Raw genomic sequence first — 72,089 nt, forward strand, 5'->3', positions numbered from 1 at the left:
CATAGCTTAGGATAGTTCATTGAATCTGATTAGACCATTAGCATCACGCTTAAAAATGACCAAAGAGTTTTGATATTTTTCCTTAGTACACGATTTAACTAGAGTCAAGTTTTAAATAGGAAAAATATCAAAACTCTTTGGTCATTTTTAAGCGCGATGCTAGCGGTCTAATCAGATTCAATGAACTATGCTAAGCTATGCTAAAAGTGGTACCGCCAGAACCAGGGCCTTTTATTTAATTAATAATACATTATCTGCACGTACACATTTTATATATATAATAAGTACAGTTAATCACACTTCTTTTTCACATGGGTAGTCATCATCTCATGACTACAACATTTAGGTTATAGCTAATCACTATCTTTATACAGGCCTGTGGGTCTGCTGGCATAGAGCTCAGTCTAATTTGCAAGGAAATTAATCATATGTGACAAAGCATAGGATTTAGCTTCTCACCCATGTAGCTGAAGATAAATTATTCATAATGGCAAGCATTTGAAGTGAGTATAATTCATGTAAGCAGCTGTGAGTACAATTTATTATGTTTGCATAGGAGAGTAACAGATTTAATGCATAACTGTGTCCATAGTTTCTCCACTTAAACTTTTTTCATTGCAACTGAGCTCTTTTGTCCTCTGCTGTGACACAAAACCAATAAACCCTTGTCTCTAATTGTATTTATGGGCTTGTAATAGCGACTTGAATTAAAGGGAGGGTCATTTTGTAAGCAGGTTGACAGCATGAATGGCCCATCTCACTGAATAGCTGCTATCTCTCAATCATCTCCTAATGAAACTCTGAAAGAGCACAACAGAAACGCAAAATTATACTCAAGATCTAGTCAAACAGTTCATAAATAATACATTTAGATAATGTATTTAGATTGTCTTCACAGATGTGGATGATGGAGGATTTTATTCAAAAAGAATGACTTTTAAATCTTAAAATAACAGATAATTTTATTCCCTGAATTGATTCAAATCCGAAAGAGCAGATAAGTAAGGAAGGAATGACATTAAAAAGTCACTGACCCCATCTGCTGGTTAAATGGTGATAGTACCTCAGTCAACATCTAACGTCTATTAATAGGCCTATAGGCTATCAGGGTTGCCAGGTCAGTTTGGTGTGGAAGAACTTGACCCAGAGCCCTGACCTCAACCCCACTGACCACCTTTGGGATTGAACTGGAATGGAGATTGTGAGCCAAGCCTTCTCATCCATCGTCAGTACCTGACTTCTCAAATGCTCTACTGGATGAATAAAAGGTTTGAGTGGGAGAGGGAGCGGAAGAAAGAGAGTAGCCTTTGGCTTTATCAATCACATGGTGAAGTGAAATGGAACTATAATGCGGTCAAGATCTGCCTGGAACTACTTCAGCTGTGCATTTCACATTTGTCAACCAATCAGATTCAAGCATTCAACAGCCCTGTAGTATAAAGCCTAATAATAATAAATCTGTCTTTGTGTTAACCAGTCAGTAAACTTGGAATTGACTATATGCAGGGAACATTCTTAAAAAACGTACTCAATAATACAAGCTGGAAAACGTCCGGTGAAATGTTGGTGTGTTGGTATCTTCAATGTCCTGAGGTAGCTAAAACAGCATCAGTAGTGTAATACTTAGTTTACAATCAGAATATAGTCACTTAAATAGTCAGGCCTAAGGTTAATTTAGTTATTCGATCGTAAGTTGACATAAAAAAGACGCAACTGGTGTCCCATAGTGTTCCTCCTCAGCAAAGCTCAATTCAAACATCGGTTTTCATACTTTTGTGTGAAAAAAAAAAATGCGTAAACACACTGTAAATTAAAGATTTACTGTGCACTTTAATTAGATTCATAAAATAAAAATGTAAGTAAAAAAGAATTTAAAAAATTGAAAAAAAGTGCTGAAATCATTGATCTTGCATCAGCTTAAGTGATTATAAAGGGAGAGAGCGGTGATCGCTTTATGTGTAATTCATTCACAAAAAAAGTTATTGTTTTTCATGAGATTGTGTGAGTACTTCATACTTCACCTTGACAAAATGTAGTTTTAAACCTAGTAATTTTATAATGTTTAATATTTATTCAAAAGCAAAACTGAGTGAAAAAAAAATATTACAGGAAATGGCTAATATATGCGCAAATAAATGGTCCTCTGCCGCCATCTGCTGGTTATAGTGGTAATTAATGTCTTTTTTATTTTTAAAGGTGCCCAAGAATGCTTTTTCACAAGATGTAATATAAGTCTAAGGTGTCTCCTGAATGTGTCTGTGAAGTTTCAGCTCAAAATACCCCATTGATGTTTTTTAATTAATTTTTTTAACTGCCTATTATGGGGCATCATTAACTATGCACTGATTTTGGCAGCGCGCCGCCCCTTTAATTCGCCTGCTCCCTGTCACACCAGCTCTCAACTATATTACAGTGCATTTACAAAGTTCACACAGCTGATATAACCCTCAAATGGATCTTTACAAGATGTTCGTCATGCATGCTGCATGTATGCTTCAAATTATGTGAGTAAAGTATTTATTTTGATGTTTACGTTTGATTCTGTATGAGTTTGAGGCTATGCTCCGTGGCTAATGGCTAATGCTACACTGTTGGAGAGATTTATAAAGAATGAAGTTGTGTTTATGAATTATACAGACTGCAAGTGTTTAAAAATGAAAATAGCGACGGCTCTTGTCTCCGTGAATACAGTAAGAAACGATGGTAACTTTAACCACATTTAACAGTACATTAGTAACAAATGCTAACGAAACATTTAGAAAGACAATTTACAAATATCACTAAAAATATCATGTTATCATGGATCATGTCAGTTATTATTGCTCCATCTGCCATTTTTCGCTGTTGTTCTTGCTGGCTTACCTTGTCTGTGCACAGATCCAGACATTAATACTGCCTTTCCTTGTCTAATGCCTTGAACATGAGCTGGCATATGCAAATATTGGAGTCATACATATTAATGATCCCAACTGTTGCGTAACAGTCTGTGTTATGTTGAGATCCGCGTGTTTTCTGGAAGTCTTTTAAACAAATGAGATTTACATAAGAAGGAGGAAAAAATGGAGTTTGAAACTCAATGTATGTCTTTTCCATGTACTGAACTCTTGTTATTTAACTATGCCAAGGTAAATTCAAATTTTAATTCTAGGGCACCTTTAAATAAAAGTATTTTCTATCAAATGTTGGATTTCCTTCATCTTGAAATGTTCGGTTTTACAAATGGGGCAGTCTCAGAAGGATGAACAAATAATGTTTTTGGTCATCTCATTAAAAATAACATTTGAAGTGCTGGAAAAATGTTGCATGTGCGTGTCTAATTACAGATACTGCGTTTCTTATTCAAACGTTCCCATTGGCTTCGTCTTTATTGCAATCAATAAAACTGGATTATTGGCAAATTAGGCAAGTGTGAAAACTGCATAAAATATGAATACAAAATTAAAACGTCAAACATTGATGGTTTTGTGTCAATGTACAGCGAGTGCAGAATGACAGCTAACAATTCACTGGAAATGCCTAAGCTGGCTTAACGAAAACCAGGAAGTAAACGTGCATATGGTCAATTAGTTCTTAAAGGTGTGAGTGTGGGGGTTCCAAATGCCACCCTGGTCTTCCTCGAGTCCACACTTTCATGCTGCTTTGACTGTCTGCTGCGGAGCTCTGACTTGGCAGAAGTGCCATTGTAAAGGCCAAAGTATGGATCTGTCCCAATACCCACACCTGTGGTCTCGGCCACTTGAGATCACATGTACGCGTCGGCAGTAAGTGCGAGACTGTCCCAGGACTAGAAAATGCCAAAGCTCAGTGCTCTTAATGAACACTAAATCATTAGTGCTATCCACACTATCTGTATAGTACCACTTCTCAATCAGTGCTGTCATTCATCATGAGCACATGCGTCCTGAAAATGTAAGATTTCAAGGAAAACTTTCCAGTGAAAGTGCAAACGGACATAAAGTGCAAAGACTGCAAGTATGGGTATTGAAACACACACACACACATATATATATATATATATTTCCTTGTTTATGTGCACACTAGAGTATATGTACAGTGTGCATGCTGTAAATTTCATTATCTGCATATTATGTGTAGGCTATTTATGCATGCATTAGAATTTTCTACTGAGGTTTTTACCCTGAGCTGAGCGATTAAAGCATGTGCGGTTAAAAAATTGGCCTGTGTACATTCAGTAGGCTACTCACAAACTATGCTAATGACAAAATTTGCATCATGTGCACTGTATAGTACCACCATACAGTGCACATGATGTGCTGAGTAAACACAAAAATTATAGGATAATATGACTTGTTTTGATTGACACTGTGTTTAATGAATCAGTTAATGATTCAATGACTCGATGCCACCAGAGAAATCTGTTGTTTTCACCAGAAGAATCCTGTTAAAACATTTTGATTAAAAATTACAAGTTCAAAATAAATAAAAATGAGACATGGACGAATTTTTCACAACAAGATTCAGGGTGAGTTTTTATTTAAAGGGTTAGTTCACACAAAAATGAAAATAAAATAATTTATTACCCACCCTCATGCCGTTCCACACCTGTAAGACCTTCGTTAAACTTCATAACACAAATTAAGATATATTTGTTGAAATCTGATGGCTCAGTGAGACCTGCATAGCCTACAATGACATTTCCTCTCTCAAGATCCATTAATGTACTTGTTAAGTACAGTGGTTCAATATTAATATTATAAAGCAACAAGAATATTTTTTTGTGGGCCAAAAAAATTAAATAACGGCTTTTTAACAATAAGATTTCAAAACACTGCTATATGAAGCTTCGAAGCTTTACGAATCAAATCAGCGGTTCGGAGCGCCAAAGTCACATGATTTCAGCAGTTTGGCGGTTTGATACGCGATCCGAATCACTGATTTGACTCAAAAGATTCATAATGCTCCAAAGCAGTGTTTTGAAATCGGACATCACTAGATATTGTTAAAAAGTCATTTTTTTGGTGCACAAAAATATTCTCATCATTTTATAATATTAAGGTAGAACCACTGAAGGTGACCATGCACTCGGAGCATTATTAATCTTTTTAGTCGAATCAGTGATTCGGATCGCGTTTCAAACCGCTAAACTGCTGAAATCACGTGACTTTGGCGCTCCGAACCGCTGATCTGATTCGTAAAGCTTCGGAGCTTCATGAAGCAGTGTTTTGAAATTGGCCATCACTAGATATTGTTAAAAAGTCGTTATTTTGGCGCACAAAAAATATTCTTGTCGCTTTATAATATTAATATTGAACCACTGTACTCACATGAACGGATTTAAATATGTTTTTAGTACATTAATGGATCTTGAGAGAGGAAATGTCATTGCTCCCTATGCAGGCCTCACTAATGCATCGAATTTAATCAAAAATATCTTAATTTGTGTTCCGAAGATTAATGAAGGTCGACATGAGGGTGAGTAATAAATTACATTATTTTCATTTTTGGGAGAACTAACCCTTTAACGAAGTAGGCCTGAATGATTCAATGACTCGCTCACTCGTCGCCACCTACTGGCGAAACGACATCCTGCAGGAAAAACACCACTGAACGAATCTCAGCGGATCTTTTTGATGACCGGTCTCATTGTGCTCGAGTCACATCAAGATCAAAATCCCCATCCTAATTTTTTTTTGTCAAGTGTAGGTGCAGCGAAACTTGATGATGACGTGCCATCCAGCATGTTTGACGCGTCACTTGAATAAAGTTGCGGCTGTCCGTGACGTCAGACCTCACAGTTCTCCTCCTCACACCGGTGCGGCCAGTTATCTCAAGGCGCACTGTTCCTCAACCATACTACTATTAACGTTTAAGTAAAACTAGTTTCTTTTTCTCATCTTTTTTCTTTTCCTTTTTGGTAACCCAACAACATCAAAGCTGAAGTTCTTTTAGAAAAGGTAAGATTATTCTGACTTACATTAGCCAGTGAGCTGCTGCTGCTGTAAAATGGCTCCGGTTGCTTACATGTTCTTGCTTTCTACCTTTACTACACTATACACGCGTCCAGTCAGTTATCCAGGAGAACTGACCGCCGGGTTAAACCTAGAGGTGTAGTGCTGTGTGTGAGATACTGTGTGTTTATATGTTAATCGTTTGGCCGTACAGACTCGCTTTACGATCGCTTATGAGAAAATGGCGTCCGGTTATTAAATCAGCTGTTCTCTCGCACCACCCTGCCGGTAAACCGCACATTTGACCACAAACCGGCGAATATTATAACACTAAGTGACCTGTTATCAAACTTGATGCCTGGTTTATTTATCAGTCGTTTATTGAGCTGACTTTAAACGTTTGATGCCTCGATCCTGACTGTTTTCTTGTGTGTGTGATAATTAGCCTCAATGCTAATGGCACGAGAAGATCTCTATGACAACAGCCCAGTGTGGTTTAATTGTTGTCCATCATCATCGTCGTCATAAAATGTTAATTATTTTACTACTCAGATGCCGTCGTTAATAATTGATCATAAACACAATTCATAATGCCTCTCAGTGTGTAATGTTTAATAAATCAAGGCTCTTTTGTGAAATCTGAGCTCATGGCAGAGGCCTCGGGCTTTGTTCAGATTTGATGGCAATTCAGTTCTTTACATTTTCCACAGTAACTCAAGAACCCTTTAATCTCTGCTGTGTTTTAGTTCACGTTCAATGTGTGTCATGTTCATTTATGGTGTAAATCTATTAAATGAAGTGTTTTTCCTCTCTTTCAGGCCGTGTTTCTACACCCCCACCCTTTCACTCATTCTTTTTGAGGATCTTTCATTGTCAAGCCGCCAAAGTGGAGAGTGTGATTGCAGAGGGGGGTGCTTCTCGTTTCAGGTACACATTTTGCTTCTTATACACTGTTTTTGATGGATCTTATGCCATTTGAGAAGACCATTAATTTAGCTAAGGTTAAATAAGTGAGGAGGTACATATTTGCTTTTTAATTAAAGGGGCAATATGTAAGATTTTTGCAGTAAAATATCCAAAAACCACTCGGCCAGTGTTATATTTTGTTAACTTGAATACTTACAATATCCCAAATGTTTCCAACTATTTGTAAATCGTGAGAAAATTGCATTTTTAACCAAGGCTCCGGGACGTGTGAGGAGTCGCCTGTCAATTGCGTCATACCCGCGTTACCCTCGGTTTCCGGTTATATTTTGTAGAAACCATGGAAACACCAAAGACGCTTTAATATATTACATGTTTTAATAGACAAGAGAACAACTGTTTTGATATATTTATAGACAGAAAACTAATTGTTATATAGCTCAACACGTTTAGTCTTATTGTTTAAATATAATAGTCTTGATTTTTTGCGAGTACCATGCTTTACCATGCCTCAGAGAAAAACACTATTTTGTCAAGTAGCTAACCTAGCATAATCAGATGCAGCTTTATTTTTAGTGACCGTAATACAGCATTTTCTCCATCATACAATACATTTTAAAATGAATTGCATGCCATTTATCATTACAAGCCATCCAGCATTTAATATGATATTGTAAAATCGATTTATCTTACTGCAGTGTGTAACAGTGTCTCACAGCAGCCGCCGAACGAACACACAGAGTAACGTTAATCATTTTCAACACACTCAAATGTATCTAATATGATAAACAGAGCTGCGTTACCTCATTCTCATCACCGGAAAAGCGGAAATGGCACAGACGACTGTCATAATAAAAGTCCCGCTGCTCGTGAGGCGTGTGTTGCGCAATTGCTCCAGCTCCTCAACACTCGCTCCTGCCCTGCTTCATACTACAGTAACGTTAATAATCACATCCACGAACATGATTTCTTCCCAAGCCCTATCCCTATTCTTTTGCACCATCTGTTGAGGTGAAGACCACATGTCCCAAGACTCCACGCTCAAACTTGGCGTCATCAAGCTACGCCTTTGTTTTGAATAGGCTTCTAGCAGACAGAAATCCTACATACTGCACCTTTTAAGCTGAAGCTCTGAAAGAACATAGTTTTTTGGGGATGTGGGTGTAAGGAATTACAATCATTTCAATTAAACCAGTTTTCACTTTTATAGTGCTTCTTCGGGCGGAGGAGGAGGTAGGGGTGCACCTCAGCACTATCCCAAGTCTGTCGGCAACAGGTACGTTCGGAGAACTTAGTCTATGTGGAAGAGACTGTGCTGTAGACATTGAATAATTTTTAAAAAGCTGTTTGTGTATTACAGGGGTGTTTTGTTTTTTTCTTTTTCTATGGAAGCAAGGGAGGCAGTGCCTCTATTAGAAAGAGGGGGGAAACGGAAACAGAAGTATTATGAAATTTAACATTGAAACGTGTGTATTTTTATTTATTCATTCATTTTAATTAACACTTTCCAGAAGTGAAGCCGGCAGCTAGTTTCACACAGTGTCTGCACCTGACGAGAGCGTCGCAATGTAACAAAAGCAGATAGAACCCATTATAATCAGTGATGCTGTCTACACTGGATGGGACATGACAAATTCCCGGCACTGATTCCCCATTAAGTGGATATTTTTCCTTGTAATCGCGCCTTTACGATTACGGATACCACGATTTCGTAATCGTTTAATTGCGATTAGAAATTTTATTAATCATGCAGCCCTACCGGCACTGATGCCCCATTCTATTTCTGACGTAACTTACGCAACTTCTGACATGAAGAAGAACTGTTGCATCCAGTGTAGACACGGTGTCAGAGAGAGGCAGAAACAGTTGATGGCGGTATACATCTGAGGGGGTCATTGAAATTAGTTCAAAACATTCATGGACCTGTTGTGAACGTAAATCAGGCACCATTATAAAGTTCAAACAAATCATTTGTTTGGACAAATCATCACTTTGGTTATGCACATCACTTTTGACTGAATAAAATTTAACTTTGAAAAGCTGCGCCTTTACATCAGTGACCATCATTACACAGGGGTATTTATTGAGGATTTGTTTTGACCCAGCAACGATTAAAAATGGCACAAAACTAAAATTACTGTAACTTTGTTTTAGACTGAAAGAAAATAAGTTAAATTTGAAGTCACCATGAAATCAGGAATGATAGAATGACTTATTTGTCCATGCACATCATTATTTTTATCAAAATTCATGTGCACTCATAATCTTGAATCAAAATAAGACCCCCCCCCCCTTGCAACAACACTTCTGTGTTCACTGGCACAAAGGCAGGACAGTAACTGGTCACTCGCATGCAATAGCAAACAACGAGCCAATCAAATTATAATGCGCAAAACTTACCCAACTCTTTTTCTTTCCTAATTCGAGAAGCCGTTTTACTCGGATATACGTCACAATAGGAAGGAAAAGATGATCAAACTTGCGGTTAATGCCAACTTTAAAGTGCCCCTATTATGCTTTTCAGATATTACCTTTCATGTAGTGTGTAATACAGCTGTTTGAAGGTCTGCAAAGATCAAAGCGTACAATAAATGTTATTGTTTCCCAAAAAGTGGGGAGCGGGGAGCGATTGATATGATAAACCCAACGCCATTGTTCCTGTTTGTATCCCTGTGTATACAAGTGCTGAAGAAGATCTGAAATTCAGATATGGTAATGAGCATTTCATTTACGACTCATGCTGTAAGCGGTCGACCAATCACAACAACTGGGCCATCTGACCAATCAGAGAGGAAGGGGTTTAGGCAAGACAAGTTTGTTTATATAGCACATTTCATACACAATGGTAATTCAAAGTGCTTTACATGAAAAGGAAACAAATGCATAAGAAATAAAAAAAAAAATAACAGTAAAAGCCTGGAAGAGTCAGAGTTTCCGTGAGAATATTTGTCCGGTTAGCTGTGTATTTAAATGGTACCCTTGCCCTGGGACTTCCCTATATTGGATGTCTTTCTCTGTGGTTTAGAGAGACTGAATCCTTTATTGAACCGTTTCAGACCCCATGAGGAAACGGCTGATGCTGCAATGAGAAAATTAATGTGTTTTTTGACCTTGGATGCATGTAATCGATTAGGAGACCTCCAAAACAAAATTAGGAACCTTTTAAAATGGCATATTAGTGGCACTTGTTACTAAGTTGCATGTTAATTTTAAATAAACATTATTAGTAGCTTGGTGTCAGGTAAAAGTGTTTAGCCCGTGTGATAAAATGCTAGAGAAGGGATTTAAGTGTCATTTAGTCATCTCATGGTAGAATCCTTTCTGATTGGCACAAAGATATTTCAGTACTGATGTTTTATGTCTGACATTAGTAAGTCACTGAAGCTTTTTCAAAACAATAACCTTGTGGTATTTCTTTTTTTCTAGCGAGTTCCTGGGGAAAACCCCAGGGCCTAGCGTTCAGAGATGGGTTCCTTCACGAAGCACTAGACGAGATGTCAACTCCTCCAATGAAAAAGAACGACACGATGCAATCTTCAGGAAAGTGAGAGGGTAAGTCCCTGAAATGAATTGCTTCATTCACCACTGCAGAGATGCAATAGAGTTTGCCCTGATTTATCTTTCAAGAACAATGCATTACACTACAGAAAGCAGAATTCGCTCCCTAGTTTTACTGAAGAAGTGTACAAGCATCTGGCATAGCAGAACATTTCATTTTGGATTTGACTATACTTGGTTGCACACATACTTGAACTGGCTTTAATACTAGTTGCAATGAAAATTACTGAAGAACTGACTATTTTTCTTCTGTCTTTCTAGCATACTTAATAAACTGACCCCTGAAAAGTTTGACAAGCTATGCCTTGAGCTCCTGAATGTGGGCGTGGATTCAAAGCTCGTCCTCAAAGGAATCATCTTGCTGGTGAGTATTTTATACTTGTAGACTAGAGTTGTCACAATACCAACACTGCTGAATAATTTCACAGTACTCAATACCAACTTCAGTTCCACAGCAATATGCAGTAGTATTTGTTAAAGGATTAGTTCACTTTCAAATGAAAATTAGCCAAAGCTTTACTCAGCCTCAAGCCATCCTAGGTGTATATGACTTTCTTCTTTCTGATGAACACAATTGGAGAAATCTTAATAAATGTCCTAGCTTTATAATGGCAGTGAACTGGGGTCACAAGTATGAGCTGAAGGAAGTGCCTCCATCCATCATAAACATAGTCTGCGTTCCACTCCAGTTTTAGACGCCTAAGCACTTTTGGGTGAACTATCCTTTTAATATTATTAAATTTAACACGGCAGGTCTGTTTGGCTGCAATTACACGGCAAGGCTTAATTCTTATTTTTATTTATCTTAAGTCGTTGGCCTAAAATACACAAGCTTTCAAATGACGTTGACCTTTCTTCTTATTTGTTTCAACTAGATTGTAGACAAAGCCCTCGAAGAGCCGAAGTATAGTTCGCTATATGCTCAGCTATGTCTGCGTTTGGCAGAGGATGCTCCAAACTTTGACGGCCCATCAACAGAGATCCAATCATCACAAAAACAGAGCACTGTAAGTTACTTTCCCATTTATTCATTCACAAGAAGCTTCACAAGTAGTGTTGTCACAGTACAAAAATTCCATTAGTCTGTACCGATACCATGAAAATTGTATGGTTCTCGGTACCAATTTCGGTACCACAGCAAAATCTGTTGGAATTATTTTACTATTTTATATAGCCTATTTTAAAAACATTAAATATGATTTGGAGTGTGTGTGTTTGTATATATATGTATATGTATATGTATATGTATATATATATATATATATATATATATATATATATATATATATATATATATATATATATATAAAAAAAAAATATTAACTATAATATAATATATGCGCTACCTCAATGAAATAAGTTTTGAAATATAAATAAATAAATAAATAAATAAATGCTCAAACATCCATTGTGTACTGTTGAAAAAAACAGCATATGCTTGTCAAATGCTGGTCCATGCTAGTCCTAAACTGGTCCTGGACCAGCATAATCTAGCTCAAACCAGCATACCGGCTTCAAAACCTACTTTACCAGTATATGCTCGTTTTTTCAACAGGAGTAACAGACGTGCGTGTTTATTTTAGCTATTCCGTCAGTGAAACAACACACTAGCCTGTAAAACTAGGAAATAAATATCGGTAAATAATGGTAACCTAAATAATAAGAAAGTTAAATATTATTTCAAAAAAGCATTCGTTTTTTATTTCCACACAAAGATGCGTCATATAGCCAAAGTCCAGTTATTACTTTGATATAGACTGCTTTGCGCTTTGAGAGGGATGTGGGACACGAGCAGGAAAGAGACCATTTCTCTTTAATAATATCTTCGTTATCTCCTGATGTTACAAGCAACTGACACTTGTTGTAAAAGGTCTGAAGAGCGAGTTTTATCCTCCGCAGGGGCAAGACATTCAGGCTATGTTTGATTTAGCGCTGCCAGAGAAAACGAAAGTAAAAATCACTGGTGTGTGAAACGCACTATACAAATAAACTTGACGCGCCTTATAAAGTCTAATAAAAAGCGCAAACTCTGTTAAATAGAAATTGACGTGCAAGCAAAAGGGTTTCTGTCCTCCGGTGTGTTTTCTACTTGACCACAGTAAAGAATGCGCATAGCCTATAGGCCTAAATGCGAAAGAAAGAAACGTTTATAATCCCCTGCGTGAGTAAAGCTTTGGGAAAAGAAACAGATGTTCAGTGGAATAACTAATGGAATATTGTTAAATTCTCTGCTAATCAGGTGACCAGATCGCGATTCGGAAAACAGAATACGAAGCTTAAACGTATGGACTCGCGTACCCCTCTCATTCAGCATTAACCAAACTGGTTCCATGGCTGCGATGTCACATTTAATTGCTAAACTATTATTTCTTCTGTAAACAAAGCTTTGTGCTTCACTCGTGTCATATTCACATAAATACTGGCACAGCCCTATCAGTGGGTACTGAATATACCCGGATTCTCGGTACTACCGGTTCTACAGAAATGCTGGTATCGTCACAGTTTCAAAATTTCAGTACCGACTTGGTACCGAAGTACCGGTACTTTTGACAACACTATTCACAAGTATTGGTATGTTTATTTCACCATTTCATCCTGCTCCTCTAGACATTCAGGAGACTTCTGATATCCAAACTTCAAGATGAATTTGAGAACCGCACCAGAAATGTTGACAGTAAGGAGACTGAGGAAGTGCTAACATTATTACTGCAGCTGTGCTGAATTGCCAGATTTTTACTTATAATTTTATTTATTTAATTTTTTAGTCTATGATAAAAACGACAGCCCTCTCACCTCTGAGGAGGAAGAGCAGCGTGCCATTGCCAAGATCAAAATGCTGGGCAACATCAAATTCATTGGAGAACTTGGCAAACTCGATCTCATTCATGAGTCTATCCTTCATAAATGCATCAAAACAGTGAGTTATCCATAAATCCTGCATTTTAAATGTGTCCTCGCTACTCTGTTTCCATCCTAATGTTGTTGCGTGTGAAAACTCTTAAAGCTTCTGGAAAAGAAGAAAAGAGTCCAACTTAAGGATATGGGGGAGGATTTGGAATGCCTCTGTCAGATAATGAGAACTGTTGGGCCAAGACTAGATCATGAGAAAGCCAAGGTAAGCTGCTTTAAGACCACCAGGATTTTAAATAGGTTAAGACGCAGTGGTATTGCCTAACACCCCTTTCTCTCGCAGTCTTTAATGGATCAGTACTTCGGCCGTATGCGATCCTTAATGAACAACAAGGACTTGCCTGCTAGGATTCGTTTCCTGCTTCAGGATACTGTGGAGTTGCGAGAGAACAACTGGGTGCCTCGGAAAGCTTTCATTGATAATGGACCTAAGACTATCAACCAGATCCGTCAGGATGCAGTAAAGGTGAGTGTAGGATGTTACCATTTTAAAGCAACACTGCTGTTTGAACGTGTAATTTTCCAAAACTTCTGATTCCAAGAAAATAAGGAGAAAAATTCCCAATGCTGATATTTTTTTCACAGGATTTGGGTGTTTTTATTCCACCCATGACTCAAGGAATAAGGACTGACTTCTTTCAAGAAAGCCCTTTCTTGCAGACGAGAATAAAACCTGATCGAGAAACTCTCGGGGGATTAGCGGATATGTTTGGGCAGATGCCAGGTATGTCCTGAAGTGCGTTGACATTTCTGGGACAGGTGGTGCGTGACTGGATTTGCACTATTGTTCATTGCGAGCTTAATAACTTTGTCTGGTTGTTGTAGGCAGCGGGATTGGAACTGGCCCTGGGGTCATTCAGGACAGGTATTCCCCCACCATGGGCCGTCGCACAAACCCTCTTTTCAACGGACATGGTGGTCACATGGCCCCTGCACCCCAGCCTTTCATGAAATCCAACCAGGTAAATGCCAATCTATCAAAGAACTGATGTCAAAATATTAGTGCAACTTATAGGTGTCTTAACTTTACTTTTCTTTTCTTTTTTTTTTAATCAAAGGGGCAGAATCCGCTTTTCCAGAACCAGACTCATTCATCTCAACAGCAAGCTCAGTCCAAGGATATGCCACCACGTTTCATTAAGAAAGGACAGCTGAATGCTGATGAGGTATAAATGATTTTCTTTTCAGATGATGAACTTGTATAGCTGTCAATAGCTATGTTTACATGTACACCTTTTGTTTCAATCAGATTGAATTCATTCTGATTGATAAATCCAAATGTAGTGTTTACATGAACGCTAAATAAAGCGATCGGGTTGATGTGCGTTTATACCGTATGTCACAAGTTTAAAGGGTTAGTTCACCCGAAAATGAAAATGCTGTCATTAATTACTCACCCTCATGTCGTTCCACACCCATAAGACCTTCGTTCATCTTCAGAACACAAATGAGGATATTTTAGATGAAATCTGAGAGGTTAATGACTCGTCCATAAACGGCAATATAATAAACCCTTTCAAGGGCCAGAATGGTACTAAAGACATCATTAAAACCGTCCACGTGACTGCAGTGGTTCAGCTTTAATGTTATGAAGCGACAAGAAAACTTTTGTGTGCAAAAACAAAAATGATGACTTTATTCAACAATATCTTCTCTTGTGATTCTCAAATGTTGTTCATGTCCAGTGCTTCCAGGTTCTACTTCAGAATGCCGGCTCAGTAATGGCCGGCACCTGCATGAGCATCACACGCATGTAGAGATGTTCCGATACCCCTTTTCCATTCCCGATTCCGATACCTGAGCTCAGGGTATCGGCCAATACAGAGTACTAATCCGATACCTGGGTACAGGGCTCTGAACCGGTTCAAGGAACGAACGAGATTTTGACCGGAACGTAACCAGAAATGGAAACTGAATCAGATTTATTCGTTTTGAACAGAAACGCTCATTTGAAATGGCCATTAACCGGTTAATAACATTTATTATTATTATTATTATTATTATTTTTTTTTTTTTTTTTTTTTTTTTGTTCTATTTAATATTTTGATTTGGCAGTCAACCAATCACAAATTTACGCTGACGCGCTCCGGCTCAGCTGTCATGTCATCATAGGTTAGGTAAGTTACAATGGCAATGCCCTGACATTAGTTTTTCTGATGATGTGTCACCATTAAGGCCTAAATTTAAGTGAAAATGAATGTCAAGTAGGCTAATATGCAGCTTGTTGTGAGTTTTGAAACCAGCGAAAATTACAGGATATGTAGAACATGAGTTCACACAGCCACATCACGCACATGCAGCGGTTCGGTGAACGGAGAAAACAGAATAAAACTATAGGATAACATAACACGTATACAATAAAAGGGAATATTTAGGCCTATAGGCTACGTGAAATATTTCACCATATAATTAGGTCTACATATTAACAAATCGAAAGTGGTTCATTGTGGTGCACTCCAACGATCTAGGAAAGGAAACAGACATTCTGCTTGTTTTCGTTATTTAAATGTCTTTTGTAAATGTATGAATTATGTCTGGCTTTTAAATTACGACCATAAACCATAAATTACAAAGTACAGTTTAGGAAAAAAAAATGTTCCAGTGGTCGCGCCGGCACCTCATGCATGCTCATTCTAATAAATAACCCTGTTTTTCACTTCTTCGCTGCTCTAAACAGTGGTTGCTTATGGCAACACAGTACAACTTCCTGTGTTTGCATTCTGAGCAGTGAAGAACTGATTTTTGATTTGCTGCGTTAAGCAAAGACGGCGGGCACAACTAGATATTGTTTAAGAAAATGGTATCGGATCGGTACATGAGTTTAATTACTTGCCGATACCGATGCTAGAATTTTTTTCTGGTATCTGTGGCATTTCCGATACTAGTATCGGAATCGGAACAACCCTACATGCATGCGTCATGCTGGTCATGTGATCAGCTTTGGCCAATAATGAGTCAGCATTCAGATGTAAACAACTTCACTGTGCTTACTGCATCACATGCGTAAGGATAATGATGGAAGAGAAGAGATTGTTGAATAAAGTGGGTATTTTTGTTTTTGAGCACAAAGTATTTGTCGCTTCATAAAATTAAGGTCGAACTACTGTAGTCATGTTGACTGTTTTAACGACACTCTAACTACTTTTCTGGACCTTGAAATGAAAATTGATTGGAATTAGAATGATCTCTGTTCTTCAAAATGAAGATTGATTAAAATTAAACCGATATTGTCAACCAAGCACTTGCATCCATGTTTTTGTACTCTGGGATAATTTGAAGAGAAAATGTTTTGTGATCTGACTGATATTAATGATTTTTTTCATATTTCAGATTAGCTTGAGACCTGCTCAGTCATTCATCTTGAACAAAAACCAAATGCCAAAGTTGCAACCGCAGATACCTACCATGATTCCTCCCAGTGCTCAACCTCCACGCACATCCACTCCACCGCTGGGACAGGTAACGAGTACTACATTTCACATGGGAACGGAATGTCATCTTTTCATTTTTAAAGGTGCATTTAACCCCTTTGGTTGTTTGCAGCCACCGCAACTTGGCCTGAAAACCAACCCGCCTCCAATTCAGGAGAAGCCACAGAAGACGACTAAGAAGCCACCTCCTGCTAAGGAGGAACTGCTTAAGATGACTGTATGTGCCACTCAACATTTTGTTAATGAAAGCCATTCACTGAAACTTCTGAGTGAGTTGTTCCATAAATTTATCTGTGTGACTTGGCAGGAAACTGTTGTGACCGCTTTCCTGAGCAGCAAAAACATGTACGACGCAGTGAATGGTGTGCGAGAGATGAAAGCTCCCAAACACTTCCTGCCTGAGATGTTGAGTAAGATGATCATGTGCTCACTGGAGAGCCCCGACGAGGACCGAGAGCATGTCAGCACTCTGATCAACACACTCCGCATGGAGGGACTGGTCACAGGGGAGAATTTTATGCAGGTTTGTGTCTACACAATGAAATTTACACTTCCTGCATCTTGAATCAAATTGGGATCCTTAAATCGCATGTTTTTACAGGCTTTCCTCAATGTTCTGGACCAGTGTCCCAAGATTGAGTTGGATATCCCTTTGGTGAAATCTTACCTGGCTCAGTTTGCTGCTCGGGCCATCATTGCTGAACTTGTGAGCATGGCAGAGTTGGCCCACCCACTGGAGAACGGCACCCACTTCCCGCTTTTCCTCCTCTGCTTGCAGCAAATGGCCAAGCTGAAAGACCGGGAGTGGCTGACCGACCTGTTCCAACTGAGCAAGGTCAACATGCAGAAGATGCTGCCAGGTCAGTGCTTTTGTGTCCTTCCTGTGTGGAAACACTTTTCAGTAAAGTCCCATTATTTAATGTTCGCTAATGTATTAAAATTAACAGTGAGCAAAAACAAATGTTTTACTCTGTTAATGTTAATGCATTAGCTTCTTATTGATGAAAATACAACTGTCATTGTTAGTTCATGTCAATACAGGTACTTTTAAATATTAACAAATAACTTTTAAGGGCCTGAAACCACAAACTTTTAAAAATGGGGAAAAAAGAAAAACCTTTTTAGTATATAGTTGTCGTGTAAACATACCCTTAGTACAGTTAACTTATAGTTACTAATGTTAACAAATAAAAGCTTATTGTAAAGTGTTACCGTCATTTTGTATGAGCATCTTTCAGGTCATTTGGGTGCCATTTTGAAAATGTAAATTGACTTCACATTAGTATGTAATTAAGCCTTCAGAATGCTAACAGTGACATTTTTACAGTTTAATTTGTCTGTTATAAAATATTTATTAGAGCATATGCTGATGTTTTTACTCTTATATCCACTTAATTTTAGTTTAGTTTACAAAATCATGGTAACAGATTGTGCCACACTGAAGTTAGAGGACAATCTTAAATTCAACCCTAAGACAAAGTGACAAGTTCTTAAGAGTCCACTTTATGAAAGGATAATGATTAATGGGTGGAGAAATGGGGTAACGGGGTTGATAACCTAGTTACTTTTTTAAAATGGTGGTTTTTGTGTATTTTATTTCCATATTTTATCAAAATATCTATTTGTCAATGACAAACTTTACAAACATTAAAAAAAGTGACAGAATTTAAATGCTGGGATTATTGTATGGTAGATTCTCAACAAATAATGTTTGAAAATGGCATACACTAAAAGATCTTGATTGATCAAAATGAAGAGTGATTTAAATGAAAAACCATTTGGGAAAAATTAGATATAGTCAATCCAGCCTCAGCATCCGCACAGCTGGCGTTTATCTGTTCTAGTCATCCATATTGTGTGCATGAAACGGACGCCGATGAAGCACTAATTAAACGGCATCACCCTTTTTGCTCAATGAGTTTGGGCATCTAAAACTCTATAGGCCAAATCCAAACACTTATTTCTGGTCTAATTTCTGTTGCTGAAATACAGGTACATCATTAATGCTGGGTTCAGACTACACTACATCAGCCTGATTTTGGCGCAATCCTTTAGGCGTAGGGTGTAGTGGTGAGTCACAATGGCTGTCGGTACACAAGAATCGATTGTATGTCTAGTATAGTGTGTCATAGTGAGCAAAAACGATGCCGCATCTGCGACTCTTCCGATGCCACGACAGAAAAACCTAGCATGTTTTTAGTGTTTTTTTTTTGTTTTGTTTTTTTGCTCCTCCATGATGGGTCTGTCACATCTGTGACATTGACCAATATGAGCACACAAGCTTGATTTTTTTGCACAGTACTTAAGTAACCAAAACAGAGACCAGAGCTAACTGGTGGTTGCAACTACACAGCCCAGCCTAAGATGGGTTTGATAGGAGACAGGCCAAATTTGCGCGCGTCAGGGAGCTCGCGTTTTACTTTCGCTTTCGAATTTGCGATTGCACATACTCTGTGAATAGGGAGTGGCGGTGCTGACATTTCCTCTCTCAAGATCCATTAATGTACTAAAAACATATTTAAATCAGTTCATGTGAGTACAGTGGTTCAGTATTAATATTATAAAGTGGTGAATATTTTTGGTGCGCCAAAAAAAACAAAATAACGACTTATTTAGTGATGGCCGATTTCAAAACACTGATTCATAACGCTCCAAAGCTTCATGAAGCAGTGTATCGAATCATGATTCAGATTGTCATACCACTAAATGGCTGAAATCACGTGACTTTGGCTCTCCGAACTGCTGATTCGACACATTGATTCATAACGCTCCAAAGCTTCCTGAAGCAGTGTTTTGAAATCGGCCATCACTAAATAAGTCGTTATTTAGTTTTTTTGGCGCACCAAAAACATTCTCGTCGCTTTATAATATTAATATTGAACCACTGTACTCACATGAACTGATTAAAATATGTTTTTAGTACATTAATGGATCTTGAGAGAGGAAGTGTCTTTGCTCCCTATGGAGGCCTTACGGAGCCATCGGATTTCAACTAAAATATCTTAATTTGTGTTCCAAAGATCGAAGGTCTTACAGGTGTGGAACGGCATGAGGGTGAGGAATAAATGACATTATTTTAATTTTTGGGTGAACTAACCCTTTTAAAGGTGCCCACGAACGCTTTTTCACAAGATGCAATATAAGTCTAAGGTGTCCCCTGAATGTGTCTGTGAAGTTTCAGCTCAAAATACCCAATTTTTTTTTTTTTTTAACTGCCTATTTTGGGGCACCATTAACTATGCACTGATTTCACTCGACGCCGCCCCTTTAAGACACGAGCTTCCTGCCACACCAGCTCTCAACTATATTACAGCGCATTTACAAAGTTCACACAGCTAATATAACCCTCAAATGGATCTTTACAAGATGTTCGTCATGCATGCTGTATGCATGCATGCTTCAAATTATGTGAGTAAAGTATTTATTTTGATGTTAAAAGTTTAATTCTGAGTGAATCTGAGGCTTTAACCGTACATTAGCAACATGCTAATGGAACATTTAGAAAGACAATTTACAAATATCACTAAAAATATCATGATATCATGGATCATGTCAGTTATTATCGCTCCATCTGCCATTTTTCGCTATTGTCCTTGCTTGTTTACCTAGTCTGATGATTCAGCTGTGTGCAGATCCAGACGTTAATACTGGCTGCCCTTGTCTAATGCCTTTGATAATTGTTGGGAACGTGGGCTGGCATTATGCAAATATTGGGGGCGTACACCCCGACTGTTACGTAACAGTCGGTGTTATCTTGAGATTAGCCTGTTCTTCGGAGGTCGTTTAAACAAATGAGATTTATATAAGAAGGAGGAAACAATGGAGTTTGAGATTCACTGTATGTCTTTTCCATGTACTGAACTCTTGTTGTTTAACTATGCCAGGGTAAATTCGATTTGAGTCAAGGGCACCTTTAAGAGTCAAAATCGCATAATCTGACCGTGACACACACACATTATGTAGTCTGAACCCGGCATAACATGAACCAATCTATTCACTTTGAAATGAAAAATCAATGAGTTAATTTCATATGGACTCGTGTTTATTTCCTATATTCCTATCTCTGCCCACAGAAATAGATCAAAACAAAGATCGCATGTTGGAGATTCTGGAGGGGAAGGGCCTGAGCTTCTTATTTCCTCTCATGAAGCTGGAGAAGGAGTTGCTGAAGCAGATCAAAGCAGATCCTGCCCCGCAAACCATCTACAAGTGGATCAAGGACAACATTTCTCTGAAACTGCACACTGACAAGGGTTTCGTTAACATTCTGATGACCAGGTATGATTGTGGACCTGCTGGCTGAAACTATTCTTGAAAAAGTACTTTTATTCAAGTTTTATTCCATGTACACTTGATTAAATCCCCCCTTCCCCAAATTCTTCTAGCTTTTTGCAGTACATCTTCCATGAAATGTATTCCACTGAAGGAGAAGACCAATTGTCTGCACCTACGAAAGAGCAGCTTGACCAGGAAAAGCAGCTGCTACTTGCCTTCAAACCGGTGATGCAAAAATTCCTGCATGATCATGTGGACCTGCAAGTCAGTGCACTGTATGCGCTGCAGGTCCACTGCAATGCCCATGCTTTTCCCAAAGGTATGTCTGAAAATGCTCCCAGTCTCAGACAACCTGAAATATGAATAAGAATAATTATCTCCCCAGACCTGGAGGAATATCTATTTATCAGAATTTTTTTTCCTCCTAACCGATGCTCATTAATCGATCATTAATGGCAGAAAGTGGCATCCTGTTTGTTCTTTATTTTACAAAATCACAATGTTTTGTTTTTTTGTGTGAGTGTACACACAAGTACACCCTTTTAAAGTTTCAAATGATGGCTTACTGTTATCAGTGTGATCATAAATTGAGTATTTTAAGATTGTGCAGATCCCCTCACACTCACACACATGGCTAACTTGCCATCGCAGCCTGTTCATTATCAAGTCAACCAAAAGTATATACATTGCTCAATTTAAATAGTCCTTAGTAGAATCTGTGCTGAATTATCTCAAAATTATACATGTATAGCTTATTTATTTTATTTGTTTTTATATATAATATATAATTTCTTTCTTTTTTTTTCATAAAATCTTAATTCTTACTGTCGGTTAATGGTTAACCAGTTAATTATGAGCATCCCTATTTTAAAATGGTTTTGTTTTAAATGCATGTTTTATATTTTTATTTTTGTGAATTTAAAATTTTTACATTTGTTTTATAAAATAAAACCATTTAAGTTTATATATTTTTTTTAAATGTATATATTAGAAAGCTATTATTTTTTAAAATGATTTTTATTTTATTTAAATTTGTTTTATTTGTTTGAAATGCATGTTTTTATATTTTGTATTTAAATGTATTTATTTTATAAAATTAAACCATTTTTAAGTTATTTTTTATCTCTCTCAACAATGCAGAATGATTGAAATTCATGGCACTTTATTGGTCTAAAGGTGTGGGAACAGTGGAGTTTGTTTACAGAGAGGTTTGAAGTAATAAGCGGAAATGCTTGTTTTCCTGTTTTTAATAGTCTCTTATCTCATTAGGAATGTTACTGCGCTACTTTGTCAACTTCTACGATATGGAGATAATTGAAGAAGAGGCCTTCCTAGCATGGAAAGAAGATATTACCCAGGAGTTTCCAGGAAAAGGAAAAGCATTGTTCCAGGTAACGTGCACCGTGATTTATCCTAGCACAGCAAACAATGATGGCCTTTCATCATTAGGGGTGGTGAAAAAAAACGATTATTGATTAATCGCGAGTATGTTATGGACGAGTATGAATCGATTATTAAATTTTCAAAAATCGATTTATTTATTTATTTTTTTTTGTGCATTATTTTATTTTGTAAAAAATGTTATACCGGGAGTTGAACGTCACGAACGCGCCCAGTTCCAGTTAGCAAGCGCGTGTAACGGCAGCCAGAGCAGGTGTGTAAAATGGAAGAACCAGGAACGAGCAACCAACCGATCCACCCAGCCAGGGGCGGACTGGCCATCTGTGTGATCTGGAGAATCACAGAACGGCCGGTACTCCAGGACGGCTGGCGGGCCGGCCCACCACCCACCGCCACGCACGCAGTCATCATCTGTTTTTTCCCCCACTAATCTGTTTCACACTCCAGTACTGTAGGGGGCAGCAATGCACCTTTAAGTTGGATGCCAGCTGCACTGGCCGTGGCCGCCAAGTAAGCAGCAAAGACGTTAGATCAGTGGTCTCAAACTGCCGGCCCGCAACTGATCTCAAAAATAAAACATAATCCGGCCCGCTAAATTATTCTTATTCTTATTCTCTAGTTGCTACCTGTCTCGTATGCAAAGAAAGTCGCCGTTCTAAGGGACATTCACATATCGCGTCCGCGCCGCATTCTCCTTTCCAATGCGCTTTCGCTCCAGTGGCGTCTGTCGTTGCTATGCAACCATGAGCCGCGCTCTCAATCGCTTCTATTATGAGCGCGCCTGCCTAAATTACAGTAAAAGCACTCGACTTTAAGTCACAAGCGCCGATTTAAACCACCGAAACTTTTTCTTTACCTTGACATGTTTCGACTGCAACCTGCAGTCTTCCTCCACCTGAACACATTGTCTTTCTAGAAGAAAATTGTCCAATTTCTACAGTATGTTGGTTCTGATCTACTTCCTAAAGGAAATAAGCCTTTCATTTATTTGTTATTGTTTAGTTCAACTTGATGAGTCACAACACAATGTGATGTATTCATTTCTGTGTTCTACAGAACATAAGGTACATACAAATAATTCTGAAGTTATAACTACAAGACACAGAAAGTGCTTTGAGTTGTTGTTACTCAATGAAAGAGTTAAGTAATTCAGTAGCTGACTTTTTTTTTAATACTGCAATCACTTTGTAGTGTATTTTCGTTTACTGTTGTGAAATGGAAAATCAATAATCGCTAATCGAGAATCGTTAATAATCGAAAATCGACTGTAATCGAATCGGGACTTCAATAATCGTAATCGAATCGAATCGGGAAATCAGACAGATTAACCACCCCTATTCATCATAAGACGTGTCATTTACATTTTTTTGTTCCCTGTCGTTTAGGTGAACCAGTGGCTCACCTGGCTGGAGACTGCAGAAGAGGAGGAGTCTGAGGAGGAAGCTGACTAAACCAGCCAAAGCCTTGACGTACTCGCCTGTGTCATCTCTCCCGTTTAGTTTCACCACCTCCTCTTTCACCTGTATTAACCGCCGCACTGCTGTTTTCTGCAGTGTCAAGCCAACTTATTACTTCACGCTTCTCTTCGGCCTCATCGATTAAAGCATGTGATGACTAGCGTCTGTTAAGAACCACCACTGATAAATGGTATTAACAACTTGAAACCGCATCTTTTTTTTTATGTTTTGCTTTTAAGAACATGTATTTTGCAAGAGCCTTTTCTGCCGCTGTTCATTTCAGCACAAAACTATAGAAATGCACTTTTGCTCAGTGTCATATTTTTGAGTTACTGCAATATTCACTTTTATTTGTTACGAAGAATCCTCAGTAATCATTGGTTACCATCAATGCTTTGTTCATACCTCACAGTAGTGGGCGTAGTATGCGGTGTCTAAACGAGAACTCTCCAGGTCTGCAAGGTGCTCGAGTCTGAAATGGTTTACTTTCCAGTTGTTACATGATTGTAAAATGTTTTTTTTGGGTTTTTTTTCTCCCCCTTCCCTCATAATAATGAACAAAGCCATGTGGGAGAGATGAAATTATGCGGCCTTTTATTTTAACCCATGTTCGTCCCCTCCACTACTTGTCAAGCTGATACTTGAATTTTTTTTTTTTTTTTTTTCTTTACAGCATGTTCAGGGATTACCAAACACAGCCTGTTTAGATGCAACAATTTGATCCAAACAGAAATGTGTAATTTTTTTTAATGCATTTTAATTGGTAAAATAAAGATGAAACGAGATGAGAAATTTGGTATGGATGTTCAATTTACAGATCACTGTTTTACAACCTAACAATGATTTCCCATGATGTGTATTATGGATGATATACATATTTATTTAATCATGGGGGGAAGTTGAAGCTTTATCATTAGGTAGGACAACAAATGGTGACCCACTCATGTGGCATCTGTACAATGAGTTGCTATTTAAAGTGTTACTGTAAGGTGCAAGAGCTCCGAATGTTCAGTGTACCACTGTTGCTTTCAATAAAATTACACACCAGCATTTATTTGGCCTTATTGTAATGTGTGCGTGGGCATGAATATGTGGAACAATGAACTTTTGTCATCAACCTCAAGTTTAAAATTAATCTGTTGATTTAGAAATGGAAAAATGCTGGATTGAATGTTTTAAGGACAAATTTCAACCTCTATCACATTTATAACACTATACTGGCTTACAGGCCTCAATGTTCAGTTCCTGTTTATTTTGAACACTGAGCTCAGTGTTTAATTCATTCTGTCACTACTTGTGTGATTTAATGTATACTTGCGCAGTGATTCACAAATGTTTCTTTATTCAGGAATGAACAAACTGCTTAGAATCTTTAATCAGAAAGGAATTATGATGTTATGGTTGCAAGTCAGAATATACTGTTTTGGTATACGCCAATAAATAATGCTTTGTAATTTTTTAAAGATGTTCATTTTTATCTTGTTTTTTTCTGTAGTTCTTATGTATCTTTCTCATTCGTATTGTGCAATGCTTTCCATAGGTAGGCTATTATTGTATTATTGATGCCATGTTGGAAACATTTTCTAATAAAGTATAAGGAAAAAAAGGCAGACTGGCAGATCTACTATTCCGTTTAAAAAAAAAAAAAGAAAAATTATGCCTTACGGTCAATCAGTTTAATGCATACTCATTGAATAAAGACATTTATAATGTTCCTTTGAACTTTCTATTTATCAAAGAATCCTGAAAAAAATGCATGGTTTCCACGAAATATTGATGATAAACAAAATCATATGATCCTTCAGAAATCATTCTAATGTGACACTGACTGGAGTAATGATGCTGAAATTTCAGCTTTGCATAACATAATAAATTACATTTTAACATTAAAACAATGCAGTTATTTTAAATTGTAATTATTTTAAATACTGTTTTTGAGACCGTAGCATATATACAAAGAGAGAAACTGTAGAAATTATATATATATTAAATTTATCATTCGTGAGAAATAATAAACTCGAAAATTACTTTATCAATTAATAAAAATTTAAATATCATTGCTGTTGGGTTAGATTTTTCTTGACTCAATTTATATAAAAGCTAATGTTTTATTTGAGAAGCGAAGAAAAGTGTCTTAGTCTAGCATTTGTCGTCGAGTGAAAGCCAATACTGTCTTAATTAACCTGAGTGAGTTTTTGACCAAATGACAATGAAAAACTGAGCTCCCACATATAGCTACAATAAACGGCATATTGACGAGAACGTAACGTAATTTCCTTTGCCAGGTACATTCAAGTCCAAATGTCCTCACTTATAGTGAAATATTATGACAACCAAACAGTGAGGACAGTTTACTGGTCCTCACTAGTTAAAAAATGCTTATGGTTTAAGGATTTTTTTTCCAGAATGATAAAACCCTGACAGCCAGTCGGAATGTAGTTATTCTAATTCAACGGCTCGCGTGTTTAAAATGGCGGACGACACTGCGAGAAGCTAATCGCCGAATCCAGAAAAAGACACCACTGTTTGACAAGTCAAACCTCCTTTTCAGGGATACTTTAAAGGATTAGTTCACTTTCAAATTAAAATTTCCTGATAATTTACTCACCCCCATGTCATCCAAGATGCTCATGTCTTTCTTTCTTTCTTCAGTCAAAAAGAAATGAAGGTTTTTGATTAAAACATTCCAGGATTTTTCTCCATATAGTGGACACTGGCCTCCTAACAGTTGAAGTTCAAAATGTCCGTTTCAGTGCAGCTTCAAAACGTTCTATACGATCCCAGACAAGGAATAAGAGTCTTATCTAGAGAAACCATTGCTCGTTTTCTTAAAAAAAAATAAATAAAAAATAAAACGTTTTACCCATAAATGCTCATCTTGAACTCTTCTTCTTCTCTTATTAGACTTCCGGCAGTGTAGACGCTGCTAAGTGTATTACTGCCCTCCTCAGGTTAAAGTTTGAACTAATTGTTATATACTTGCACTAGCATATTGTATATGACAATTTAGTTCAAACTTTGACCTGTCGAGGCCAGTAATACACTTAGACTTCCGGCAGTGTAGACGCTGCTAATAGAGAAGAAGAAGAGAACTAGTTCAAGATGAGCATGTATGGGTAAAATGTTTAAAAAAAAATAGAAAATGAGTGATGTCTTCTCTAGATAAGTCCCTTGTTTCTCGTCTGGGATCGCTGTAAACTGTAATTTTGACCTTTAACCGTTTGGGCTCCATTGAAGTCCACTATAAGGAGAATAATCCTGGAATGTTTTCATCAAAAACCTTCATTTCTTTTCGACTGAAGAAAGAAAGACATGGACATCTTGGATGACATGGGGGTGAGTAAATTATCTGGAAATTTTAATTTGAAAGTTAACTAATCCTTTAAAGAAAATGTATATATGGAAAACAATCGGAATAAACGGTGAGAAGTATTAACGATGAGATCATTATGCCAGGCTAGCAGTAATATAAAATGACCTCAGTGCTCGTTTTGACGACATTGTCTTGTTTCATTTGAAGTTGCAGTGGAAAAGACTAGGCATTGTTTTTATTGTTAGATTAGATCGATTACACTAGCTATTCACTCTAAACATAGCATGCTGAGGACATCTGCTGGTTAAAGCCGTGTAAATGCAACAAGAACAGCAAAAACATGTTGTACACACTTTGAAACCGCAGCACATGTTCTTATCATTTGTTGGTGTGAACGTAAATATAGTCTTTGTTCTTGGTGTGAACTGACCTTAAGTCGACAAAAACCCTGTTTTGCACGTTTCTGAGGGTTGTGTTTACAGGTAGGGGTTGGTTAGGCCAAAGGAAATATCATATATAACCTGATATAGAAAATATTGTATTTATAACCTGATTTAACATCAAGTCTATTCAAATGTCCACACTAATATAGTGAAACAAACGTGTGTGTGTGTGTGTGTGTGTGTGTGTGTGTGTGTATTATATATATATATATATATATATATATATATATATATATATATATACAGTTTGCTTATTTTTGTTGCTAACAGGTAGAGCTGGGCATCGATTCAAATGTCCTGATTCGATTAGATTCTGATTCACAAGATCGTTTCAATTCTCAATTTCCTATTCGATTCAGTGATTCAATTTTAACTGGCCCCACCACAAAAAAAAAAAAGGAATAAATGAATAAAAGTTACTGTTTTTGACCCATGTATACTGTGATAAATAAGGTAATGACACCCAATATTTTAGATATCAGTGAAATTTAACAACTCAATTCCATTTGATACTACTAATATGAATTTCAAAGATTGAAGAAAAGTCAATAATAAAAAATAAATATTTAAACTACAAAATACTATTTTTCAAAATACTTTTTATTCAAAAAGGTATTTCATATTGTACACAACTCTGAATCACAGCGTGTGATTGTCCCTTCAGACCAGAGAGCACAATATTTGCTGTAATGCTCCTCAAAATGTCTGTTAAAGAGGTTTTGAACATTTCTTACTCAAAAGACTGAACAGAAAACACGTTCTCATTTTTTTGAAAAAACAAAGAAAAAAACTAAAATCAGAGAAACATTATTCTGGATGACATAACTACGTAGGCTATGATCTGAACATTACAAGAACAAAAGGCTTTTCTTTTTCCCAACAGACCGCACGGTCATTAAATTCAGTCACTGTCATCATCAGATCCTCTATTGGAGGCTTCATTGTTGGACCCCTCAGGCTCAGAGTCGTTGTCGGACCTCTGCGGAGAGCCCTCGTTCTCTGAGCCGCGATCTGACGCAGCGGCCGGAGATCCAGCCTGGGATTCATCGTCAGACCCTTCGGAGCGGCTCTTTTTGCTCTCGTTGTCCGACTGATCAGAATCAGATTGCTGCTGCTGCGGTCTCCTCCTCTTCACCGGCCGATCGCTGCCAGACTCATCCTCGTCCGAATTTCCGGAGCGCTGGGGGCTGCCGGCCTCACTGCCTGATTGGTTCCGCTCCTCGTTGGAATCGCTGTCAGAAGCGATGCGTTTCCTGTGGCCTTCGTTGTTGTCGTCGTCATCTGAACCCGATCCGCTGTGCCTGGGGTTTCTGGACATAAAATCAACAATGTTAGGAAATAAATAAACTTCAAGATGCGATAAAACTGAAGTAACAACTTTTTTTTTTTTAAATATTGTGACACAGTCGCTGTGATTTTGCAACGTTATTTCTAACAGCTCCTCCCCTTTTTTTAAATAGCCAATAGCGTTTCATTTATATCACAGCTCGATTAGAGCTGTTGAACTCCGTAAAGCCTCAGTTTCCTCATCTCCTCCATATCACTTTAAAATACAGCAGTCTTTGCAGAATTCAAATGGGTCCGGTACGTTTTGTGGTCTGCACCGACTCACGCCTCACGCATACGATCCGCTCTGTGCTATCGTGCTTCTGGACCAGAGCTGCGGCGGTTCACGTGACACTAACGTGAAACCAGACTTCATTCACCCCAATGGAAAGCATTGTCTTAATCGTTCCCTGTTCTCTATATAGTGCACAATGTGCCACTCACCATATACAAAACAGTAAATGTGGGAACCAGTGACTGATTTTAGACGCAGCTTCAGCATCTATTTATAATGTAAGGGTCTATTTATAATGTAATTGATCCGTTTTTGGCGGAAGTGAGAGACTAAGTTTTGAAAGCTTATCTTCTAAATATGAATTTTGACATTTCTAAAGAGATCACAATCACTTTATATGATTAACAGATTTAATGTAGGCTTTTACTCACTAAGTGTGACTGAATAAACCATTAAACTTATGAATTAGCTTTCTGATCTCTTTTTGAAGCATCATTTTTATTTGCATAGGCTGTCAATGGAGGGACAGAAATCTCTTAGATTTCATCAAAATGATCTTCATTTGTGTTCCGAAGATGAACAAAAGTCTTGCAGGTGTGGAACGACATGAGGGTGAGTAATTAATGACAATTTTTGTTTTTGGGTGAACAAACTGTTCAATAGACTCAGGTGAATCACTGTCATTTATGAATGAGATCGCTTGGGTGTTTGAATCGAGACTGGGATCGTTTAACGATTAATTGTGCCGCTCTAATTAAAACTAGACATGCACAGATACTAAATTTGTCCACTGATACCGATAGCAGATTATTCAGAGTGATATCTGCCAATACCGATAACGATACCGGTAGTTTGGGGGTTCTGCCTTTCATACCTTTTTTTAAATTAATGAAAAGTTCATTATAATTAATCATATTTTTTAATTATTATATTTTGGAAAAGAAATGCAAATAAAAACTGTATTTCTCTCCATTTTATCAACTTGTTTCAGAGTAACTGGTATCAGTTATAAACAAACATTAATATTGACACACATTAACTAAATTCTGAAGATTAAATTAATATTTCTTAACTTTCAGAATGTTAATTCATATAATTACTATTAATATTGAACATCAAACTGGTTTCTTAGCATTTTCTTTACACAAAGCCCAAATGCAGTGCATTTTCCTGCCCTCTTTTGATTGACAGGATATATCGTCCGATACCGATTATTGGCCGATATATCTGTGCATCTCTAATTACAACCATTTAAATTCACAACAGGTAAATAAAAAATGAAACATGCATGGATCAATCATTCACAATAAGATCAATAACATTCATTTACAACACAGATGGTGTGAATTTTCAGTTCATGCAAACTCAAGTGACCATCGCTCACCTGTCTTCTGCTATTTTCAGGCCATCCTCGTCGGACGATGAATCGGAGGATGAAATGATGGCCTTGGACTTGATCTTCCCTTTAAGAGATGGCGGCATGCGCTCTGGCTTGGACTTGGAAAAAAAAGAAAAATGCAATGAGATCTAAATCTCTACATCCAGGTAAAGCTTGCATATTAAACGCAGAGCATCGGTACCTTCTCAATCCTCTTGCGCTCTCTGGGTTTGCGCTGCTTTTTAGGTCTTGAGCTTCCTTCTTCTTCATCTGAACCAGCTGGTCTGAGGAAGCAACAAGAGAAACACTAAAACTCAACCTGACCCTGCTTGAGTCTGTTTTTAACTACAAACACTAGGGTTCAACATTCTATTATATACTTTATAATACATAAATTATAACTAACAAATGTTTGATTCATAATTAAACTATTCAATTACATGCAAAAAAAAAGTGCAATTACAAGTTCAACACTAGATCATATTTTGCATTCCACCACATGAACGCTCTATGAATTCTGTCGATCTCATTAATGTTTACCTCCTCCTCTTCTTCCGGGGTTTCTTCTCTCCGTCTTCCCCTGCATCCTCAACTTCACTGCCGCTCCCAACTTTCTTCTTCTTCTTCTTCTTCATTGGTAGGTCTTCATCAGAGTCATCGTTAACAAAGTCATCAAAATCGCCTTTTTTGCGCTAATGAAAAAAGAAAATGAACATAGAAAAACAATGTCTTGCATTTTTAAAATTCCCAGATCCCCAAAACAAAGCTCACCCGTCCACTGCCTCCTTTCCTCTTCTCCTTTGCTGCTTCTTTCATTCCCTCTGAGAAGTTGAGCAGGTTCTTGGTCTTCTCCACATACTGGGCTCTCTGCTCAAGAAGTTTCTTCTGCTCTTCAGCCTCTCTGTTCTTCCTCTCCTCCTGTTCTTTCAGCATTTGCTGCCGCAGTTGGTCTCTCTCCTGCTCCTGTTTGGCACGGTGCTCCTTCTCCTCCTCATCTTGTTTACGAGCTCGGGCCACATGGTATTGAGCCTGGCTTAGCAAATCAGAGCACTGCCTGAGAGAGAAAATACATTTATACTGATCAGATCGCTGAAGATTCTGTCATCATTTATTCCCTCAAGTCATTCAAAAGACTTTCTGTTCCAAGAAAGACAGAAAGAACAAATAAAGAAAGCAATGAAGAATGGTAGGTAGGTAGGTAGGTAGGTAGGTAGGTAGGTAGGTAGGTAGGTAGGTAGGTAGGTAGGAAGGAAGGAAGGAAGGAAGGAAGGAAGGAAGGAAGGAAGGAAGGAAGGAAGGAAGGAAGGAAGGAAGGAAGGAAGGAAGGAAGGAAGGAAGGAAGGATGATGGATGGAAGAAAGGAAAGAATGAAGCATGGAATGAATAACAAACGTTGATGATGGATGAATGGAAGGAATGCCGAAATAAAAAATATGGAAGGACGAACAAACAAACAAAGGATGGATGGAAGGAACAAATGAACAAAGGAAGGAAGGAAGGAACCAAGGATGGATTAAGGAGAGGTAGTATGGAAGGAATGAACAATGATGGATGTAAAGGAGGAAGTATGGAAAGAACAAGCAAACGAATGAATGAATGAATGAATGAAGGAAGGAAGGAAGGAAGGAAGGAATGATCACAGGATGGATGAATGGATGGATAGAAGGAAGGAAGAATGGATGGACAGAACTAATAAGGGATGGATGAAAAGAACAGAAATGAATGATGGATGAAGGAAGGAATAAACAAAGGATGGATGAGTGGAAAGAGGGAGCAAATAAAAGATGGATAATGGAAAGATGGATGGATGGAAGGCTGAAGGTAGGAAGAAAGTATGGAAGAAACAAACAAAGGATGGATGATGGATGGAAGTAAGGAACGGACAAGCAAAAGAATAAATGATGATGGAAAGAAGGAAGGGATGGATGGAATGAATGATCAAAGGATGGATGGATGGATGCACAGAACTAATAAAGGATGGATGGATGAAAAGAACAGAAATTAATGAAGGAAGGAAAAAACAAACAAAGGATGGATGATTGGAAGGAGGGAACAAACAAAAAATGGATGATGGAAAGAAGAATGGATGGAAGGAACAAACAAACAAACAAAGGATGGATTTATTGAAGGAAAGAATGAACGAATAAAGGATGGATGGATGAAAAGAACAGAAATCAATGATGGATGAAGGAAGAAAGAAAGGAAGGAACAAACTAAGGATGGATGGACGGATGGACGGACGGACGGAAGGACGGAAGAAGTGAATGAAAAAAGAATGGATGGATGGATGAAAAGAACAGAATGAATGATGGATGAAGGAAGAAAGGAAGGAACAAAAGATGGATGATGGATGGAAGGAACAGACGAACAAAGGATGGAGGGAAGGATGAAAGAATGAACAAATGAATGATGGATGAAGGAAGGATGGAAGGAAGGAACAGACAAGCAAATGATGGATGGATTATGGAATGAAGGAAGGAAGTAATTGAAGGAATGAACGAACAGTGTGTGTGTGTGTGTGTGTGTGTGTGTGTGTGTGTGTGTGTGTGTGTGTGTGTGTGTGTATATATATAAACAAACAATTTCAGACTGGCTGGGATGTTGCTATCATTAAGTTTTCGGGAGCCGTCGGATCACGTTTGTCTGCGTCATGCTGTAAGAGGAAACTTTCAGAAGAAAAGTCACATATCAGGAAGAGCAACCGTACCTGGCTTCGCTCGCGGCCAGCGCAAGGTCAAATCTCATTTTGTCTCCAGCCTTACTGAGGTAGCTGAAGTACCTGTGAGAACAATAACAGAGTTATGAAAGCAGCACACGAGAGCCTCAGGCTGGAGGTCACGGAGGTCATGGAGTTCACGTACCTGTGAGCCAGCTCCAGCTCCTTCACCGCGCTCAACACAGCCTTCAGATTACTCTTCTCGTCCTTCAGCACCAGCGTGGCCAACCTCTGCAGCACCAGCGCCACATTGAACATCAGCACAGTGTCACTGGGAGCCACATGCCGAGCCTGGGAATCAAAGAACCGGAAAAACATTTACAATTAGGACGATTAATAAAAAATTATTTGCTTTTCATAAACTAGTGAAATCCTATGGAAGCCCGTTTCCGCCACAAAAAAAAAAAAAGATGAATTGCGACTTTTTATCTCAGAATTCTGACTTTTTAACTTGCAATTGCGTGATAAAAAGTCAGAATTGCGAGATATAAAGTTGCAATAGCGAGATATAAAGTCAGAATTCTGAGATATAAAGTCAGAATTGCGAGATATAAAGTCAGAATTGCGAGATATAAAGTTGCAATAGCGAGATATAAAGTCAGAATTCTGAGATATAAAGTCAGAATTGCGAGATATAAAGTCAGAATTGCGAGATATAAAGTCAGAATTGCGAGATATAAAGTCAGAATTGCGAGATATAAAGTCAGAATTGCGAGATATAAAGTCAGAATTGCGAGATATAAAGTCAGAATTGCGAGATATAAAGTCAGAATTGCGAGATATAAAGTCAGAATTGCGAGATATAAAGTCAGAATTGCGAGACATAAAGTCGCAATAGCGAGATATAAAGTCGCAATAGCGAGATATAAAGTCGCAATAGCGAGATATAAAGTCAGAATTGCGAGATATAAAGTCAGAATTCTGAGATATAGTCGCAATTGCGAGATATAAAGTCAGAATTGCGAGATATAAAGTCGCAATAGCGAGATATAAAGTCGCAATAGCGAGATATAAAGTCAGAATAGCGAGATATAAAGTCAGAATAGCGAGATATAAAGTCAGAATAGCGAGATATAAAGTCAGAATTCTGAGATATAGTCGCAATTGCGAGATATAAAGTCAGAATTGCGAGATATAAAGTCGCAATAGCGAGATATAAAGTCGCAATAGCGAGATATAAAGTCGCAATAGCGAGATATAAAGTCAGAATTGCGAGATATAAAGTCAGAATTGCGAGATATAAAGTCAGAATTGCGAGATATAAAGTCAGAATTGCGAGATATAAAGTCAGAATTGCGAGACATAAAGTCGCAATAGCGAGATATAAAGTCGCAATAGCGAGATATAAAGTCGCAATAGCGAGATATAAAGTCGCAATAGCGAGATATAAAGTCGCAATAGCGAGATATAAAGTCGCAATAGCGAGATATAAAGTCGCAATAGCGAGATATAAAGTCGCAATAGCGAGATATAAAGTCGCAATAGCGAGATATAAAGTCAGAATTGCGAGATATAAAGTCAGAATAGCGAGATATAAAGTCAGAATTCTGAGATATAGTCGCAATTGCGAGATATAAAGTCAGAATTGCGAGATATAAAGTCGCAATAGCGAGATATAAAGTCGCAATAGCGAGATATAAAGTCAGAATTGCGAGATATAAAGTCAGAATAGCGAGATATAAAGTCAGAATTCTGAGATATAAAGTCGCAATTGCGTGATATAAAGTCGCAATTGCGTGATAAAAAGTCAGAATTGCGTGATAAAGTCAGAATTGCGTGATAAAGTCAGAATTGTGAGATATAAAGTTGCAATAGCGAGATATAAAGTCAGAATTCTGAGATATAAAGTCGCAATAGCGAGATATAAAGTCAGAATTCTGAGATATAAAGTCAGAATTCTGAGATATAAAGTCGCAATAGCGAGATATAAAGTCAGAATTCTGAGATATAGTCGCAATTGCGAGATATAAAGTCAGAATTGCGAGATATAAAGTCAGAATTGCGAGATATAAAGTCGCAATAGCGAGATATAAAGTCAGAATAGCGAGATATAAAGTCAGAATAGCGAGATATAAAGTCAGAATTGCGAGATATAAAGTCAGAATTGCGAGATATAAAGTCGCAATAGCGAGATATAAAGTCAGAATTGCGAGATATAAAGTCAGAATTCTGAGATATAAAGTCGCAATTGCGAGATATAAAGTCAGAATTCTGAGATATAGTCGCAATTGCGAGATATAAAGTCAGAATTGCGAGATATAAAGTCGCAATAGCGAGATGTAAAGTCAGAATTGTGAGATATAAAGTCAGAATTCTGAGATATAAAGTCGCAATTGCGAGATATAAAGTCAGAATTGCGAGATATAGTCGCAATAGCGAGATATAAAGTCAGAATTGCGAGATATAAAGTCGCAATAGCGAGATATAAAGTCAGAATAGCGAGATATAAAGTCAGAATAGCGAGATATAAAGTCAGAATAGCGAGATATAAAGTCAGAATAGCGAGATATAAAGTCAGAATTGCGAGATATAAAGTCGCAATAGCGAGATATAAAGTCAGAATTGCGAGATATAAAGTCAGAATTCTGAGATATAAAGTCGCAATTGCGAGATATAAAGTCAGAATAGCGAGATATAAAGTCAGAATTGCGAGATATAAAGTCAGAATTGCGAGATATAAAGTCGCAATAGCGAGATATAAAGTCGCAATAGCGAGATATAAAGTCAGAATTGCGAGATATAAAGTCAGAATTGCGAGATATAAAGTCAGAATAGCGAGATATAAAGTCAGAATAGCGAGATATAAAGTCAGAATAGCGAGATATAAAGTCAGAATAGCGAGATATAAAGTCAGAATTCTGAGATATAGTAGCAATTGCGAGATATAAAGTCAGAATTGCGAGATATAAAGTCGCAATAGCGAGATATAAAGTCAGAATTGCGAGATATAAAGTCGCAATAGCGAGATATAAAGTCAGAATTGCGAGATATAAAGTCAGAATTGCGAGATATAAAGTCAGAATTGCGAGATATAAAGTCAGAATTGCGAGATATAAAGTCGCAATAGCGAGATATAAAGTCAGAATTGCGAGATATAAAGTCGCAATAGCGAGATATAAAGTCAGAATAGCGAGATATAAAGTCAGAATAGCGAGATATAAAGTCAGAATTGCGAGATATAAAGTCAGAATTGCGAGATATAAAGTCGCAATAGCGAGATATAAAGTCGCAATAGCGAGATATAAAGTCAGAATTGCGAGATATAAAGTCAGAATTGCGAGATATAAAGTCAGAATAGCGAGATATAAAGTCGCAATAGCGAGATATAAAGTCAGAATTGCGAGATATAAAGTCAGAATTGCGAGATATAAAGTCAGAATTGCGAGACATAAAGTCAGAATTGCGAGACATAAAGTCGCAATAGCGAGATATAAAGTCAGAATTGCGAGATATAAAGTCAGAATTGCGAGATATAAAGTCAGAATTGCGAGACATAAAGTCAGAATTGCGAGACATAAAGTCAGAATTGCGAGACATAAAGTCAGAATTGCGAGACATAAAGTCAGAATTGCGAGACATAAAGTCGCAATAGCGAGATATAAAGTCAGAATTGCGAGATATAAAGTCAGAATTGCGAGATATAAAGTCAGAATTGCGAGATATAAAGTCAGAATTGCGAGATATAAAGTCAGAATTGCGAGATATAAAGTCAGAATTGCGAGATATAAAGTCGCAATAGCGAGATATAAAGTCAGAATTGTGAGATATAAAGTCAGAATTCTGAGATATAAAGTCGCAATTGCGAGATATAAAGTCAGAATTGCGAGATATAGTCGCAATAGCGAGATATAAAGTCAGAATTGCGAGATATAAAGTCGCAATAGCGAGATATAAAGTCAGAATAGCGAGATATAAAGTCAGAATAGCGAGATATAAAGTCAGAATTGCGAGATATAAAGTCGCAATAGCGAGATATAAAGTCAGAATTGCGAGATATAAAGTCAGAATTGCGAGATATAAAGTCGCAATAGCGAGATATAAAGTCAGAATTGCGAGATATAAAGTCAGAATTGCGAGATATAAAGTCAGAATAGCGAGATATAAAGTCAGAATAGCGAGATATAAAGTCAGAATAGCGAGATATAAAGTCAGAATTGCGAGATATAAAGTCGCAATAGCGAGATATAAAGTCAGAATTGTGAGATATAAAGTCAGAATTCTGAGATATAAAGTCGCAATTGCGAGATATAAAGTCAGAATTGCGAGATATAGTCGCAATAGCGAGATATAAAGTCAGAATTCTGAGATATAGTAGCAATTGCGAGATATAAAGTCAGAATTGCGAGATATAAAGTCGCAATAGCGAGATATAAAGTCAGAATTGCGAGATATAAAGTCGCAATAGCGAGATATAAAGTCAGAATTGCGAGATATAAAGTCGCAATAGCGAGATATAAAGTCAGAATTGCGAGATATAAAGTCAGAATTGCGAGATATAAAGTCAGAATTGCGAGATATAAAGTCAGAATTGCGAGATATAAAGTCAGAATTGCGAGACATAAAGTCAGAATTGCGAGACATAAAGTCGCAATAGCGAGATATAAAGTCAGAATTGCGAGATATAAAGTCGCAATAGCGAGATATAAAGTCAGAATTGCGAGATATAAAGTCAGAATTGCGAGATATAAAGTCAGAATTGCGAGATATAAAGTCAGAATTGCGAGATATAAAGTCAGAATTGCGAGATATAAAGTCAGAATTGCGAGATATAAAGTCAGAATTGCGAGACAAAGTCGTAATAGCGAGATATAAAGTCGCAATTGCGTGATTATATCTCATAATTCTGACTTTATAACTCGCAATTGCGACTTTATATCTCAGAATTCTGACTTTTTCTCACTACTGTGAAACGTTATTTCTCACAGTTCTTACTTTGCTTGCGCTTCCTTTCATTGCGACTGACCATCAGGATTGCTGCTTTGTTATTATTATACATAAAATAGAGGACATCATAAAGGATTATTTTTAGCGCCGATTTACCAATAAAGAAATATTGATTTTACTGGAGGAGACACATAAAGATTAGTCTCCGGACATACGGAGGAATATGCATATAGAATGTTTCCACGGTAACCTTGTACACAGCGTTTCAAGGAGAAAAAACAGCTTTTACTGCCATCTAGTGGGCTTAATACTAAAACAACCTGTACCTATCATGTTTCATTAACTTTGCAACTCAAGGGTAGAATCATGCAATTCTGCAAATTACAGTCGAGGTATTTGGACAATAAAAGTTGTTTTTAACGGAATGGATACACTAATGAATTTTACACAATAACAACAATATAATAATAATCATAATAATAAGAAGAATCAGCTGTGGCGGAGGCGCAATAAATCAGACAAAGCTGAAGTGGCACATTTTATACACCAACAGCTTCAGACTTCACGGCAGCACGGCTATCGTTGGATTGCGACTTTAGCAATTCATCTTTTTTTTTTTTTTTAGTGGCGGAAACGGGCTTCCATAAAATCCAGCCTGCAGTAAAGAAAAGAAATGTCAAGTTGCATTAAGATTTTCCCACCCTGAGAAGAGTCTGTTTGCACTCCTGCAGCTTGCCACATTTGAAGAGCGCTCGAGCCAGATACAGCAGCACCTCTGTGTTCTGATATTTGTAGAATTTCTTCAAGCAGTTTTCATACTGAAGAGAAAAACAGGCGGTGAGTAACAGATCCAGAGCAAAACCCTTCCTGTTCAGAGGAGGTTGTTTGTTCTCTCACCATCTGCACAGCACTGATGTACTGCTTCTGCTCCACATAGATGTGTGCAAGATTCAGCCAGACATCACTGATCTCCGCCGTGGCCTCTCTGACCTGGGCAAAGACATCCCGTGCCTCTCGGAAATAACCCTTGTGTGCCAACACAGCACCTACGTCACACAGAAGAAAGATAATTACGATGAGCGGGAGAAGCTGAAGCAATATGACGGGTAAACACAAGTAAGCTGGTAAGTCTGGCCTTGCAAGGCTAATTAAAAAGCAGATAAAGCACCTATGCCGTTGGCAGCATATAGATTTTTGGAATCATTCCTCAGAACTTGTTTGTAGATCGCCAAAGCTCGATCCTGGTGTCGCTTTTCCTGGGGAAATAAAGGAGCAAATAAATAAAACAGACAAATTCTGACAGCACATGATGGTTTGTCAACTGAATAACGTGAGGCACCTTTTCTCGGTCTCTAGTGGGCTGGTGTAGCGTCTGAAGCCACACGTTTCCCAGCGCCAGCATAGAGTAGGTGTCGTTCTGAGTTGAGGGCTGTTTAAGGATGCGTTCAAACTTCTTCTGGCCGGGACCCCACTCCTGTTTGGCCAAGTGTAGGTTACCAATCAGCGACCAGGCATCAGGGTGGTCCTGCAAAACACATTTTATTAATACAGATCTGAAGAAATTACCAAAAGCTCAGTGCTCCTAATAATGTCCAAAAAGTCTAGGTGTCTTCCAATACTCATTTTCCGTAGAATAGACACACAATACCAGCTGCTCTTTCTCTCTCTCTCTCTCTCTCTCTCATCTGTCCAACAGCAAGTCAACAAACAAACCTGCCTTCCCTCACTCACTTACTAGTTTCATTTGCTCCGGATGAATATTGTTGTTACAGGACAAGAATTTTGGCGTGGGACTGCACATATTGCGCATAATTTTACCAAAGTGTGTGCACATAAAGCCACCTCTCAGTACTAAATTGAGTCATTTTTCGCTGCTTATTGCACTTAAACAGTCAAACTCACACAAAATAATGTCAAAATGCCGGTCTTGGTGAGTGTTCACGTAAACACAGTCAGTTGTTTTAAGTGAACGTAAAAAGAAAACACATGTGTATCAGTATATTGGATCCGTGCATCAGGTCTTAAAGTGACAGCAGCCTAATAAACCTGCTGCCAAATTATGAGATAATTTTAAAAATAACTACAGGTGCTGATCATATAATTAGAATATAGTGAAAAAGTTCATTTTTTATTGTAAATTATTTTTAAAAATGAAACTTTCATATATTCTAGATTCCCTACATGTAAAGTAAAACTTTTTTTTTTTTAAATTTTGATGATTAGAACATACAGCTCATGAAAGTCCAAAATCCAGTATCTCAAAATATTAGAATATTTCCTAAGATCAATCAAAAAAATGGATCTGCAAAACATGAAAGTTCAAGTTCTTTGAAGTATGTTCATTTTTGCACTCAATACTTGGTCGGCAGCACATATTACAGCAAATGACTTGCTCCTAGCACAAATTACAGCATCAGTGAAGTGTGGTATGGAAGTGATCAGCCTGTGGCACTGCTGAGGCACTATTGAGCCTTCAGATCATCTGCATATTGTTGGATCGACTGTTTCTCATCTTTCTCTTGAAAATATCCCACAGATTCAGGATTCATGTTGGCTGGCCAATAAAACAGTAATATCATGGTCAGCAAACCACTTGGAAGTGGTTTTTGCACTGTGGGCAGGTGCTAAAGTCCTGCTGGAAAAGGAAATCAGCATCTCCATAAAGCTTGTCAGCAGATGGAAGCATAAAGTGCTCCAAAATCTCCTGGAAGATGGCTGCATTGACTTTGCACTTGATAAAACACAATGGACCAACACCAGCAGACGTCACGACCCCCCAAATCATTACTGACTTCAGAAACTTCCCACTAGACTTCAAGCAGCTTGGATTCTGTGCCTCTCCAGTCTTCCTTCAGACTCTGGGACCATGATTTCAACATGAAAGGCAAAATTTACTTTTATCTGAAAAGAGGACTTTCGACCACTGTTCACTGTCCAGTTCTTTTTCTCCTTAGCCCAGGTAAGATGCTTCTGACATTGTTTCTGTTTCAGAAGTGGCTTGGTAGTCCTTTTCCTGAAGATGTCTGAGTGTGGTGACTCTTGATGCGCTGACTCTGGCTTCATTTGACTCATTGTGAAGCTCTCCCAAGTGTTTGAATCGGCTTTACTTCACAGTATTCTCAAGCTTGTGGTCATCCCTGTTGCTTGTGTACCTTTGCCTACACAATTTCTTCCTTCCAGTCAACTTTACAGAGTGATGAATCAAAGCATATTAAATGCAAACAGCCACCACATTCAGTAATGACCTTCTGTGACTTACTCTCTTTGTGGAGGGTGTCAGTGATTGTCTCCTGGACCAATGTCAGCAGTCTTCCCCATTAGTGTGGTTTCAAAGAACAAGAGATACCCGGAGTATATACTGTAGGGATGGTCATTTAATGAAACTCAAATGTAAATATTCTAATATTTTGAGATACTGGATTTTGGACTTTCATTAGCTGTACGCTCTAATCAACAAAAAATAAAAAAATAAATAAATACACTTTTGAGATGTTTTACTTTACATGTAGGGAATCTAGTATAAATGAAAGTTTCATTTTTAAAAATAATTTACAATAAAAAAAATGTACTTTTTCACAATATTCTAATTATATGACCAGCACCTGTATATGGCAGTTTTTCCCCATGGTATTGATTAAAATTGAAAATGCTGAGTGGCTAGTAACTTTGGAAAACCACTAGCCAGAGTGGCTGGAGAGCAAAAAAGTTAATGTCAAGCCCTGGATATATTTATATATATATATATAAATAAATATTATTAATAATAATAAAAAAAAACATACAAATACACGTTATACTAGACAATTTATCTCAAACTACAACAATGCAAAATTCCAAGGAAAGATGACTGTTAATGATTTTTTTCCCATGTGCAGCTTGTAATTAGGCACTGATTATTTAGATTAATACAGATCTAGAAGAATGACAATATATGTAGGCCCATGTATGTCGGCAAGAACTATCTACCTGATTGATCTGAAGGGCTTCTTTAAACCAGTCAGAAGCTTCGTAGAAATTTCCCTTGTCACGTGCCATCGCTCCAAGACGCAAGTAACCTGTTACAAAATCAAATAAATCAAATTAACTGACTGTTTGCTGAAAAAAAGCCACACATAATTAACACTGTGATGATGCATACAGTCCACATAGTTAGGATGCTCTCTCAGGATGTTCTTGTAGAGTTTCTCGGCCTCGTGAAACTCGCACATGGCTTCATAGAGTCTGGCCAGGTTATAGGAGGTTGTGACAGAGATGGCGTTGTAGTAATGCTCATCATGCTCGCCCTCAGCTTTTGCCCTCTCCAAAGAAGCCAGGAAGTATTTCTACAAAGAAATTGAAATGTGTGATTGACTTATTTAATGCATTCCTGATGCTACTTTTTCCACAGCCAAATTGTCCAAAACATTTTATTACAATAATTTCCAAGTCAAATGTAATTTCTGAGGTAATCTCCATTTTAATGGTTAAATTAAATTTTGCTAATCAAAAAGGCATGTCTAATTCATTTAAATCATGAATCTTGTACAATTTAACAACAGTTTAACAAAAATTAATTTTTTTAGGGCCCTCTGAAATACGTTTTATTTGTTTCTCAAACTCCGTTTTATTTTTACCGAATTCTATGTTTTCTGTTTCAAGTTTTCTGGGTTCCATTTTAACGGTTTAATTAAATTTTAATTAATCAAAAAAAAAAAAATTATGAAGTTTAGTTTTAGTTTTTTTTGGAAATTCTGTGTTGTGTATTTTAATTTTTCTGCCCATCAATGAAGTCATAAAACATTAATTTATCTTTTAATCATATGAAATTAAACTTTTGTCAAACAAAGTGCTGCACAACAGAGGTTTACTGTTAAAATTAAAACATGGAAGAAAAATGGATTATTCCATAAAAAATAAAGTTAATAATTTTTTATTAGTGTTAGTGCTAGTACTATTACATTGAGACATAGCTACATTCTACTGTACAAAAGTAATTTATTTCTGTTACAATTTCTTCAAGTTAAATTGAACTATTATTTTGATGCGTTGCTATGAAGACCTTTGAGTTTCTGTGTTTATGATATAACAATAGTTTTTCTCAAAATAAAAATGCTCATGAAGTGACTCTGGAGATGAAGTTCAGTTTATCAGTCTAAAGGTTTACTTTATTTATTTTTTCTCTTTCAGGGTTGCTGCACATTTTTAAAGTCAAATTTAAGGCTTTTTAAGACCTGGAGAAATAAAAATTAATACTAGCATAGTAGCCTATACATTATGGCCATTACCAGTCAAATTAAATCGTTATCAACAAAATCCATCTTTGCAATACAGAGGTGACACAGAATGAGAAGTGACATTAATATATTTACACAGCATTTACAATTTGTCTACATAAATTTAATTCAATATTATATATTTAAATAAATGTTTCTAGTTTTAACTTTTTAATTAAAATGTACATAAATATGAAACTAAACTGCCAGTAGGTGGCAGCAAGTCACTGTCTTAATGAGTGAGATTTGTTCAAATGACCGATTCATTCAGGAACGAAGCTCTGATTCATTCGTTCTAAACGCAGATTCAGTCAGAAAAACAAAAACATTTCTGTTGAACGGGGCGCTGTTCTGCGCTGTTGAAATTTTCGTTAGCGAAAAAGGGGAAAAAAACAATATTAACAATACTGTGTCTAAAATGTAACTCCAATAAGTTGAAGGAACATTGCATTTGTGCTGATTTGGGGAAAAAGGCACTTTTGCTTGTGTGATATTGTAATATAACTACATCTTATAATATGATATAATGACAAAAAATTGTTGGGGCAAAAAATGCCCATGTATCTTGAATTTTAAGGGTATATAGCTGCATCATGCTGAAAAAGATGAGTAAAGAAAACACGGTACTTGAAATAATCACCCTTTATTTAAATACGTGAACACAGAAAATCGCTGTTAACGGGTTAATATAACATTTCCCATTCCATGACTAGTAAAATAATAGCAACTTACTCTTTGTAAAATGGCGTAATCCGCAGGGTGATGGACATGGAGGTGGGTAAAAAGGTTGGTGGTGTTGCCACCCTTCGCAATGACTCTAGCTAGGCAAATCCTGCGGATTGAGATGTCTAAGGAGCCGATACTCCCATACTGTCAAGCTTTTTTCCTTTTTTCGGGTGTGGACAGAGCCTCTCCCGCTCGGAACAGCTGCGCGCTGAGTCTTCTTCTTGTTTGATAGGCGTCAGCATTAAGGTGCAATACTGCCACCTGAGAGCTCAACCAGGTATTGGCGCTGGACTATTTACGTGTCATGATATCATAAGCGTCCTACTCATTTTAAATATTGTGGTATATCGTCACACCCTAAATTAACACAATATTGATATTTCATGCTTCGAATATCACGGTTATCGTCTGGTATATTGCGACACCCCTACTCATGATACACAGCAACACAGCCAAAATTATTCCTAATATGTTGGACTGTTTAATAAAAGTAGCCTACACAAGCACAAGTAAGAGCTGTAACTACAGACTGCACCTTTAATTTGAGCCAAATATTTCTCCTTACCTTTGCCTCGCCGAGGTTTCCCAATCTGAAGTGTAAAGCCCCCAAATTATTGAGGATCTCAGGAGGAACATCAGCCTGGACCTTCTCCTGAAGGATGCGAGTGGCAGTGCCATATGCAGAAAGAGCACCCTGCAGGAAAGATGGACGATGCACAGTGAGAGAGGTGTACATTACACAAGTCAAACACTGTGCATGTAGAAACAGCACGGTTACCTGAATGTCGGTTTGTTCCAAAATTTGGGCGAGCTCGATCCAGGCTTCCACATCATCGGAATATTGTACTGTGACTTTTTTCAGATGTTCCTATGAGTAAAAAAAAAAAAACAGCCTTATAATCTCTGAGAATTAATTTTTATTTGTGTAATTCAGTTTTTGGAATATATCAAATGTCATACTTTAGCAATGTCTCTCTTCTCCTGGTCATCCGACGTGGCATAAAGTGACCCAAGGATTTTCATGGTTTCATAATTGTTGGGATATGCCTTCAGGACCTTTTCAAAGCACTGCGCAGCATTCTCCTTGTCTCTACGATACACATACATCTGGCCCAGGCCGAAGAAGGGCAGTACAAAAGTAGATGATGCAAACTGAGTGGCCTGATAGTAGTACTGGAAGGCTTGGTCGTAGTCCTCCTAAAAGCAAAGACATGTGAAAGTTTATTAGTCTCAGAGATTACAGGACATTTCAGTTGATATAATCGGCCTGGTCGATTCATATTTGGCCTCGGTCCGAGTGTGATATTGCGTTTTTACAGCAGTTTGATGGCACAAGTGTGTAAATAAATAAGAATTAATTAATATTGAAGCTTATTGTATTATGTAGAGTATTATGGTTTTATGAGAAAGAGATCGACTAAACGAGTGTATTACCTGCATCTGATATAACATTTATTTAGCATTTATTCTTCAGGTCGATGTCCATAATATTATATCCATTATAAAAAATCAGTTTGAATGTCCACTGAGGAAAGCGATCTCTTTGTCCTTTTAAAAGTTAAGGGGATTTCCCACTTCCTTTTTCTGACTCACTCATGAAGACTTCTTTGCTGCCATCTAAAGGCGAAATAATGTAACTTTCACTGAAGTCCTACGCCGAGTCATCACACGCAGACGGTGCGCGAGCGGCGAGCCTTGCGTCTTCACTAAACTTGGGCTGCGTTCCAGTTCGGTTTTTAAATGCCCTTCCCTCGCTAACTTCACTCGGTCTCGTTGACTCGGATGTACGTCATTGCTTACGTTGCACGAGTGCCCACTTCTGGCGGAACCTTTGTATGGGCTGAACTGGAACGTCCTAAGCCCTTGATCACTTGGAATCCGCAATGGAGCTGATTTATTATTTATTTTTTCCCCTTACAAAATTGTTTAATACAGAATTCTATATGTATATATGTGTGTTTTAAATGTTTAAAAAATAATCAATATATCATAGAGTTGTTTGTGGTGGGGTAAAGTAAACGCGATATGCGGCGACGTCACAATCGTGTTGTATTGTGGGTTATGGAGCTGCCTGAAGTGTACATATTTACAGATATGTACAGATTTTGTCAAAATCGAGGGAGCGAGGGTCTGTCCATATAAACTTCCCTCGTCCACTTCACAAAGTGGAACGCACTTCAAAATGGCGGCAGGGATTCCCCCGAGGGGAAGTGTTTAGGGAAGTTCGCGAGTGCGTGTCTAAAACCGAACTGGAACGCAGCCCTTGTCAGTTGTGTTTTACCGTTTTGTCAGTTTAGCGATTTAGACGATCGTATGTGTATTATTATATTGAGCTACCGTGCTCATGCAGTAGCTGCACAAAACGTGAAGATCACATGAATAGACAGGAAAGCAGGAACTAGTTGTCAACACTTTCCTGTGATTTATCACTAAAGATATTATGGCATATATTTTTCTTCTTTTGAATTTACAACCCACAGCTTCACAATTAATAAGAGAGACGGTATGACTAATTCACACATGCAATCGCTCTCATTACGTACTTGTATTGTGCTAATTTATATTTATCCGATTTACAATAAGCGGAAATCTGTAAGAAATTTTACAAACCATCGATAAAATAACTGCTGAAAGTGAGCTGTTATGTCAGATTACACTTACACAATAGGAAAAAATATCCCACCTTTAATAATCAAGCGTATTTACAGCACAAACCTTTTAAGTGAATTATGAGGGCAAAAAAAAAAATCGTTCATTAATCGTAATCGAGGTTTTGATTTTAGGTCATAATCATCCAGCCCTAATATAAAATAAAATTTATTGAACAATATTTACACTACCGTTCAAAAGTTTGGGATCCGTAAGATTTTTAATGTCTTTAAAAGAAGTTTCGTCTGCTCACCAAGGGTGCATTCATTTAATTAAAAATACAGTAAAACATTGTGAAATATTATTACAATTTAAAATAACTGTTTTCTATTTGAAAATATTTGAAAATGTAATTTATTCTTGTGTTGGCAAAGCTGAATTTTCAGCATCATTACTCCAGTCTTCAGTGTCACATGATCCTTCAGAAATCATTCTAATATGAGGATTTGCTGCTCAAGAAACATTCAATGTGTACAGATGTACAAAATATTTGTGTACTATATTTTTTTCAGGATTCTTTGATGAATAGAAAGTTCAAAAGAACAGCGTTTATTTGAAATATAATCTTTTGTTACATTTTAAATGTCTTTACTGTCACTTTTGATCAATTTAATGCATCCTTGCTGAAAAAAAATAAATAAATAAATTTCTTTAAATTCTTCTCAAAAAAATAAAAATAAAAATTCTTACTGACCCCAGACTTTTGAACGGTAGTGTATAATGCTACAAAAGCTTTGTATTTCAGATAAATGCTTTTTATTCATCAAGGAATCCTGAAAAAAAAAAAAGTACACAACTGTTTTCAACATCGAAAATAATCATAAATGTTTATTGAGCAGCAAATCATCATATTAGAATGATTTCTGAAGGATCATGTGACACTGAAGACTGGAGTAATGATGCTGAAAATGTAGCTTTTCCAACACAGAAATAAATTATATTCCAATAGAAAACAGTTATTTTAAATTGTAATAATATTTCACAATATTACCGTTTTTACTTTTTTTTTTTAAATTAAATAAATGCAGCCTTGGTGAGCAGACAAAACTTCTTTTAAAAACATTAAAAATCTTATCGATCCCAACCCAAACTTTTGAACGGTAGTGTAAATTAACAACAAAAGCCATTATAAAAGACATTAACACAAGCAAACTATTAACACAATTAAATAAATAAATAAACAAGCAAACAATTCAGTCTAACGTTCAAAAGCAGCGCTCTAGTACAGTATTTTAGTTAAATCTAGCCTAAAAATAAAGCAAATTCCCAAAGGACTGGCCAAGATGCTGTTCTCTGTGGGTACACATGCTCTTAACGGCCGCTGATGGCCTAGAGCTCACATCTGTGAAAGTGTTTAAACAAATTGTAAAGTAGGCTACTGTTGCACGGCATACCGGTACTAGAAAGGTATTGTGATACCCTGCTATTAGTACCGGTACTTTGAATGCCAGCTGTATTTCCTAAAATGCGACAGCAGGGGGCAGTGTGCGTGCAGCGCGCTGCTTCTAAGCATAGCGTCCGTGACATCACCCATAGATTTCTGAACAGCATTTTTGAAGCGAAAATGAGGCCGTGACCATCTTAGCTGCGCGTCACCGCACGTCACTCCCGGATAACTGAAAATGGGCAAAGAGGCGGGGAGGTAGTTTGAGCTGATGTGATTGGTTGCTGAAACCACGCCCGCCTAGCTCGACGTGACCACGTTAGCAAGCAAAGGAGTTATCTATCTAGATACTATCTAAATTATTAATAAAGATTAGTTTTAACATCAGAAAGTTCTAAAGGTTTACTGTCAATTTACGGTGTTTTTTTAAGATATAGATGCTCCAACACCAGTTATTTGTGTTGGGTGTGCAAATAACAACATGGAACATCAAATGGGACTTCATACCTTTATAATAGAGATCGCGAGATGAATCCAATCTGTGGCACTTGGGTTAAATATAAATGTCCATTGCAAAAAAGAAAAAAAAAAAACATGAATGATCTGCTCTCTGTCATCGTTCTTCAAGAAAGGATGCAATCTGAGCAGCGATCGTATCTAACAAACAAATGAGCCTGTGTCCAAAGTATATTTTTTTTCAAAATAGTGCAGCAGTTTTAGTTATAATATCCAAGCAGTGCTGTCAGAGTTGTATATCCTCCTGGTATTGTCATTGTAGTAAATCTCGCAATCAAAACTTTCAGCCAATGCCACGATCTTCCCCATGCATGCACACAGACACACATCAGTCTCGAATATTATGCAGCAAGCCATATTTTATAATTGTATAAAATAATCGAGAAAAAAAAGCACAAAAACGGCTGAGATGCCAAATTCAGCGGCAGCTGAGGTAACATGACGGCTCACAGACAGCAGTGCACTCTACCTGTCACTCAAGTGACCACGCCCTTAATTATGCAGAACTTTAAGGCTTAATATAATTTAAACGGATAAGTTCACCCCCCTCAGAGTTGTCATGAAGGGCAAAAATAGCAGTATAGACCAAAACCACAATTTGAACCAACTTGTAAACATGTTTTTTTCTGCTATAAACTTGGCCAATTTAACATGGGACTCGATGAGATTTGTCGATGAATCGCAGTTTAAGTTACTTCCGTATTGGCTTCACGAGAGAAAGGGGGAGGTTGCCGCTTGCTTCTAAGGCACATTGAGTGCGTTTGTTCCTCTCAACTGCGCAACGGCTTTTATGGTGACGAAACGAGAGGTATGGTTGCAAATACAAGTGCTCTTGCAGACCGTCCACAAATTGTTGAGAAAGCAGATGCACGAAGCGACATGCTTACACTGACGACAGTCAGGGCAAGCCCACGGAAACCACAAATCCCGTCTGCAAAAGATGCTACAAAATAACGCAAACCAAGGGAGTCAAAAGCATCTTGCCGACAAACATCCCGATTTGGACAAAGAATTTAAAGGGCGGCAGGTTAGTGAATGTGATACCAGCATTAAGTTTATGCTCTCAAACATTAAATGAGTGTTATTTAAATTACTCGTGCAAGCAGACCTGAGGTGTATTATTGAGTCTAAGTTTAATAAGTGGTGTCTGGTTGCAAAAATAAAATTAATTTAAAAATACTTAACTGTATATACCCTTCACATATTTATTTTAAACCAATTTATGCTTTAATAACATTGCTCTAATTATTTACAGTAATATAATTTTTTACAATAATCTTACTGTCAAAAACACCTACATGTATTAAAAAAAAAGCAAAAAAAAAGCAAAACAGCAAATAATTTACAATTTTATTGAGCATGAAAATAATAAACATTAAAAATTATATTAAACTAACTCTAACTTCATGGCAATGAAGCTCAAATCCAGAATTATCAGCCTGCCCACTGGTGAAGAAAGAAGTTCTGTCTTATGTTATTTATTTACTTTTCCTGCTGTTTTAGGTTTTTGCCATAGTATCGTTTAAGTATCAGTATCGTGATATTTAAGTTGGGTATCGTATCGAAGTCAAAATTTTAGTATCGTGACAACACTAGCTGATACTGGGCGAATATCACACGCCTCTCAGCCAATCAGATTCAAGAACCAGAAAGAACTGTCGTTTGTCAGTATTATATATATATATGCATGTTGTATGTATTGTATGTATATTTATATATAGTGCGAAATAATGACCGTCATAATATAAAAGACAATTAGAAATGTTGCTTTGGAAACTGCCTGAAATAAATAAATGTAAGCATTAAAATGACTACAATTGAAATAAAATTTAATTAAAGCTATATAACCCTAAAACCCTTCATAAATCAACAAAAGCAATTAACAAAATGACTAAAACTATAATATAAAAACATATGCATTATATTTCTCATATACGAAATATACTGGTTATACACCATTTCTCAAATGAAAGAAGTCTCTGTCTCACCTGGACATGGAAGGAACGAGCTAACTGATAGCAGCTCTCTGCTTGCATAGCCTCCACCTCTGTGTTGTGAAAAGCATGAAGAGCCAGATGCTGCACTTTGCTGTAGTCCTGAAAAACACAAAGTACATATAAAGTACAAGATCTCCAATTCTAAACGGTAGATCACATGAGGGATCTAGCTTTACCTTTTTGAAGAAGAAGTGATTGGCGAGGTGATTGAGCACCATAGGATTGCTGGGGTCAATGGTGTAGGCTCTGGAAAGCAGCTGCACGCCGTTCTTGATGGAGTCGGCCTCTTTATTGTTGAGCTCCAGCACAGCCAAACCCACCAGCGCTCCCACACATTTGGAGTTGAGCTCCAGAGCTCTGCCAAACGCCAAGCGAGCTTTCTCTAGTTTGTTGAGCTTGACGAAGCAGTGGCCCATGCCTAGTCTCACCTCGGCTGCAATAAGACAATTACAAAGAAATGAGCTCTGCCAGTCTTGACTAGGGATGGGAAAAAAAAGCGATTTTTCGATTAATCGTTTTTTAAAATATGGTCGATTCAATATTGAATCTTCAAAACCTACGAATCGATCTTTTTTCCGTATTTATTTCCACAAACATTGAACATAATATCTAATTGACGTTAATTTCAATACTAGATGATTTCATTAGTATAAATTGATCTACTATCACCATCTAGGAAGTATTCAAGATTCAAGGAAAGGATAATAGTATTTTCAACTCACCTGGACAGCCAGGATTTGTGCGAAGAGCTTTTTTGTAGTAGGCTAGAGCTCCCCTGTAATCCTTTTTGTTGAAGGAGATGCACGCCTTACCTGTTAAAGGACAAAAACATAAATAATCATTCATAACAAGACAACATCTATCAATAACCATGAAACAGCATTCACATTTAACTTCAATATTACGCTTATATAATAACGTGACTAATGTGAACTGTACACAATAAGACCAGGAACATGTATTACAGGATATCTAGACTTTTCAAGACCTGCACAAATAAAATTAATAACGTGTTATTAAACAATCTCAAAATAAATCATGTACACTATCGGTCAAAAATTAAAATTCTTTAATGTTTTTGAAAGAAGTCTCTTATGCTCACCAAGACTGCATGTATTTGATTAAAAATTTAGTGTTTTCCATTTTAATATATTTTGAAATGTAATTTATTCCTGTGATCAAAGCTGAATTTTCAGCATCGTTACTCCAGTCTTCAGTGTCACATGATCCTTCAGAAATCATTCTAATATGATGATTTGATGCTCAAGAAACATTTGTTATTATTAGCGTTGAAAAGAGTTGTGCTGCTTCATATTTTTTTGTATAAACCATGATTAAAAACTTTGGGGTAAGTAAGATTTAAAAAAAAAAAAAAAACTAATAATAATAAAAAATAATAATACTTTTATTCAGCAAGGATGCATTAAATTCATCAAAAGTGACAGTAAAAACATTTATAATGTTACAAAAGATTTCTAGTTCAAATAAATGCTGTTCTTTTGAACTTTATATTCATCAAAGAATCCTGAAAAAATGTATAATGGTCTCCATAAAAATATTAAACAGCCCAAACAGCATAAGAAATGTTTCTTGAACATCAAATCAGCATATCAGAATGATTTCTGAAGGATCATGTGACACTGAAGACTGGAGTAATGATGCTTAAAATTCATGACTATTTTAAATTGTAATGATATTGCACAGAATTACTGTTTTTACTGTGTTTTTGATCAAATAAATGCAGCCTTGGCGAGCAGAAGAGACTTAATTCAAGTACATTAAAAAATCTTAATTATTACTATCACGACAAGTTATTTAATTCAAATAAGACTTTTTAAAATCTTAAATCAAATCATTTAAGACATTTTAAGGGTCCGTGGGAAGCCTGTATTTGGTAAATAGGGTGAATTTTGATTTCAGGTTGACTTTTAAAGCATGTTATGATCATGTGACTTTTACCCAGCAGAGCAGGGATGTTGTTTGTTGACTGGTTAAGAACGAACTGGAACTGAGCATCTGCTTGATCCATCTTATCTCCTTCCAGGAGACAGAAGCAAGCTCTTCCCAGCAGATGGTTCTGTGGAAATGAGAAATAGCATCATTACATTTACAAAAACACAGTACAATAACAGTGATTGCTACAATATGACTATGCAGCCTTCATTTACCTGATCGTACATGATGATCTTGTCTGCCATGGTGTACAGAAGAGTGGACTGGTTGATGAGGTCCTTCTTCGCATCCTTGTTCTTCTCTTTTCGAGCCTGTTGGACATAATAAGCTGCTAGTGTGTCCAAACACGTCATCTGGTCCTTCTCGTGGTCTCTGTAATCCAGGTTTCCATCGATGCGTGCCGCCTCCAGCAACTTGACGAAATCTTCTGTCTTGCCTTGTTTGTAGTATTCCAACTAAAAAGAAAGAAATAGCAGTGAGGTTTTTGTGCAGCAGAAACCCTAATAAAGTCGCCTTACATGAGCTTGACACTCACAGCGAGAGCGATCCATATGTGCAGCTGCGTGTGCTCCTGTTTGAGGATACTGATGACTTCATCTCCTTCCGGAAGCTGATCGAAGTCGAGCTCAATAACCTGAGAATGACATGACATGAAACTTTGTAGTGGTTAACACTTTCTGGATATACAAATTAAAAAAAAAAAAAAATTGAATATCATCTTGTTTTTATGTTAGTGTAAAACAAAAAAAATAGAGTCACACTCAGGGTCTCTGGGGTCTCCAGAGTCCCTAGGCAACAAAATTTAATTTTGTAACAAAATTAATTGTTTAAAAAAAAAAAAAAAAAAAAAAAAATGTAATTTTAATCTGTTTATTAATGTTTCTGCTTCATATTTGTGCAGTTTTTAGAAGATTTATCATATCTTTTAAATTTATATAAATAAATAAAATTTTGAGTAGGTTTTTTTACAAAAACAGCTTTTTATGTAAAATTCACTTTATAAAAGACCCACATTTCTAACTTTCATTCATGGGGATAACATGGATAATTTGACATGGTTTAGTGTAAAATTTTTGCCATCTTTTGGAAAATGCAGTTTTAAAAGTAAAAAATTATCACTTTTACCAGTAGATGATGCAGAGCTCTACTATTTGCTATTAGACTGACTGAAAGACATATTTTCACAAGTATTTTTCAGTTGGATTTATATCTACATATTATGAAATCACAATTATGACAATAAAAACTACTTTTTGTTTACATTTAACATTTTTTTGTACAAAAAAAAAAATACGTTTTTCAATAATGTTGATTTTGAGGATGAATTCTGTCCTTCTAAGCGGGGTCTCATCATAATGTAACAATATTGAAAAATTGATGTTTTTCAGTACAAAAAATGCTAAACTTTGACAAAGTAATCTTATTGTCATAATTGTGATTTCATAATATTTAGATATGAATCCAACTGAAAAATACTTGTGAAAAGATGTCTTTCAGTCAGTCAAATAGCACATATTGGAGCTCTGGAGCCATCTACTGGTAAAAGAGATCATTTTTTAACTCTTTTAAAACTGCATTTTTGAAAAGATGGGCAAAAATCTTACACTAAACCATGTCAAATTATCCATGTTATCCCCATGAACGAAAGTTCGAAATGTGGGTCTTTTATAAAGTGAATTTTACATAATTTTTTGTATAAAAACCTATTTAAAAAAAATATATATATTTTTACATTTATTTTTATAAAAAAAAAAAAAGAAGAAATACTGCACAAATGTGGAGTAAAAACAAAATTACATTTTACTCAGTTTTAAATATATATATATATATTTTGTTACAAAATTACATTTTGTTGCCTGGGTTCTCTGGAGACCCCAAAGACCCTGAGTGTGCACCTCAAACGAAGACCACACAAGGGTTAAAACAATTGCAACCAGTTAAAACATGAAGGCCGGTGAAACAACACAGATTTGTGAAATAAAAGTCCAAATTGTATTTCAAATAAAATCAGGGAAGGCTCTTCGATAGAAGTATGTTTTAAGAAGGGATTTAAAAGAGTTCACTTTTAAAAATAAGTACAGTAGAGCTCAAATAGCTGCAATAAATAATAAAATGATAATAAAAATATTTTATATAACAATATCAGTTCATGTGGAATGTTTTTTTGTAAAAATGCCCCTGAGACATGTTACACTGCATGACAAATTAATAATAATAATGAAATATACAATTATATGATAATAATATAATTATGTATAAAATTATTATAAAAATATAACATATATATATATATATATAGTAAGAAAGAATGATTGTTGTTAAATAAGTCGATGTGATATTAAGATATTTTTTAGTATTTATGTTTGATTTAATCATTAGAATTTTGGGTTATTATAGTCAAATTGAATAAAAAATGCCTATGATTGAACAATTTAAAAAGTACATTAAAATGCATTTATAAACAATATCTGAACGTAAACACGGATGAACTTCAGCAATACAAACTATGCAACTGTTTAATATGTACAATGTTTCTCAGTTTTTGTACTTTTGGCTTGGTTCTAAATAAAAAAAAAAGAAGTAAAAATGAAATAGCACAAAATATATTATACAGACAAACTTCAAAGGAAAAGGCTTAAATATGCTTGGATGATGTTTCTTGGCAGAAGCATAAACTAAAGTATTTTTACATCGTTGTATAATGATAGTATAATTATGACTGTGTAGCGCAAGACTCACGGAAGCACTTCTGTAATTCGCCTTTGTTAGTTAATTAATTTGATGTAAACTTATCAAAAGCGCGTAGATGATAGCATGCTAGCAGAAGATAGCTGTCCACAGAGCTGCAATAAAAGCATCACACAGAGACAAAACGAGTCCAAACCTCATCTGTGTCCCGCAGAGGGATTTCAATGGATCCCCGAGACATGGTTGCGACTCGAGTCTAAACCCAATATTGCAGGTTTTGGTTTGTACTTGTTCGTATCCAGCAGCAGCAGCCGCACACTCTCACCAACTGAACCTGAACAACACAATACACGACACTTCCGGGTTAGCGGTCAGACGCTTCAAATTAAAGGTCCTCACAAACGATTGCTTGACTCGTCCATGGATTTTTCTTTAAATCAACAAAATTATTTCAACATTTTAGTTATTTTCTGTCTTTACTAGTTATTTTTTGTAATAATCCTGCGCTGAGATAAATGATTAAAAAATACAAACATAAGTAACGTTAAAAGTAAGGTAACAATAGTTACACACACAACAAGACAAATTAATAATAATGAAAATGATAATAACAATATCTAAAATTATTATATAATATTAAATGGATACATAATAACAATAAGAAACATTACATATAAAATTGTACTATGATACTATATAGATCAATTATAATAGTAACACATTTATAATATGATACTTGTGCACTTATATAATATATTATATAAAATTATTGTATTATATAGATACATAATAATAAGAAATATACAATTAAATGATAATGTATAATTATATATACAATTGTAATATAATATTATATAGATAAATAATAATAATAAAAATAAAAAATGACAAAAGTATAATTATATCTGAAATTATTAGATATATATATATATATATATATATATATATATATATATATATATATATATATATATATATATATATATATATATATTATTATATAAATTATATAAGTATAACTATAATTATATATAATTAATTATAGTATTATATATAAAAAATATTACTACTTCTAATGATAATAATAATATAACAAATAAAACAATATGATAATATAATATTATATAGATAAATGATAATAACAATATCTAAAAGTATTATTTAATATTAAATAGATAAATAATAACAAGAAGAAACATACAATTAAATGTATAATTACATATAAAATTGTAATATGATATTATATAGATCAATAATAATAATAATAATAACAAATGTATAATATGATAATTGTATACTTATATACTGTATATAAAATTATTGTATATAGATACATAATAATAAGAAATATACAATGAAATGATAATGTATAATTTTATATAAAATTGGAATATAATATTATTAAGATAAATCATAATAAACATAATCTGATAATAATACAATTATATCTAAAATTATATCAAAATATTATATATATATATATATATATATATATATATATATATATATAGCAAATAGATTATATTATAATAGTGTAATTATATCTATAATTATAGTATTATATATATAAAATATATATAAATATTACTACTTTTGCTAATGATAATAATAATATAACAAATACAACAATATGATAATATAATATAATGTTATATAAATAAATAACAACAACAATAATGTTATTATTATTATTACATTGAGAGAAATGCTTTGGAGGTTGGATATGTTTGAAGAAATGAACAAGGACATTAGTGGTGGTGCTAATAAAGATGACTGGCCTTGAATCATTTGATATGGAAAACTGCTGAATAATGTTAATTAAAATGGTCCATTACATCATTGTTGTGTCCTGCTGGAAGCACACAGGCAGTGAATGGAGGGCGTTTGGGGGGAGGCAGACATGTCATCTGGTTTTGATGTGTGCCAGCGATGATGAAAAGAGGCGAAGATCAGCTGCTGCTCTCAGAAGCACTGAGATCTACAAGCAACAAGCATGTTTCACATACACAACAGTGGAAGAATTAACCATAAGAATGAAAAAAGGTATGTAATTTTCCATTGCAATGAGTATATATATATATATATATATATATATATATATATATATATATATATATATATATATATACATATTCATCATTCTATTATGTCTGATGTCTCAGCTGTTGTCAATATCATATTTCAGTAAAAGAATGAAACGGAAGAACACATCAGTCAATAGTTCTGGAAAATGTAAGTATGCCTCTTAATCAAATGAAGTGTATTGCGATACAGATATGAATTGAGTAACCGTTTTTTCTGGTTGTCAGAGACTATGGCCTCAGAGAAGCCGAATGGACACCAGAGATCTTCAGAGGAAGACATCGGGCCTCATCTGCCCTCTCTCAGGCTCGCATCACAGAATCGCAGCGTCCCAAGCCTTTCCGTTGACTCCGGAACATACTCGCTGGAGCCCTGCCATGTGCTGGAGAGCAGTGAAGGTGATCTGATGCTTAGGAGATTTCGTTAAGTGTTTTCTTAATGTGTGTGCAGCTGTGATTACAGTCATCTCACCTGTGACTTCAGATCTTACATCAGACAGGGCTCTGTGTGACTGTGCTGAAACAAATGGCTTTTCAGAGGAAGAGCTCCTGAACATAACTTTTGAAGCATGTGACACTACTGGCAAAGGTAAGACCTTCTCTCTCAACAGTGCTGTAGATGCTTATACGTTTAATAGTTTGGGGTCAGTATAATTGTATTTATTTTGTGACAATGATACCACTTATTGACCTGTTAAATCCATGGAATGAAAGAGCTTCAGTAGTGATGTTCGATTACTGAGCGAATCGTTCTTTTGAGACAGTTCACTAATCGAACTGAATCGAACTTTAGGTTTATTATGCAAGACGCACAGCCGATGTAACACATGTGACTCAAAAAGAAAATTCAAACTGCTTTTAATAGGTACTCTCTTTACCACCTGATTACAATTCCTACAAAATCATGTCATGATAAATGCTGTTTCAACTATGTTTTAATGACCATTTATGTCTGTATTAGTTACCTTAGCTTAGTTTATACACACATTTGCACTTACCCTACATGTATTCTCAATCATCTTTAATGTAATTATGTGTTAAATTAAGTTTTAAATATCCAAATATTTCAGTTATAAATAAAACAAATGGATGATGTCCACTTATTCATTCAATCATTATTATTTATTAAAGGATTAGTCTGCTTTCAAATAAAATTTTCCTGATAATTTAATTTGAAAGTGAACTAATCCTTTAATTAACAGTTAGGAAATTACATTCAGTTGGTTTTATTATGCACTAATGTGTTTTCGTTCACACTATATAGTAACCTATGCAAGTTAATATCATTTGTATATATTTAAGATAATCATTAACTGACAGTTTGGGGAGACCCAATTTCGACCCAATTTGTCATGACATCGCCAATGTCCAATATGGCGCTGAAATCTTGTGCTGATTCGGGACCCGGGTCTGTGCATCAAAGCCCCGCCCACATTCCCGCAGAATCAGTTAGTACAGTTTACTGCAGAACAACTCATTATGTAAATAAAATAAAATAAAATACACAGCTATGTAGAAATTATAATGTAGAAATGTAGAAATTAAAGCTTCAACCTCTTCATGAAAATCCCGAAAAAAGTCCAATGACTACTTCACTGTCAATCTCAGCTGTCAATCATGACGTCACACCCCCGTTTTTATAGCATCCAATAACTAAAACCAAATTTATAAAAAAAAAAAAAAAAAAAAAAGAATGCTTGAACTTACATCAGTGTGATAAAAACTACACAAAATGACAGAAACCATCTTTGGAAAGAAATTATTTGAAGTGTAATTTGATTGTTTAGTTTGTCTCACGTCACATAAGATTACATGGGGAGGGCGGGGTTTATGACCTATACTGCATCCAGCCACCTGGGGGCGATCAAGACGCTTTGGCTTCACTTTTCAGGACTTGTGCGGCACACTTGTTTGGGAGTAACGCATTACAAGTAACATGTATTACGTAATCAGATTACTCTTTTGATGTAACGAGTAAAGTAATGCATTACTTTATAAATTTAGACATTAATATTTGAGTTACTTAAAATATGTTACATGTTACTTTTCAGTTTAAATTAAATTAAATCAAAATGAATTTGCTCTACTCCATAACATAGTCACTTAGACATGCCCGGGAACAGATCAAAAGTACAAAAGTAACAAAACACATTACATTTTCAACTTTCAGTAAAAAGAGTTGTGTAACTCGTGATGTTAAGAGATCTTTTTTATGGCATACATAGCTCTAAGAAATATTTTAAGTGTTCAGAATATAATAATATTCTAAATGTCATAAAAAAAACAAAATGAAGGTGCATGTTATATAGGGTATGTTGTTGAATGCATTAATGCGTTAAAAAAGGTTCTTTTCAGTAAAAAAACAAACAATCAAACACCTGCGAGGCCTGAAAGAAAGCAAGCCTCAGCCAGTTGGGAAAAAGTAACACAAAAGTATCATAACACATTACTTGATAAATTAGTAACTTGATAAATTAGTACGTTCCCCAACACTGATCAGAAGTGACAGCAAAGACATGAGCATTGTTATGTTTCAAATAAATGCTCTTCTTTTGAACTTCTATAAATCAAAGATTCCTGAAAACAAGTATCACGGTTTGCACAAAAATAGGAAGCAGCACAACTGTTTTCAACATTGATAATAATAATAAATGTTTCTTGAGCAGCAGATCAGCATGATTTCTGAAGGATCATGTGACACTGAAGACTGGAGTAATGATGCTGAAAATTCAGCTGTGATCACAGGAATACATATTTTAAAATATGTTAAAACAGAAAACGATTCATTTAATTTGTAATAATACTGACTCCAAACTTTTGGACAGTAGTGTACATCTCTCTGTTCCCTACAGGAGAGGTTCAGGCCTCCACCGTGGTGCAGTATCTCCAGGCCATGACGCTCCAAAGCTCCGGCCACGACAAGCTGACCACTTTACAGCACATGCTGGACCCAGAGGACCAGGACCCGCCTGTTAGCAGGGACGTGTTTCATGCCACCATGAGAGAGTGGATCGCCCAGTGCTGCCAAGATGGGTGAGAGATACGGGCAAACACAATGCCAGGGTTGTGACTCTGTATGATGTGATAACTTTAAATAGAGATATTATAAACATTGCATTTCATACAGATCTCCTGCGGATAAAAACCAGGCAACAGGATCAGCCTTAAGAAAATTATCTAGTAAGTGAATAATAGTCAAGGCTTACACCTCCATTTAAAAGCTTGCTTTTTAAAATGTTTTTGTCTCGTCTGCTAACTAAGGATGCATTTATTTGATTAAAAATACACTAAAACAGTAATATTGTGAAATATTATGACAATTTTAAAGAACAGTTTTCTGTTTTAATAATTATTAAAAATGTAATTTATTCCTGTGATGGCAAAGCATCAAGCTCAAAAAACATGTATTATTATTAATGCTTAAAAAATATTTTTTTTTTTTTTTTTTTTTTTTTTCAAGGATGCATTAAATTGATCAAAAGTGACAGTATAGACTTTTATAATGTTACAAATGATATTTATATTTCAAACAAACACTGTTCTTTGGAACTTTCTAATTATCAAAGAATCCTGAATAAAAAGTATGACAGTTGAAATGTTGAAAACACGCTTAATATGTTTGTGTAAACTTTTCTTTGATGAATAGAAAGTTTTAGCATTTCTTTGAAATAAATAGAAATCATTTGTAACATGATAAATATCTTTACAGTCACTTTTGATAAGTTTAATGCATCCTTTTCTGAATATTAATTTATTAAAAAAAGCAAAAAACATTTACTGACCTAAAAATTTCGAATGGTTGTTTTAAGTTAATAAATGTTCATGCTGTATGTAAAATTTGTAACTGTGACATTTTAAACTCAAACTCAGTCTCATTCTGTTCCATAGGGACTGAATATCATCTTCCTTTAAATGAGGCCACGTTCACAGATGGAGCTGAATGTCATTGGTTGGTACATTTTAAAGCCGCACTCATTTTGATTTCATTGGGTTTTTAGAGATGCACGATTCTGGATAAACTGAGAATACCACAATTCCCTGAGAATAGGCAATTTTATCTGTATAGCACATTTCATAAACAATGGTAATTACGCAAAGAAGAACTAAATACATAATAATAAAAATGGAATGATTAAGAAATAAAAATAACAGTAAAAACAGAGAATACCACTATCTGGAAGAGTTAGAAAGTTTCAAGGAGTTTTTTGTTGTCCATCAGAGCGGATCTAAATGGATCTTCCTAACGCAGAGGAATAACTATAAAAATATTTTGTCAGGTAGCTGTGCGTTTAAACAGTACCCTTACAGACAAATCTTCCTGGACTAACTCTGTCAGAGCTCCATCCAGGGATAACAAATACTTACTTTCTCCCAGCTCTTTCAACCTGACAGCAAATGCATTAAAAGTAATAAAAAGATGATACATAAAAGATTGATATAAAATGCATTAAAAATGAAAAAAAAAAGAAGAATTAAAAGAATAAAAAGATTCTCCCACAATTCTGAACAGACAACTAAACAAAATAACAAGTAATTTACCAGAGATTCTGAAAAAATGTTAATTGCTTCAGTCTATTTAAAATTTCTAATAATCTGAATTGGTTATTAAAAAAAAAAAAAAAAAAAAAGATCAGGTTGAATGAATGATTCAATGACTCACTCATAAATACTTCACTAGTTTCATTACTAGATGAATCAGCCTTTTGAACGAATATCTTGAATGAATGATTCAATGACAAATAAATTGTTTTACAGTCACTCGTCGTCACATAATGGCGTAATGATGTAATCAATATAATCGTTATTTGAAGAGCCAAGTTACTTCAAAAGGTGATTTGCTCTATTATAATAATCAGTTTTTATATCTGAACTTTTTTGATCATTTGAATATTTACAACACAGAAATAACGATTCTGTGTGGTTGAAAAGACCTATAACTACATGATAACTGCAGCACGAACATAAATATGAATGTTCCCGTGTGATTTCGCCAGAGGTTTGATAGACACAAGCGAATCAGTGTCCTTTATCGTGTGGTTGTTTGAATCGAGATGCCGATCTTTTAAGCAGCTGTAACGAGCATCTGCGAACAGCCTCTGATTCTGTTTGTTTTCAGTGAGTCTGGAGATTTGTCAGGTTTGGTGGCTGAGCTCAAGCACACGCAGCACAGGTTGAGAGAACAGAACAGCAGTCTGCTGAGGAGCGTTTCTCAGTGTGAGGACACCATCCTACAGCTCAGTCTGGAGGTGTCAGAGCTGCACACCAAACTGGCCAGGTATCCACTCTAACCACAACGCTATCTACTGTAAGTCAGCATACGTGTGCATAAAATACCTGACAGATATCACCAACAGTGTTGGGTAAGTTACTGTAAAAAAAATGAGGTAATTAATTACTAGCTACTACATCTTCAACAGTGTAATTAGATTACTGTACTTTTTACTCTCTCTAAAAAGTATTGCATTACTTATTTGTAATTACTTTCAAACTAGCCATTATCAATATAAGTGATATAATACAATAAATAATCAATACAATATAATACAAATGTTTACATTTATTAGTTTTGTGTTGGTTAATGTCACCAGTGCGCAGCTGTTTGTGGTAAGAGCGAGGTCCCTCTCAGAGGAGCTTGATGAAAGCAGAAGTGCACTGAGGGAGAGCCAGGACAGAGCCGCAAGAGCACAGGCCAGCAACTCTGCATTAGTATGAATCATTATGCTAATGGTGTCATTAATACTGATAAATTTGGTTTTATAAATGACTGTTCTTACTCAATAACTTGACATTTGTCTTTTAGATAAAGGAAAGTGGACGCTTGAAAGCTCGAATCCAAATAACTGAAGAAAAGGTATTGACTTTGTCTTTATATTATTTTTATTTTTATATATATTCACCTCACCCAGTGCTATTTTTGTTTTCTGTCTTATAAAATACCCTGTTATTATTTCAGAAATATTTTGAGAAATAGCTGCAAACGAATCAAACTGAAACAAACAATTTCAGACCTTTTTTGCAAACACGTTTATTTAACAATTAGATCAAAAGATTGTGTATGGAAACCCATTTCCGCCACATCAGAAAAAAAAAAAAAAACATGCTTTGGTAAATATTAACTACAAAAAATAAAAAAAATCACAATTATAACATTTACATTTACATTTATGCATTTGGCAGACGCTTTTATCCAAAGCGACTTACATTGCATTATACTATACATTTGTATCTGAGTATGTGCAATCTCTGGGATTGAACCCATGACCTTGGCATTGCTAGTGCCATGCTCTAACCACTGAGCTACAGGAAAGCTGTAACATGTCTAAATTATGACATGTTAAGTCATTATTATTAATTTTGAGATATAAAAGTTGAAATTATGGCATATTAAGTCATAATTATGACATTCAGTCATAATTATGAGATACAAGTTAAAATTATGGCATATTAAGTCATGAAATAAAAAGTTGAAAGTATGAAATAAGAAGTTGAAATTATGGAATATTAAGTCATGAGATAAAAAGTCGAAATTATGATATAAAATGTTGAAATTATAGCATATTAAGTCATTATGAGATAAAAAGTCGGAAGTATGAGATAAAAGATCAAATTATGGCATATTAAGTCATTATGAGATAAAAAGTCGGAAGTATGAGATAAAAGATCAAATTATGGCTTATTAAGTCATTATGAGATAAAAAGTCGGAAGTATGAGATAAAAGATCAAATTATGGCATATTAAGTCATTATGAGATAAAAAGTCAGAAGTATGAGATAAAAGATCAAATTATGGCATATTAAGTCATTATGAGATAAAAAGCCTGAAGTATGAGATAAAAGATCAAATTATGGCATATTAAGTCATTATGAGATAAAAAGCCTGAAGTATGAGATAAAAGATCAAATTATGGCAAATTAAGTCATTATGAGATAAAAAGTCGGAAGTATGAGATAAAAGATCAAATTATGGCAAATTAAGTCATTATGAGATAAAAAGCCTGAAGTATGAGATAAAAGATCAAATTATGGCAAATTAAGTCATTATGAGATAAAAAGTCAGAAGTATGAGATAAAAGATCAAATTATGGCATATTAAGTCATTATGAGATAAAAAGCCTGAAGTATGAGATAAAAGATCAAATTATGGCATATTAAGTCATTATGAGATAAAAAGCCTGAAGTATGAGATAAAAGATCAAATTATGGCAAATTAAGTCATTATGAGATAAAAAGTCAGAAGTATGAGATAAAAGATCAAATTATGGCATATTAAGTCATTATGAGATAAAAAGCCTGAAGTATGAGATAAAAGATCAAATTATGGCATATTAAGTCATTATGAGATAAAAAGCCTGAAGTATGAGATAAAAGATCAAATTATGGCAAATTAAGTCATTATGAGATAAAAAGTCGGAAGTATGAGATAAAAGATCAAATTATGGCATATTAAGTCATTATGAGATAAAAAGTCGGAATTATGAGATAAAAGATCAAATTATGGCATATTAAGTCATTATGAGATAAAAAGTCGGAATTATGAGATAAAAGATCAAATTATGGCATATTAAGTCATTATGAGATAAAAAGTCGGAAGTATGAGATAAAAGATCAAATTATGGCAAATTAAGTCATTATGAGATAAAAAGTCGGAAGTATGAGATAAAAGATCAAATTATGGCAAATTAAGTCATTATGAGATAAAAAGTCGGAATTATGAGATAAAAGATCAAATTATGGCATATTAAGTCATTATGAGATAAAAAGTCTGAAGTATGAGATAAAAGATCAAATTATGGCATATTAAGTCATTATGAGATAAAAAGTCGGAAGTATGAGATAAAAGATCAAATTATGGCATATTAAGTCATTATGAGATAAAAAGTCGGAAGTATGAGATAAAAGATCAAATTATGGCAAATTAAGTCATTATGAGATAAAAAGTCTGAAGTATGAGATAAAAGATCAAATTATGGCAAATTAAGTCATTATGAGATAAAAAGTCGGAATTATGAGATAAAAGATCAAATTATGGCAAATTAAGTCATTATGAGATAAAAAGTCGGAATTATGAGATAAAAGATCAAATTATGGCATATTAAGTCATTATGAGATAAAAAGTCTGAAGTATGAGATAAAAGATCAAATTATGGTATATTAAGTCATTATCAGATAAAAAGTCGGAAGTATGAGATAAAAGATCAAATTATGGTATATTAAGTCATTATGAAGGGAAAAGTCGAAATTATGATATAAAATGTTGAAATTATGGAATATTAAGTCATTATGAGATAAAAATTCGGAAGTATGAGATAAAACATCAAATTATGACAAAAGTTAAAAATATGAGATAAGTCAAAATTGACAAACTAAGTTATAAACTAATTATGAAGAAAGAAAGAAAAAAGAAAGATAAACTAAGTATGACATATTAAGTCATAGTTGGGAGATTAAAATTTGAAATTATGAGAAAAAAAATCAACATAAAAAATTGTCATAATTGATTTTTGTTATTTTTCGAATTTTTGCCATAATTTCAATTTAGCATGTCAAAATTTCTCATTTTTAATGTCATAATTATGACTTTTTAATTCATAATTTTGACTTTTTGGTAATAATTTTGACTTTTTATGTCATAGCTTTTACTTAGTATGTCATAATTTCAACTTTTCATCTCTTAAATATGACTGTGTCATAATTTTGACTTTTCACCTCATAATTATGATTTACAAAAGCATGATTTTTTTTTTTTTTTTTCTTATGTTTTCTTAATTGACCAATCTGGCATTGCTAAATTGGCATTTAAAACACACATGACACGATTTCTGAAATAATATCAAGTAAAATAATTCTCTGGTCAGTGTATGATAATCTCCATAAACACAGTGATTTCTCACTTTACTGGAACACTGCTGTATTTTTGTCACAGTAAAATGGATCTAATGTAATGAGAACTACTGCTTCTGAATACTTCTGTTATTTATCAAGTCACAGTATCTTCCACAGAATGAAAAATTAACCCTTGAGAAGAACCTTGCAGAAGATCGAATGAACAAACTTAGAAGAGAAAACTCTGAATTAAGGGTGAGAGAATACTGAAGTGTGCAGTTAGTTTACTGGCCACAGGGGGAGCTACATTAACACTGTCTGATAATGTTTACAGGGAGAATTAGAAGAATCTCAAATGGTGCTGGCTGTGAAAAACAGGGACCTTACAAAGGTGATGATTGATTTTAGTCCTAGAAACAGCGTTGGCTACATGTGTGTCTTTCTTTATGGCATTTGTCCTTTATTCCACATAGAAAAACATCCTGCTGGAAAAGCTGAAGGACACTCACTTTGAAAGTCACAAAATTATCGAGGTATTCCATTGTTGAGTCCATTGGGAGCATGTGAAAGAATGGTTTGACTGTAGAGTGATGGCGTTGTGTTGTCTGCTAATGCATCTGAAGGGCCTGCAGTCAGAATTGATGAGACTACAAGAGCACTCACAGCAAGCACTCTTCAGGTAAACTCCACAGATGCACCTCTCTGTCGCGCTGCTATTTCAAAAGCAGGAACATTTAATTGGTACTTGTGAAAAGCAGCAAAAATGAGCCATTGTTTATGCTTTAAATCAGGGGGTTTCAAACTGGTGTCCGGGGACTCGAAGGGGGCCATAGTGCAAGAGTCTAGTGAAAAACTGTAAAAACTGTAAAAAAAAAAAAAAAAAAAAAAATATATATATATATATATATATATATATATATATATATGATTAAAATAAATGCAAAAAATGTAATGTAAACAAATAGATTAAAACAAATAGATAAAATTTAAACTGTGATTAGGTTAAATTAGATTATTAAAAGACTGTTATGGATTAAAATTTTGATTAATATAAATAAATACGAAATTTGATTAAAATTAAATAAATAAACAAACAAATAAATAATACATTTAACAGTATATTACAATAGTGAGTAAGAAAATATATAATAATGGAAATTAATTGAAACAAATTTTAGATTTATAATATTAATATATCGTAATTATTAGATAAAAAGCCAAAATTATGAAATTATGTCATAGTTATGAGATAAAAAGTTGAAATCATGACATATTAAGTTATAATTATAAGATGATAAGTTGAAATTATGAGATAAAAAAGTTGAAATTATGACATATTAAGCCATTATGACATATAAAGTCAAATTACGACATACTAGTAAATAATTTTGACTTTTTATGTCATTATTACATAAAAAGTTGAAAATATGACATATAAGTCGAAATTGACAAATTATAAACTAATTATAGAAGAAAAATGATAAACTAATTATAACATTAAGTCATAATTATGAGATTAAAATTTAAAATTATGATTTTTTTATTGATATAAATAAAAATAAATAAACAATAAATAAATAAATAATACATTTAACAATACATTACTATAGTGAGTAGGAAAAAATATAATAGTGGAACTTAATTGAAACTAATTTTAGATTTATAATATTAATATATCAGTGTATAAATTGGGTGTTTATAAGAGATTTTAGATTGAGGGTCTCTCACACGAGGATGATCATTTTAGGGGGGTCTGTGATCTGAAACATTGAAAACTCCTGCTCTAAATGATCTCAGAAACAGCTTCCATGTTTTGAGACAAAATATCAGCCTAATTTTGACTAGTCATTTTTCCCTGTGATAATAGAGGATTGAACTTTTGTTTTAATTGTGTGATAAAAAAGTAACTAAATCATCTTACATAAACAGTGGATTCATAGTTTTGTTTCAGGGCTTTGTTTAAATGTTCTGCTTCTTTGTAAAGGCATTTTCAAATGATTTTTGTCAGGTTAAATAAACGCCACATCATCTCTCGTGGACCACAGAGGACGGGTGTGACGAACCATGAGTCTCTGCATCATGAGATTCAGGAAGCTCAACCGGTAACAGTTCATTCACATACAGTATACTGCAGGACCATCCGCTTACAGTAGATTCACCCCCTGATGCATGAATTATTACATTCATGAACTCTTTTGAATGATGAATTTTAAAGTTGAACATCTGTTTACCCTAGTGGACAACTTGCATTTATTGTTATGTAATATAAAGCCTCTATTAAGCCACTAAAATACAACAATTGTTTTAAAAGATTTTAAATAACATACTATAATATGATCTTAGACATCTTTCCACCAGTAGGTGGCGATAAGTGACTGCCTTTATGGTCATACCCCTTTTATATAATAAGTGAATCATTCTGTTCAAAGCCACTAATTCATTCAGAAATGAAGCACTGAATTGATTCTGTTTTGGCTCCAGTTCTTGTGGTGGCCCAAAAATAGACTAAGAACTGGGAATATGTCCTTGAAATGTAAGATACTTGACTTATTGTGTATTGAACTGTTGCTTAAAAGCATTATCACACCTATAATCATCATGGTGTTGATCTGATTACCTAGTAGTCGGCCATATTGAACTTTCGAACGCAATTGTCCATAGTGGTTTAGATCCATGAATGGTTAAAAAGCCATCTGGTTTTAAACAATTTTACATGTAGACACAAAATGGATGTAGCTGTACAGTATATGTCTTCCTCTTCTTTTCTTTCAGTCCCAGAATGTGGCCGTGGAGTTGATTAGTGGCTCCCTCAGCCAGATCTTACCCAGCGTCCCCCAGAGAGCAGATATTCAGATCAAGCCTGTAGTGTTGTCCCATATACTGCATGCGCAACTCTCAGAGACTGTGAGAAACATACATACAACATCAACATAATACACTGCTGGGGTTTCTCTCAAATTACTAAAATAATAACAGAGAATGAAAGTTATTGTACAGTTTATTCATTTTATTATTCAGTACCACCAGAACTTTTTCTAGTTTTGGGATTTAAAATTGCTTGATTAGCTGTGGAGTATTTCAAAAACTGCAGCGATATTTGGAGTATTTTTTTGTGTGTTGTTGTCCAGTGGAAACCCATCATGGTGTACTTTTAATTAGTGACATTAAGAATACTATTACCTGTATTTTTTGTGCATAATAACTCAAAATGTTTGTCCTGTACAATATATAATATGACACATTTTAAATATGTTAATAATTGTCATTTTCAAAATTATATCATTGTCCTTTTTTTTCAAATTAATATTATTTTTACAATAGTATTATCAGTGACTGCATTTATTTGATATTTAAAAAAAAAGTGCACATGCAGTAAAATAATGTATTTCTTTGAATGTAATCTACTGGTAAAATCAGGCATTATGAGGACTAATATTCATGATATTTAGTATTATATATATAGTATCATTAAACCTCTAGAAGCTTATTAGGATAGAACAATATTTGGCCGATATACAACTACTTGAAAATCTGGAATCTACGGAAGAAGATTAGGGCCAAGCAGTAATAAAAAAATAAAACCATCACGAGATTAAAGTTGTTAAATTTCGAGAAAAAACTCGAGATAAAATGTTGAGAATAAAGTCATTAAATTACGAGAAAAAAGTTGTTAAATTATGAGAAAAATGTCGTTAAATTTCGAGAAAAACGTCCAGGTAAAATGTTGAGAATAAAATCATTAAATTATGAGAAAAAAGTCGTTTAATTACGAGAACGAATTTCTCATAATTTAACAACTTTTTCTTGTAATTTAATTACTTTTTTCTCGTAATTTAATGACTTTATTAACATTTTATCAACTTTTTTTCTCAAAATTTAACGAGTTTTTTCTCGAGCTGGTTTTATTTTTTTATTATTGCTTGGCCCTAATCCTCTTCCGTAGGAATCTGATGGTGCAAAAAAAATCAAAATATTAAGAAAATCGCCTTTAAAGTTGTCCAAATGAAGCCCTTAGCAATGCATATCCACTCACCAAAAAAAAAAAGAAAAAAAAAAAAAATCAACTAAAACCATAAAAAAAAATTGTTACTTGAAATTAAATAAATGTAAACTAAAAAAAAAAAAAAAAAAAAATATATATATATATATATATATATACAAAACTACAATATTATCTCAATAGGGCTTTTCACACTGCGCTTAACCCTCGGTTATCGTCGTTCTAAACACCACTTTAAAAGGTTAAAGTAAAGTAAAGTAAACACCCGGTTAAAGGAACTTTTCTCACTTGAAGTTTAGAACCAGGGTTAGCACCGCTTTTTACCCGGGGTTATGAATCCCTGCTCTGGAGCAAGGCTAGCACCACTTTTGTGGTGTTAACCCCACACTGCGGTGCCAAACTTGTACAGTGTGAAGCGATGCACTATTAGAATGTTACAGCTAAACGCTTAGCAACAGACAACCAATCACAGTCATGGAAACACTGCACATAAACAGTAAATTCAGAGGAAAAATGTCAAATGCTGATAGAAAACGCAACAATTTGAGTGAGAAAGAGACCGTTTCATTCTTACCTTTATAATCCGAAATGTCCATTAAGTATAAACTCCATAGTACAGTCAGCAATATGCGGATACGCAATGTAAACAGCATGCGTGCTGTGTTTATCCAGTCAATGACACTGACCCTGCAAATATGCAAATAAGAACGTTAATTCAGGGTTTAGTAATGTGAAAAGTGAAATGTCAGCTTATGAATACTTATTAATTGTTAACCCCAGGTAAATTATAAGCAGTGTGAAACGTGAAGCAAGATAACCCAGGATTTTGTTTACCCAGGGATTAGAATGACTCAGGGTTAACTGTTTCAAGTGTGAAAAGCCCTAATGATACTAGAATAACACTGCAGTCGACCCTTAAAATTAAAGTAATGTTTTTTCCCCGCTAACCCGGGGTTAAGGGCAGTGTGAAAAGCCCTATACAGTGCTTTCTTTCTTTGTATTATCTGCTCTTCAGGACAAAGTTGGCAACTGTGCAAATGAGAAGTTACAGAGACTCTCTCTGCAGGAACAACAGCAGCATGGAAGTTCTAGGCATCAGCTGGTGACACTGTAAGGAATCATTTCCATTATCCTCTGCCATCTTTTAACATTGCTTTCATTGCATGACGTGTTGTCCATCGGCTTTCCAGTCTAAAAGAGCTGGAGCTTCTTGAAGCCCCGCTGGCGGCACAAGGACAGCACAAGGCCAAGCGTGAGACGCAGGAAGCCCACATAGCGGCCGCCATCACCTGGTGGAGGGGCCAGACTAAGGAGGCCAAGAAAAGCCAGACTACCCAAGATCCAAAAGAGGATGTGGTGGACATGCAGAAACAGATCCAAAGCCTGGATGTTGATCGCACGAAAGCCCAGCGTGGCGTGAAGGTGCTTCTTCAAGACCAGGGAACGAGCACACAGGAAGATGCTCAGATTCATTTTAGGGATGTGGCTGTGATCACCGATTCATCAGCAGAGCGTTTGGCCAAAGAAGACCTGCTGAAGTCCCTGAGGAAAGTGGAGGACATGGTGGCGCAGGCCTTACGGGCAGCCCACGTGCTTATGGGCAGCGAGAAGAGGATGAAGGAGAGGATAGAGGCCATCAGCATAAGGGTGGAGAGAGCGCTGAGCCGAGCTGAAACCACTGAGAGTAAACTCAAAGCCCTGGAGGCCACGATCTCTGCTAACACACAGGTGTGGACTGACAAATGCATTTACACTGGCAGTCAAAAGTTTGGAATAATTAAGATTTTTACTTTATTTTTGATCAAATAAATGTAGCCTTAGTGAGCATAAGAGACTTTTGAACGGTAATATATGTAAAGT

General features: G+C 35.6%; 3 protein-coding genes across 4 annotated transcripts in view; 2 read left to right on the forward strand and 1 right to left on the reverse strand.

The window, feature by feature from the left end:
* The first annotated feature begins 5,755 nt into the window (after positions 1-5,755).
* On the forward strand, positions 5,756-25,471 carry eif4g2a (eukaryotic translation initiation factor 4, gamma 2a). 2 transcript variants are annotated; one of them, XM_067400176.1, is made up of 22 exons: positions 5,756-5,915; positions 6,728-6,836; positions 8,044-8,109; positions 8,194-8,299; positions 10,260-10,385; positions 10,653-10,755; positions 11,267-11,398; positions 12,999-13,065; positions 13,157-13,308; positions 13,396-13,506; positions 13,585-13,767; positions 13,887-14,025; positions 14,127-14,263; positions 14,360-14,467; positions 16,632-16,760; positions 16,845-16,949; positions 17,040-17,255; positions 17,334-17,592; positions 20,806-21,010; positions 21,118-21,326; positions 22,277-22,398; positions 23,794-25,471. In XM_067400176.1, exons 4-22 carry the CDS (start codon positions 8,280-8,282, stop codon positions 23,857-23,859), a joined length of 2,589 nt encoding a protein of 862 aa, XP_067256277.1. In that variant the 5' UTR covers positions 5,756-5,915; positions 6,728-6,836; positions 8,044-8,109; positions 8,194-8,279; the 3' UTR covers positions 23,860-25,471. The 2 variants fall into 2 exon arrangements, with proteins under 2 accessions (XP_067256277.1, XP_067256278.1); XM_067400177.1 differs by having other exon boundaries at positions 8,226-8,299.
* A 2,779-nt stretch (positions 25,472-28,250) lies between these two features.
* Positions 28,251-55,659, reverse strand: ctr9 (CTR9 homolog, Paf1/RNA polymerase II complex component). Its single transcript, XM_067400178.1, has 23 exons — positions 55,522-55,659; positions 53,173-53,271; positions 52,853-53,092; positions 52,644-52,761; positions 51,407-51,496; positions 50,861-51,117; positions 50,676-50,783; positions 45,099-45,335; positions 44,917-45,006; positions 44,704-44,832; positions 42,299-42,482; positions 42,127-42,215; positions 39,500-39,685; positions 39,329-39,416; positions 39,058-39,206; positions 38,862-38,978; positions 33,422-33,567; positions 33,268-33,339; positions 31,332-31,614; positions 31,101-31,252; positions 30,763-30,844; positions 30,567-30,679; positions 28,251-28,931 (listed from the first exon to the last, which is right to left on the reverse strand). The coding sequence occupies exons 1-23, from the start codon at positions 55,564-55,566 to the stop codon at positions 28,523-28,525; spliced, it is 3,483 nt and encodes a 1,160-aa protein (XP_067256279.1). The 5' UTR covers positions 55,567-55,659; the 3' UTR covers positions 28,251-28,522.
* Positions 55,660-57,538: 1,879 nt separating this feature from the next.
* Positions 57,539-72,089, forward strand: part of mrvi1 (murine retrovirus integration site 1 homolog) — a 73,524-nt gene continuing 58,973 nt past the window's right edge. The window contains exons 1-16 of the mRNA XM_067401228.1: positions 57,539-57,557; positions 57,635-57,805; positions 57,891-57,995; positions 60,259-60,439; positions 60,534-60,586; positions 61,295-61,355; positions 62,523-62,681; positions 62,995-63,112; positions 63,207-63,257; positions 66,564-66,620; positions 66,703-66,762; positions 66,853-66,908; positions 68,238-68,331; positions 69,002-69,133; positions 71,245-71,339; positions 71,420-71,957. Coding sequence (XP_067257329.1) covers positions 57,640-57,805; positions 57,891-57,995; positions 60,259-60,439; positions 60,534-60,586; positions 61,295-61,355; positions 62,523-62,681; positions 62,995-63,112; positions 63,207-63,257; positions 66,564-66,620; positions 66,703-66,762; positions 66,853-66,908; positions 68,238-68,331; positions 69,002-69,133; positions 71,245-71,339; positions 71,420-71,957 — 1,926 coding nt within the window. The 5' untranslated portion in view covers positions 57,539-57,557; positions 57,635-57,639. The remainder of the gene's footprint in view (positions 57,558-57,634; positions 57,806-57,890; positions 57,996-60,258; positions 60,440-60,533; positions 60,587-61,294; positions 61,356-62,522; positions 62,682-62,994; positions 63,113-63,206; positions 63,258-66,563; positions 66,621-66,702; positions 66,763-66,852; positions 66,909-68,237; positions 68,332-69,001; positions 69,134-71,244; positions 71,340-71,419; positions 71,958-72,089) is intronic.

Source organism: Chanodichthys erythropterus, chromosome 11, assembly GCF_024489055.1.
Source record: "Chanodichthys erythropterus isolate Z2021 chromosome 11, ASM2448905v1, whole genome shotgun sequence".
NCBI lineage: Eukaryota > Metazoa > Chordata > Actinopteri > Cypriniformes > Xenocyprididae > Chanodichthys > Chanodichthys erythropterus.

Excerpts from the sequence above, each read along its gene's own strand:
- eif4g2a (XM_067400176.1), top strand. The coding sequence starts at position 8,280 with ATGAAATTTAACATTGAAAC. Across the intron at positions 14,468-16,631 it reads GACAGCTGAATGCTGATGAG|ATTAGCTTGAGACCTGCTCA; the intron begins GTATAAATGATT and ends TTCATATTTCAG. Across the intron at positions 16,761-16,844 it reads CCACTCCACCGCTGGGACAG|CCACCGCAACTTGGCCTGAA; the intron begins GTAACGAGTACT and ends GGTTGTTTGCAG.
- ctr9 (XM_067400178.1), bottom strand. The coding sequence starts at position 55,566 with ATGTCTCGGGGATCCATTGAAATCCCTCTGCGGGACACAGATGAG. Across the intron at positions 44,833-44,916 it reads TGGAACAAACCGACATTCAG|GGTGCTCTTTCTGCATATGG; the intron begins GTAACCGTGCTG and ends TCTTTCCTGCAG. Across the intron at positions 39,686-42,126 it reads AAGCCCTTCAGATCAATCAG|GACCACCCTGATGCCTGGTC; the intron begins GTAGATAGTTCT and ends TGTGTTTTGCAG.